Here is a 60,948-nt window from a genome sequence, read left to right on the forward strand (position 1 = left end):
TACACCCTCCTCCAGGTGACCCAGCCGGGGCTGATCAGACCCCAGCTTGTGTCCAGATGGCTAGCTACTTATGACTCCATGGCTCCCCTCTTTTGAGCCACAGCCATCTTGAGGCCCTCTCTGCCACATCGGTGGTACTGCGGATGGCTCTCCTCTTCCTCTCTCCCTCGATGCCCAAATTGCTGAAGGCTCTAACTAAGGAACGGGCTGTGAATCCCCTACAACCAACCTCCCCTGGGACAATAATTGTTGTAATGGCTTGCAGCTTCCTATCAACCCCTCCCTTCGACGTTTCCTCCAGAATTTGGTTAACATCTTCACCAAACTGCTTCCACAGTGAAGTCATGTTAGCTGCAGGCCATTTGATCCGCCTCATGTTAGACTTCATGTCAGAGGGATTAGTTTGCAACACTTGGAGGTCCCGGGCACTATGGGGTGACTCTGGGCCTGGCCCCTCCTTCGTCTCACCAGGTTGATTACCTGCGCGTTGTGCTGCTCCTGCTCCCGCCAAACACTTCATCCTCGCTTGGTGGATCTTCAAGCCGCACAATTTGTTACTCAGGTGGTAGTTTTATATACCTTTTTAACTATTTCCTCAAAACATTGGCTAAATGGTGCAGCCGCTAAATTTGGCCAAAATGTACCGGTCCCAACATGTCCCAATTCACCGGAATGTGTGTGTGTGTGTACACAAACATAGAGCATATGCATATTTCTATTGTAATTTCATTTTTTATTATGTATTGCAATGCACTGCTGCCACAAAACAACAAATTTCATGAAATATGCCATTGATATTGAACCTGATTCTGATTCAGATTCTGTAAGTTAGCTTCTAGTTAGTCCCCCTCACCCGCCTCTATCTATTACTCTCTGAACCATAATTTCTCTTTATGTTTACACTTTAAACCACTCTTTAATAATACTGTTTACATTGTAAATCCATGCTGGTATTTATATATCTATGCACATTTTATTCCATATCCGTACTTTAACCTCAAAGTTGATCTTTTTTATAATTCTTTACAATTGTTGAATGTTTTTTGTTGCACGTCATGCCAACACACCACAGGAAATCCCTAGTCCATGTAAATGTATCTGGTGAATAAAATTGATTTTGATCCTTGACGGGTGTTTAATTTTATAGATTTTAATGAGACCTGCTTACATTGTTGAATTTACCCAGAACATTCAGACTGATATCTGGGCATATGGATTTCATGAATGTCACACAGCAGTCTGCATTTGACAACTCAGTACCCAAGTGTGCAATAACGTATTATTGTGTGCTTTCATTTGGATCAGTAACCTCATAAAAGCTACAAATCAAGATGAAGCAGCACAAACTGTATAATATACCTCGATAAAATGACTCCAAAATCACACTGATATAAAATTGGTGGCCACTTTATTAGTTACACTTGTACACTTGCTTATTAATGCAAATATCTAATCAGACAATCACGTGGCAGCAACTCAATGCATAAGAGCATGCAGACATGGTCAAAAGGATCTGCTGTTGTTCAGACCAAACCTCAGAATGGGTAGAAATGTGATCTAAGTGACTTTGACCATGGAATGATTTTTGGTGCCTGGTGGGGTGGTTTGAGTAATTCAGAAACTGCCAGTCTCCTTGGATTTGCACGCACAGCAGTCTTTCGAGTTTACAGAGAATGGTGTGAAAAGCAAAAAAAAAAGTGAGCAGCAGTTCTGCAGGTGAAAAGCTTTGATATTGATAGATGTTAGAGGAGAATAGTGAGACTGGTTCAAGCTGACAGGAAGGTGACAATCACTCAAATAACCATACGTTATGCGTTACAACAGTTGGTGTGCAGAAGAGCATCTCTGAATGCACAATATGTCAAACCTTGAAGTGGATGGGCTACAGCAGCTGAAAACCATGGACATACATTCAGTGACCATTTTACTAAGTAAGGAGGTAATTAATAATAAACACACAACACATCGAACATTGAAGTGGATAGGCTAAAGCAGCAGAAGACCACAAACTCCTGTATCTCATAAAGTAGCCATTGGGTGTATTTCTCAGCAATTGAATGTATTTGCTAGATATTTTTTCTCTATATATCTACAGACATCTTACTTATCTTGATAGTATTATTTTTGATAGATAGCATGAGACATTGTCATGAATTACATAAAGTGATAAAATTACATCTAGCTGGTAGAAATGTTTCAGGTGGCTTCTGTGCTAATCAATGAAGCTGTAATCAATTGTGATTGAGTCACATCATCTATATGAATATCCTCTATCAGCTAGAAGTTATTTTATATTTTATTTAGAGACACAGCATGGAAACAGTTCCTTCTGGCCCAACGAGCCTGCTCCACCCAATACACCCATGTGACAAAGTAACCTACTAACCCGTTTGTCTTTAGAAAGTGGGAAGAAACCCACACAGTGACAAGGAAGCATACAGACTCCTTACAGACAGTGGCGGGATTGAACCCTGCCCACGGGCGTTGGAGTAGCATTGCGCTAACTGCTACGCTAATCTTTTCTGGAGAAATTATTCTGTCTTTATCGGGGGAAGGTTTTTCTACTAATTAAAAGGATTTTTTTTTCTTCTGAATTGGAACTGTCTTATTATTGGAATTTGGAATATCATTATTGAAACTGGATCAGCAAGTTTGCAGATTACACCAAGATCGGGTGTTTAGTAGAAAGCGGGGAAGGCTACCAAAACTTTTGGCGGGATCTGGACCAGGTGGGAGGAAAGGGCTGAAAATGGCAAATAGAATTTATTGCAGACAAGTATGAGGTATTGCACTTTGGAAGATAAAACAGGGTAGGACTTACACAGCGCATAGTCGAGCACTGAGGAGTGCTGTAAAACAGAGGAATCCTGGAAAACAGATAGACAATAGACAATAGGTGCAGGAGTAGGCCATTCAGCCCTTCGAGCCAGCACCACCATTCACTGTGATCATGGCTGATCATCTAGAATCAGTACCCTTTTCCTGCCTTCTCCCCATATCCCTTCACTCCGTTATCTTTAAGAGCTCTATCTAACTCTTTTTTGAAAGAATCCAGAGAATTGGCCTCCACTGCCTTCTGAGGCAGAGCATTCCACAGAACCACAACCCTCTGTGTGAAAAAGTTTTTCCTCAGCTCCGTTCTAAATTGTCTACCTCTTATTCTTAAACTGTGGCCTCTGGTTCTGGACTCCCCCAACATCGGAAACATATTTCCTGCCTCTAGCGTGTCCAATCCCTTAATAATCTTATATCTTTCAATCAGATCTATAATTCTTTGAAAGTGATGCCACGGGTAAGATAGTGTCACAAAGAGAGCTTTTGACACATTGACCTTCATAAATCAAAATTCTGAGTACACGAATTGGGATGTTATGTTGAAGTTGTATAAGACATTGGTGAGGCCTAATTTGGAGTACTGTGTGCAGTTCTGGTCACTACCTACTGGAGAGATATCAATAAGATTGAAAGAGGACTGAGAAAAGATAAAATATAAATTTAAAGTATGTTGCTGGGATTTGATGACTTGAGTTATATGGAAAGGTTGAATAGGTTAGGATTCTATTCCCTGGAAAACGGGAGAATGAGGGAAGATGTGCTGATGCTATACCAAATTATGAGGGGTATAGGTAGAGCAGGTGCAAGCAGGCTTTTTCCACTGAGTTTGGGTGAGACTAGAACTAGAGGTCATGGTTTAAAGGTGAAAGGTGAAATATTTAAGGGGGACATGGTGGGGGGGGGAATACAAAGAGTGGTACAAGTGTGAAATGAGCTCCCAGTGGAAGAGGTGGATGTGGGTTTGATTGCAGCATTGAAGAGAAGTTTCGGTAAGTACAATAATGGGAGGGGTAGTGTCCAGGTGCGGTTTGATGGGACCAGGCAGAATAATAGTTTGGCATAGACTAGATGGGCCAAAGGGTCTGTTCCTGTGCTGTAGTGTTCTATGGCTGCCCTAATAAGGGCATCAAAGGATACAGGGAGAAGGCAGCAGAACGAGGTTCAGATTCAACACACACAAAATGCTGGAGGAACTCAGCAGATTTCCAGCATCTGTAGATTTTCTCTTGTTTGGGGTTCAGATTCAGGTTCCTTTATTCATTATACATACTTCAAAACCCACAGTGAAAAGCCTGCTTTTGCGTTAATGACCGACACAGCGTAAGGATGTGCTGGGGTCGGCCTGCGGATATGACCAGACATTCTGGCACCAACATAGCATACGCACAATGCTCGGCAGAACAAAACGGAACACAACAAGCAACTAAACAATTCCTCCCTCCAACCTAAGCTCTAACTCGACCCCTAACTTCCCCCCTCTAACCCCAAAACCATCCCTACGAACTGAAAAAAACAATGAAATCTGAGCTACGACCTCGACAGCGACCTCGGTAGAACAGCTACTTCCTCAGCAGTTTGCAAAGATTTGGCACGATATCTATAACTAGAATTGAATGGACTTTATTTCTTACATATTTCACATACACGAGGAGTAAAAATCTTTACATTATGTCTCCATCTAAATGTGTAATGTGCAATCATAGTAATATATAATAAATAGAACAGTCAGTGTAATATAGAGTACACTCAAATCAGCATTCAGAGTTCATCAGTCTGATGGCCTGGTGGAAGAAGCTGTCCTGGAGCCTGTTGGTCCTGGCTTTTATGCTGCGGTACCGTTTCCCGGATGGTAGCAGCTGGAATAGATTGTGGTTGGGGTGACTCGGATCCCTAGAGATCCTTCAGACCTTTTTTACACATCTGTCTTTGTAAACATCCTGAATCATGGGAAGTTCACAACTACAGATGCGCTGGGCTGTCCGCACCACTCTCTGCAGAGTCCTGTGACTAAGGGAGGTACAGGTCCCATACCAGGCAGTGATGCATCCAGTCAGGATGCTCTCGATTGTGCCCCTGTAGAAATTTCTTAGCACTTGGGGGCCCATACCAAACTTCCTCAACCGCCTGAGGTGAAAGAGGCGCTGCTGTGCCTTTTTCACTACACACCTGGTGTGTACAGACCACGTGACACAAACTCCTGTAGATGTGTAGTGGAGAGTATATTGATTCGCTCCATCACAGCCTGGCATGGAAACACTAATGCCCTTGAATAGATAATCCTACAAAAAATAGTAGATATGGCATAGTCTTTCACAGGTAAAGCCCTCTCCACCACTGGGCACATCTACATGGAGCGTTGGCACAGGAAAGCAGCATCTATCATCAGGGACCCCCACCACCCAGGTCGTGCACTCCTCTCTTCTCACTGCTGCCATCAGGAAGAAGGTACAAGAGCCTCAGAACTCACATCACCAAGACCAGGAATAGTTATTACCCCTCAACCATCAGCCTCTTAAACCAAAGGGAATAACTTCACTCAACTTCACTTGCCCCACCTTTGAAAAGTTCCCACAACCTATGGACTCACTTTCAAGGACTCTTCAACTCATGTACTCGATATTTATTGCTTATTCATTTATTATTTCTTTCTTTTAGCATTTGCACTGTTTTAATTTATTTTACACACTGGCGCAACGCTCAAGTTGGTGCAGTCTTTTATTGGTACTATTATGGATTTATTGAATAGCCCGCAAGAAAATTAAACTCAAGGTTGTATGTGGTGATACTTTTATAATAAATTTGCTTTGAACGCTGACGTTTTAGAAGTCTCGAGTACCCTTGGCGATGGGTGAGTGTGAAGGTAAAGCGCCAGCGGAATGGACAACTCGGAGAGGCGGGCTGCAACTTGCGGAAGCAGGGGGTCAGATGACAGCAGGCTTCGCCCGCCTCCCATGTTCACGGAAGTGTGCTCTTCAAGCAGGTTGGTGAATGGTTCGGTAATGTTTCGAGGCAGGTTTTATTGGGGAGGGAGATGGGGGTTCTTGCCAGGGTTGGACTTGCTGAGATGTTGCAACCAGGGCGAAATGAAGCGCTGGCTGCCGGGGGTTTCCGATGTAACTGCTACGTGGAACAGCTGACGCGCGGATCAACTATACCACCTTCTCGGAGCCAGGAGGGAAATGGCAATCATTTCCCGGCCCCTTGCTGGATTCCAGTCAACAATGCACTTCTTAAAGACAGTGACTTACACTTAAACTGAGCGGGGAACGCACACTTTGATGTAACAAGGCGGCTGGAATTCTTTTGCCAGGTGGCTACGTGGAGTGCTGGGGTTTCGACGTGTACTTTCCTACCAGAATCCCTCTGAAATACGCCTACTATTATCTCCTTTACTCCACATATTCAGTGTTTGCAGAATTCCCCCTCCTTTTGTCTCTAATATACCGTATTTTATTCTTTTTTTTAGTGGTTGCTTTCTCGCAGTGGCAGGGACCCGGGTTCGATCCTGCACTCGGGTGCAGTCTGTATTTCAGGGAACCCTGGGGCTTCCCCTTGCCCCTGGTTGTTCCCGCTTTCCTCACATCCCAAACACCGGTTAGTGGGTCAATTGGCCGCCGTAAATTGCCTCTAGTTGTATCTGAATCAGGAGAATTAGGTTTAATATCAGGTATAAGGCGTGAACTTTGTTGTTTTGTGGTAGCAGTACATAATAAGATAAAACTATAATTTTCCATCATCATCATCAGGTGCCGTGCCAAGTTTGAGCTTTGAATGCCATGGCTCACACACTCCTGTTTCGGGTCAAGTGGATCAAATGATTGGTATTCATTTCCAGTTCTCTGGCGGCTGTATCCATCATCATTTGTCTTTGCCTTCCTCTTGCTTTCTTCCCTTCAATCTTTCCCATAATTACCGTGCATTCTAACTCCTTTTTCCTAATCACATGTCCAATGAAGTTACCTATAATTTACTATATATATATATTTTTTTTAAATAACTAGTGCAAAAACCCAGCAAAAATTAAGGAGGTAGTGTTCATGGGTTCGTTGTCCATTCAGAAATCTGAAGGCGGAAGGGAGGAAGCTGTTCCTGAAATGTTTAGTGTGTGTCCTTGGGTTCCTGTACCTGGATGGGGAGGGGTATGGAGAGCTATTGCCGAGGTGCAGGTCGATGGGACTAGGCAGAATAATAGTTTGATACAGTCTGATGGGCCCAAGGGCCTATTTCTGTGCTGTCTTCATCTTTCTCCTTAAGACTACCACCCCTACTGGGGTACAGGCTGCCGACAGCAGCCCGCCAGAGTCCTCTGTTCTGGGCCGGTCTCTCAAGGTGTAGGCCATCAAGGATCCCTGCTTGCCCAGGAATGAGGTCTTTGGAGCCTATGTTGGGTCCTGTAGATGTGGGTTTTTATGAGATGGGGCTGCTAGCCCCATCCCCAACCCAACCCAACCCAACCCTCCTCCTCTCGCAGTTGGGCTTGGGACAATCTAGAGCAGAGTTGTTTCTGAGCTGTAGTTCTGGATAACTCTCTCTGAATCTGACAGGAGAGGAGAGTGGACCATGGAAGAAAGGGAAGGAGGGGGACCAGGGAGAGGTGATGGGCAGGTGAGAAGCGAACCGGAAGGGGGAAGGGGAAGAGAGAGGGGGAGGGGGAAGTAATTACAGGAAGATGGAGAAATTGACATTCATGCCATCAGGTTGGAGGCTAGCCAGATGGAATATGAGCTGCTGCTTCTCCAACCTGAGTTTGGTCTCATCAGGGCAGTAGAGGAGGCCATGGATTGACACGTCAGAATGAGAATGGGAATTTGGTTGAAATGGGTGGCCACTGGGAGTTCCTGCCACTTGCAGCAGATAGAGCAAAAGCTCTTGATGAAGCTGTCTTACAATCTGACTGAAGTAGAGGAGGCCACACTGGGTGTACCAGATACAGTAGACGACTACAGGAGGTGAGGTGTTGCCTTCCCTGGGTTGGGGCCCTGCATGTTGGTGAGGGAGGGTGTGTAGGGACAGGGATAAGTGCCAGGAGGGAGATCACTGGTGCGGGACAAGTGGAACAAGGGAGTCATGTCGAGAGTGATCCTGATGGAAAATAGAGGGAGTGGGAAGAAAGGGCAAAGGAAAGATGTGCTTAGTGGTAGTGGAACAGGTCCTTACCCTCAAAATTAAATGGGTGGCCACCGGAAGATGGAATTAAAGTTCAAAGTAAATTTTATTATCAAAATACTTATATACAACCCCGAGATTCATTTTCTTGTGGGCATACTCATTATATCTACAGAATAATAACCAATACAGAATCAATGAAAGACCTCCTAACTAGGGCATTCAGGCAGAGAATTAAAATACATGGCCATCGTAGAATCACAGATCACGTATGCTCAGTTCCTCTGGACCCCAGTGCCAGGGTTCATCTTCCCTCCTATACAGATAGAGAGTTTAGGTTGAGCGTTAGGGTTAACCCAAACCCCAAATGCAGGGCCTGCCAGGAACCCGGCTTCATCTTGTAACGTGGAAGAGAAAGACCTGAGTGTTGTGACGCATTCTAGCCTCATCCCCCTCTTGGTCTAAACACGGGGAAAAAAGATTAAAGATCTTTTCAAACGTTATTATCTTTATTTGTCCCATGTACCTTGAACCACATGGTGATATGCTTTGTTTGTGTCAATGAGCAATGCAGCTCGAGGGTGTGGTGGGGGCAGACCGCAAATGTCGCCGTGCTTCCAGTGCCAACGTAGCATGCCCACAACCAGCTACTCCTAACTGGTACGTCTTTGGAATATGGGAGGAAACCCACGCGGTCACAGGGGGAGCGCACAAGCTCCTTACAGACGGTGACGTGAATTGAACCCCGGTCTTGTGGTCAAACTGTTCACTGTGCTCCTTCACTAGGATGGTTGGTATAGGCGGCACCTTTCAGATTAATTAAATTGTCTTACAATGTAAAAGGAGGCCATTTGGCCCATCAAGTCAATGTTGGTACCCAGACCCATCCTGCTGCCCCACCTGCTTCCCTGTAGCCTACTTTCTCTCAAATAACCATGACCCCGCCTATTAATGCTGAGAATAACTTACAGCAGCCAATTAACCTAATAACCAGCAGAAATTAAAGATTAACTTTATTTGTCACATATACATCAAAAACATGCAGTGCAATACATCGTTTTGGTGCAACGACCAACAGTTTCTGAGGCTGTGCTGGGGGGTAGCCCGCTTGTCGTGCCAACATAGCATGCCCGCAGCTGACTAACTCGCATGTCTTTGGCACGTGTTGAGCACCTAGAGGAAACTCATGTAGTCGGGGGGAGAACGTACAAATTTCTTGCAGACAGAGGTGGGTTTTGAACCCCAATTGCTGGCTCTATAAAGTGTAATGCCAACCACTATACTGCCATGCCACACTTTGGCATTTGGAAAGAAACTAGCCGCAGCCATGGTCACAGGGGGAATGTGGAAACTCCACACAGACAGTCTGGGCCATGGGAGCTATGGGGCACTCCCCCTGCCCACTGCACCACCGTCCCACGCTGTCCTGAATCTCATGAGAGAAATGATCAACTGTGCCAGTAATACAGGGCCTTGCCTGTCCTGCTGCCAGTTAACAGGTTCTTGCTGAATCTTCCTTGCCCCACAGCCGATCAATCTACGATCTAATTTTCAAACATGAGAAAGTCTGCAGGTGCTGGACCAGCACAGTCAATTGGGGTTCCAGTGGCATGCGGGACGTTCTCCCACATGCCAAAATGCTAGAGGAACTCAGCAGGCCGGGCAGCATCTATAGAGGGGAGTAAAGAGTTGACATTTGGGGCCGAGGCCCTCCATCAGGATTAGAAAGGAAAGAAACCGGGGCACCCGGGAGATCTAATTTTATTTGGTCTGGTGAGTGGATTTTTTTACCTGACTGAAAAAGTGAAGAAAACAACATTCCAGCAACTGATTTTGAGTAAAAAAAAGAGGCAAAATTAGTTGCTGGAATCTTGTTTCCTTCACTTTTCTACTTAGGGGGCGGAACTGTGGGGTAGCTTGTGTTCTCAGTCCTTTTCGGGTCCCTGTCTCTGATCTCCAGCGGGCAGGCAGCTCTCCAGACGTGGCAGGGCTTTGAACCGTTCGATCGGGATCCAATCACGGGCACCAACAGTTTCTGTAACACAAACAATACAAAAAGAACAAGCAGAAGGCATAGAAAAACCAAAATAATTTAATAGATTTGCTACCTGGAAGATGTTGCCCGAGGAATCGTTTGCTGGCACCATCTTGACCGGAAGAGTCAAGTGATGAATAAAGCATTATCTTTATATACTGATGTAGGTTTGGAAATTTCAGATGCCAAACCTGTAAGTTTTACCTTGAAACCTTTTCTTCTGTTTGATCTGGATCAACGTTATTGGATTCCTGTCATCCCCAATCTATAAACCTGTAATGTCACAGAGTTCTTCGTTTCCTTTTTAGAGAGGTGTTCTCAGGCTGCCTATGTTTGCAAAAATGTGGTTTTTTTTGGATGGGTAACAATGAAATTGGAAGTAACAGAAAGACAAACTTCTCATGGTGTCTACTGCATCCAAGTGCAGCCTTCGAAGCACGTGGAACTTTGGCATAGGTTGCGTGGACAGGCGGAGTCTTTTTCCGAGGGTAGAAATGGCTAATACGAGGGGGCGTAATTTTAAGGTGATTGGAGGAGGAGTGCAGTGTTGGTTCACGAGGTTAATTCCCGGGATGGCGGGACTGTCATATGTTGAAAGATTGGAGAAACTGGACTTGTATACACTGGAATTTAGAAGGATGAGAGGGGATCTGATTGAAACATATAAGATTATTAAGGGATTGGACACGCTAGAGGCAGGAAACATGTTCCCGATGTTGGGAGAGTTCAGAACCAGAGGCCACAGTTTAAGAATAAGGGGTAGGCCATTTAGAACGGAGTTGAGAAAAAACTTTTTTCACCCAGAGAGTTGTGGATCTGTGAAATGCTCTGCCTCAGAAGGCAGTGGAGGCCAATTCTCTGGATGCTTTCAAGAAAGAGTTAGATAGAGCTCTTAAAGATAGCAGAGTCAAGGGATATGGGGAGAAGGCAGGAACAGGGTACTGATTGTGGATGATCAGCCATGATCACAGTGAATGGTGGTGCTGGCTCGAAGGGCCGAATGGCCTACTCCTGCACCTATTGTCTATAGGAGGAATGTCTGAGGCAAGGTCTTTAACCAGAGAGTGGGGGGTGCATGGAACATCCTGCTGGAGGTGGGGGGGGGGGGTGGCAGAGGCAGATACAATCAGGACACTTAATACACTCATATAGGCACGTGGGTGAAAGAAAAATGGAGGGCTGTGTGTGAGGGAAGGGCTAGATTGATTGCAGAGTAGGTTACAAGGTCACGCAATGTCATGGTCTGAAGGGCCTGAACTCTGCTGTAATGTTCTTGGTGATAATGTCAGTGAATGCATAAGCAAGTTTATAAATGAATCCTCCTCGTGGGGTACGGTGGACAAATTAGACATTTTTAACAATGTACTTAATTTGTATAATTTTTCAGTGCACATTGTACCTGTAATTTGGCAACATTGTTACAGTTATTTAGTATCACTTGATGTAGATATCCTATGGCTCTTCCTCAGACAGATGTTGGGAGCAGGTTTCTAGATGTTCAGAAGATGGAGTTAGCCTATTGACCCTGCTCTATCTCGGAAGACCTGGATTTTGGGTCTTAAAGCTTTTCCTGCTATTTGTCCAAAAGATGCTGACTTTGAACTTGCTGGGATTCATGAGTCTGGGAAGGAAGTGACAAGTTCCAATAATCTGAAAGCGATTGAGAGAAGTTCCTCCTCATCGTCCACATAATGTAAACACAAGGAAATCTGCAGATGCTGGAAATTCAAGCAACGCACACAAAATGCTGGTGGAATGCAGCAGTCCTGACGAAGGGTCGCGGCCCGAAACGTCAACTGTACTTTTTCCTATAGATGCTGCCTGGACTGCTGCGTTCCACCAGTGTTTTGAGTGTGTTGTCCATGTAATGTGATAAGATTGATAAAAGGTGTACGATGTGTTGGCCTTTATTAGTCGGGGGATTGAGTTCAAGAACCTTGGGGTAGTATTGCAGGTTAGACCACACTTGAAGTACTGGGTTCAGTTCTGGTCGCCTCATTAGAGGAAGGATGTAGAAGCTTTAGAGAGGGTGCAGAGGAGATTTTCCAGGATGCTCCCTCCATTACAGAGCATGTCTTATGAAGGTAGGTTGAGCGAGCTAGGGCTTTTCTCTTTGGAGTGAAGGAAGGTAAGAGATGACTCGATAGAGGTGTACAAGATGATAGGAGGCATAGACTGAGTGGACAGCCAGAGACCTATTCCCAAGAGTGAAAATGATGAGTACATGTGAGTGTAATTTAAAGGTATTTGGAGAAAGTGTAGGGGGTTGTCAGAAGTAAGTTTTTTTTTACACGGAGATTGGTGAGTACAAGGACTTGCTGCCAAGCGTGGTGGTAGAGGCAGATGCATTAGGGATGCCTGAGAGATTCTTAGGCATGTGGATGATAGAAAAATGGAGGGCGATGTGGGAGGGAAGGGTTAAATTGATCTCGGACTAGATAAAAAGGTCAGCACAACATTGTGAGCTGAAGGGCCTGTGCTGTAGTGTCCTACGTTTTTATAAATGGGCACCACCACTTTATCCAAGGCTCCCATCTTTATAGACACCTCTCCTACCCCCATACCCCAGGGGAAATATCCCCCAAATATCTTCCCTCAAATGCTGTCAGACCCTTTCTCATTTCAGTACTTCCTGAGCCAACTACTAAACTTCCGTAAGTGTGGGTTTGCTGCAATAATTTTCCTTGTAGGACAGCTCCCTCATCCCAGAGGGATAGTCGGAAGATAAAGATGAAAGATTAGTTTTGTTTGTCAAATGTGCATTGAAACATACAGTGAAATACGTTGTTTACATCAAAACAAATCAGTGAGGATTGTGCTGGGGGCATCCCACAAGCGTTGCCACACTTCCAGCATAGCATGCTCACAACTCAGTAACCTAACCGTATGTCGTTGGAAAGTAGGAGGAAACTGGAGCACCTGGAGGAAACCCATGCAGTCTTTAGGAGAATGTACAGGCTCATTGGTGGGCATTGAACCCGAATTGGTGATCGCTGGTGCTGTGAAACTATTGTGCTAACTACTATGCTACTGTGTAGTCCTCTGGTGGAGATGAAGGTAATGGAGGGACAGCTGGACCTTTGAGGCCTAACGTTTTTAGAGGAAGAACAAAATGGCCTCTGGATTTCAAAAGACTTGGAGTGATAGGGAAAACTGAGGGAAGGGTTTGAAATTATCTAATCTACTTGGATTTTAGCTGTTGGGTGTGAAGCTAGTTTTCTTCCTAACTTCCATCACAAGTCTGGCCACTTCAAATGAGCATCCACAGCAATCATAAATATGGAGTCCATGAATAGCCCAGCAAAGTCAATATGTACTCTTTGCCATGTGATGATGGCCACTCCCATGGGTGTAATGCTGCCTGTGGGGGTGCATTTTGAAATTTTTTGCATCCTGAACAGCTTTTGGCCAAGTCTTCAATCTGTTTCAAATGCCGTCTGCTTAGTATTAAGCAGCTGTGCCAGCTTCTGGTTAGTGCTGCCATTTGGGCTGCAGTTGACTAGTAATACCACACTGAGAACTTTGATGGAGTGCCAGTATAGTTAGATTTTTCTCAACCATTCACATCCAAAAAGTGTCTCCCCTTTTCTTAGAAAAGTCAATTCTTAGAAAACAGTCAGTTGTAGTCAGCCTCTGAAATTATAGACAAAGCTGACCCTGTGTCCAGTTCTATTTTCAGTTTTACACCAGACACATCTATTGTGATCCAGATGATTTTGTGATCTCCTTCAGTAATACTGTGCAATTCTAGCCATGACACCTCATCTTTGTCAGGCTCTTAAGTTGTCTGATTCTGTTTTACATTCGGTAACTTTATGCATTTGCTCAGTTTTGTGTTTGAGACTTTTCACTCCGTTGTGCTTTTTGTCTGCCTCGCACATTTTCTCTATGCGACTTTGTCTGTGACACTATCTGCAGACTTTTTCTTTGAACCAACAGACTTTTACATCATGGGAGGATTTGCCACATTGATAACATCTTTTGCTCTTTGCACCATTCAGGGCCATTTTGTGCATTTCACATTTTAACCTCCTTTTCTATCGTTCTGCATGCTTTGCTGTGGTCCCTAACAATACTGCAATGGTCAATGCCCATTCAAAGGTTAGGTCTCCTTCAGTAGCCTTTTTTTGAGTGCTTTGATTATGCGTTCCACGTATAAGCCTGTCCCTTAATGCATCAGAAAGTCCACCTCTAAAGTCGCAATACTGGGAAAGTTTGCTCAGTTCTGCAATGTATTCAGAAATGCTTTCGTCCTTTGACTGGTCCCTTTTGTAAAGTCTAAATCTCTCAGCTGTTTGCATGCAGTTTAGGACTCAAGTAATTTTGCAAAATTGTAACAGTTTCATCGAACATCTTACTTGCTGGTTTTGCAGGGGTTACTAAGCTGCGTAAGAGACTGTAAGTCCTTGCACCCATTAAGGTAAGAAGCGTAGGGCTTTCTTTTGTTCCTCCACGTTGTTGGCATTACAATACAATTCAACCCTCTTGATATACGACTCTCAGCTTTCATTAGTGCTATCAAATCCGTAAACTTTCCTGACTGAAGCCATTACCACATTATTTTCACTTTAAGTTCAGTGCGTCTTTCACTGTTTCTATGCACTGTACTCACGTGTATGTTAGTGTCTGTGTTCGTCCTTCTCCGGACTGCTGTACTGTTTAACTCTTGCTGTTTTGTCTTGTAATCATGCCGCCATAACTGTCGGTGCGTTTCGTGATAGCTTCTGACATTCGGGTTCATCCCCATCGCCAAGTTGCTGTGTCTGTGCACAACTACTGTGCACGACAACAAGTTGCTGTGTCTGTGCACAATCAATTAAATAAAAGCACGTACTCGGGAGACGGCTGTAACTGGTGCATTCACATTGCAATGAGAGAGAGAGAGAACAATGCAAATGCATAGGCAACTGATCAATACGTAGTTCTAAAGGGGGGGGGGGGAATATTGCTCTAAAATAAATAGATCCATACATTACAGATTCCACAACTTATTGACTCACTTTCAAGGTCTCTACATCTCATGTTCTAATATTATTTATTTATTTTATTGGGTTTTTAAAAAAAAACTTTTTTTGTCTTTTGCAATTGGTTGTTTGTCAGTATTTATTTATAATTTTTTTCATAAATCCTAGTGTATTTGTTAATTTTCTGTAAATGCCTGCAAGGTGGTATATAGTGACATGTAAGTTCAAAGTTCAACATGCATTTTTTTTATCAAAGTATGTGTACTGTATACCAGCTTGAGATCCATCTCCTTACAGCCAGTCACAAAACAAAGAAACCCAAAAGAATACATTTAAAAAAAAAATGTCAAACAACCTTTGTGCAGGGAGAAACTTTGATAATGCACTGTAATAATAAATTCACCTGGATTTTGACCACCTCCCACCCAATACTTATTGCAATTTATAGATTTTATTATTATTTATTGCCATGTACTGCTGCTGCAAAACAACAAATTTCACATTTGCCAGTGATATTAGACCTGATTCTGAGGGGGACAGAGAGGGGCAGAGACAGATGCCGAGGTAGGGTGGTTAGAACGATGACAAAGGCAGGTAAAGGGTTCCCTGACCCAGGTGAGATGAGCTGTGGTGGGGTTGAGGAACCACACCCCTCACCCCCTGCAGGTGGTGCTGTGAGGTGTCTTTTCACTGGGTGTGTTGCGTTGAGAGCTTTTTAGTGACTGGGCTATGTCCCCACTGGCTACTCGATTCCCACCCATCATTCTGGAAGCACAGAACATAGAACAGTACCGTCCAGGAACAGAAGAGATTCTGCGGATGCTCGAAATCTTGAGCAGCACCCACAAAAAGCTGGAGAAACTCAGCAAGTCGGGCAGCATCTATGGAGGGGAATAAACAGTCAACGTTTCAGGCTGAGACCTTTTATCAGCACCTGAAAGGAAGGGACAGCCTTTTCCCCCTCACCTGGCTTCACCTATCACCTGCCAACCTGTACTCATCACCTTCCCCTACCTTCTTATTCTGGCTTCTGCCCCCTTCCTTTCCAGCCCCGACGAAGGGCCACAGCTTGAGAGCTAAACTGCTTATTCCCCTCCATAAATGCTGCCCGACCTGCCGAGTTTTTCCAGTAATTTGTGTGTGTGTGTAGTACAGGAACAGGCCCTCTGCACGTGCTGTCTGTGCCGAATATGAGACCAAATTAAGCTGAATTTTTTCTACCTACACGTGATCCATAGTCGCCCGCCCCTACCCTGCGTGTATATGTATGTCTGTTTAACAGCCTCTGAAATGTCTCTAACGTATCTGCTTCCACCACCATCCCTGACAGCCTGTTCCAGACACCCACTGCTCTGTAAATAAAAACAAGCCTGGCACGTTTCTACATTGTTTGCCTCTCACCTTAAGTACATATCTTCCAGTATTTGACATTTCTACCATGGGAAAAATTTTAATTCATTCATTTTGATTAATTTCTTTTTAATTTCTGATTAGAATTTTACTTTCATAATTTACCCACTGGGGCAGGGTTAGCAATTATCATCTCCAGTTGCACTTTGTCAGTGAAATTTGGATGCACATTATGACTTCCCGCTGTGTATGAAAGCCACAAATCTGCTTCCAACAGCATATGGATGGGATAAATTTCCATAGATTTTTCCTTAAGTAGGACACGTGATCTCTAATATACAGTTGATCAAATGCAATGTAAGAACGTGGTTTGTACTAATAAATTGTTAGGGATTCCAATTCAATGCAAAGTAACCAGTATTGATAGATTTCTGCAAACACAAGGAAATCTGCAGATGCTGGAAATTCAAGCAACACACACAAAAAAAATGCTGGTGAACACAGCAGGCCAGGCAGCATCTATAGGAAGAGGTACAGTCGACGTTTTGGGCCGAGACCCTTCGTTAGGACTAACTGAAAGAAGAGCTGGTAAGAGATTTGAAAGGGGGAGGGGGAGATCCGAAATGATCGGAGAAGACGGGAGGGGGAGGGATGGAGCTAAGAGCTGGAAAGTTGATTGGCAAAAGGGATACGAGGCTGGAGAAGGGAGGAGATCATGGGACGGGAGGCCTAGGGAGAAAGAAAGGGGAAGGGGAGCCCAGAGGATGGGTAAGGAGTTATAGTGAGAGGGACAGAGGGAGAAAAAAGAGAGAGAAAAAAATGATAATAATAATAAATAACGGATGGGGTACGAGGGGGAGGTGGGGCATTAATGGAAGTTAGAGAAGTCAGTGTTCATACCATCAGGTTGGAGGCTACCCAGACGGAATATAAGGTGTTGTTCCTCCAACCTGAGTGTGGCTTCATCTTGACAGTAGAGGAGGCCGTGGATAGACATGTCAGAATGGGAATGGGACGTGGAATTAAAATGTGTGGCCACTGGGAGATCCTGCTTTCTCTGGCGGACAGAGCGTAGGTTTTCAGCGAAACGGTCTCCCAGCCTGTGTCGGGTCTCGCCAATATATAGAAGGCCACATCGGGAGCACCGGACACAGTATATCACCCCAGCCAACTCACAAGTGAAGTGTTGCCTCACCTGGAAGGACTGTCTGGGGCCCTGAATGGTGGTAAGGGAGGAGGTGTAAGGGCATGTGTAACACTTGTTCTGCTTACAAGGATAAGTGCCAGGAGGGAGATCGGTGGGAAGGGATGTGGGGGGGGGGGAACGAATGGACAAGGGAGTCACGTAGGGAGCGATCCCTGCGGAAAGCAGAGAGAGAGGGGGAGGGAAAGATGTGCTTAGTGGTGGGATCCCATTGGAGGTGGCGGAAGTTTCTCCCTCTGTCCCTCTCACTTTAACTCCTTCCCCATCCTCTGGGTTTTTTACATACAGTGAAATGTATCAATAATCAACACGCCCAAGGGTGTGCTGGGGGCAGCCTGCAAGTATCGCCAGACATTCTGGCGGCAACGTAGCATGTCCACAATGCGCAGCTGAACAACACAGACAACAAAGCACACGCACACGCGCGCGCACACACACACACACAGACACACACACACACACACACACACACACATACATACACACACATACATACACACATGCACACACAGTCCTCCAATCCCAGACCTCTTGACTACATCTGCATGCTTTTATGAATTAAGTTGCTGCCACATGAGTGGCTGATTAGATATTTGCATTAGAACATAGAACAGCACTGTACAGGCCCTTCGGCCCACAATGTTGTGCTGACCCTTAAACTCTGCCTCCCATATAACCCCTCCACCTTAAATTCCTCCGTATACCTACTTAGTAGTCTCTTAAACTTCACTAGTGTATCTGCCTCCACCACTGACTCAGGCAGTGCATTCCACGTACCAACCACTCTCTGAGTAAAAACCCTTTCTAATATCCCCCTTGGACTTCCCCCCCTTACCTTAAAGCCATGAGGAGATGTACCTAATAAAGCGGGCCACTGAGTGTATGATTCGATGTGGAGTCTCTAATTTGTGCATCTTTTTTCCTTGAAGGTATCAGGAGGGTTCTGTCTCAGTGCGGTTATGACCCCGAGGCAAGTTCTTTATGGCCTGTTCGTTGGGGGACTACTGCAGATTTTCCCCACTGAATGCAAGACACACATCTCTGTCGTCTTGGTCGGGGCGACTGGAGATCTGGCGAGGAAGTACCTCTGGCGAGGGCTATTTCAGATGTACACAGAGCAGCTCGATATCCACAGTTTCAGTTTCTATGGTGGCACCCGGCTCCATTCCACAGAGGGCTCGCCGGTGATGTACGAGATTATCAAAGGCCTAACGTGTTTGCCAAATGTGCCTTCTGTCAAGTGTGTGATGCTTAAGGACCAGTTTATAAAGTTGTCTCAGTATCATCAGCTGAACACCGTGGAAGACTACTCCGATCTGGACAGGAAGATCGACGAGCTGCTCACTCAGGAGGGCCTTAAGGAAGAAGGCCGCCTCTTTTACCTCAGCGTCCCTGCCTTTGCCTATGTTGACATAGCAACAAAGGTCAATGCCACCTGCCGACCCCAGAAGGGACCGTGGCTGCGAGTCGTCCTAGAAAAGCCCTTCGGCCATAACCTGGATTCAGCCCAGCGGCTAGCTGAGGAGCTGCAGAAGTTTCTCCGCGAGGAGGAGATGTATAGAATTGACCATTACCTTGGCAAGCAGGTGAGTAAGGTGACCTACCCCCTCCCCCCCCCCCCACTGTATTGTGAGTGTGCTGTAGATCTCACCTACTGATGACAATAACGCATAGGAGCAGAATTAGGCCATTGGACCCATCGAGCCTGCTCCATCATTTGGTCGTGGCGGAGCACCTGGAGGAAGCCCACGCGGTCAGGGGAACAATATACACTCAGTGGCCATTTTATTAGGTACAGCTATATACCTGCTCATTGATGCAAATACAGCATCTAATCACCCATGACGTGGCAGCAACTCAAGACATAAAAGCATGCAGACATGGTCAAGAGGTTCAGTTGTTTAGATAAAACATCGAAATGGGGAAGAAGTGTGTTCTAAGTGACTTTGACCGTGGAATGATTGTTGGTGCCAGACGGGGTGGTTTGAGTATCTCAGAAACTGCTGATCTGGGATTTTCACACACAGCAGTCTCTAGAGTTTACAGAGAATGGCCAGACTGGTTCAAGCTGACAGGAAGGTGACAGTAGATTAGATTTAGATTAGATTAGATTAGATTATGAGAACACACGGTCCTCGTTTATTGTCATTTAGAAATGAATGCATTAAAAAAATGATACAATGTTCCTCCGGTATGATATCACAGAAACACAAGACAGACCAAGACTAAAACTGACAAAAACCACATAATTATAACTTATAGTTACAACAGTGCAAAGCAATACCGTAACTTGATAAAGAGCAGACCATGGGCACAGTAAAAAAAGTCTCAAAGTCCCGTTTGCCCCAACATCTCACGCAGTCAGTAGAAGGAAGAAACTCTCCCTGCCATGAGCTTCCAGCGCCGCAAACTTGCAGATCCTGGAAGCACCCAACCACAGCCGACTCTGAGTCCGTCCGAAAACTTTGAGCCTCCGACCAGCCCTCCAGCACCGAGCACCATCTCTGCTGAGCTCAAATAACCACACGTTACAACGGTGGTGTGCAGAAGAGCATCTCTGAACACACAACATGTTGAACCTTGGGGTGGATGGGCTACAGTGCCGAAGACCTCACTGGGTTCCATTCTTGTACCTAATAAAGTGGCCACTGAGTGCATAAACTGTGGAATATTAAAACCCCTTGCAAATAAGGCATGGTAACTGAGTCCTGGGAAAGGAAGGAGGCTGTCTGAGATATTCATCATCCTCAAGGTAACTGCTCTTTCATTGAAATTTCTTACAGCACATGGAGAATGACGTGACTCAGGATGTTAGAGGGTAGATTGACATCGACGATTGGATTGAAATGACACCATCTGAAGTCTTAGATCACAAAATACTCTAGAGCAGGGGTTCCCAACCTGGGGTTCATGGACCCCTCGGTTAATGGTAGGGTCCATGGCATAAAAAAGATTGGGAACCTCTGCTTTAGAGAGAGCTGAGGCCCTCGAAGGCCTTGGCTTCCTCTGTGTGCAGATAAGGACCAGTCTGTCAGTGCCAGGAGATGATTTCCAGTCAAACAGGATAATTTGCCTGTTCATGTGTCCTTCTGGATGATTGCTTGATTGATTTAAGGAGCAGGAGATGAATTTCATAACAAGGCTTAATTAAAACACGTGGCAGTTGAGTGTGAGGATGAGTCATTGTGTGCTTGACGTGGCTTTAATCGTCTCTCAGCAAACACAGAAGATAGAGTATTATAGCACAGGAAAGGCCCTTCAGCCCACAAAGTTGTGCTGGCCTTTTAACCTATGTTCAGATCAATCCAACCATTCCCTCCTACATTTTTGTTTCAACCAACTATCTAAGAGTTTCTTAACCATCCCTAATATATCTGCTTCATCCACCACCTCAGCAGCTTGCTCCATGCACCGAACACTCTCTGTGTTTTTAAAAAAAACTTACCTCTGACATTTCTCCCCTCCACCCCAATACTTTCTTACAAGCACTTAAGAATTACTCATCCTTGTATTAGCCATTTCCACCCTGGGAAAAAGTTGCGAGCTATCCCCTCGATCTGTGTCCCTTTTTCTTGTTTGTTGAGGTACAGTGTGGAACAGGCCCTTCGAGCTGCGCCGCCCAGTGATCCCCCAATTTAACCCTGGCCTTATCATGGGATAATTCACAATGACCAATTAACCTAGCAACCGGTAGTCTTTGGACTGTGGGAGGAAACCAGGGCACCCAGAGGAAACCCATGTGGTCACAGGGAGAACATACAAACTCCTTACAGACACTGGCAGGAATTGAACATTTTATCTTATCATTTCGTACGCCCCTGTCAAGCCATCTGTCACCCCGGGCCCTCCTTTCCTGGTTTTGGTGTTTCATGTGTTTCTGGTGAAGTATGTTTTGAACTTTGTTGTTTGTCCTGAGTTTTGAATGAGAATATCATTGACTGATTATTTTTCCAGGCTATGGAAGAAGGAACGTCACATTTGTGGAAATAAGACCATATCTAAGGGATTGAAAGCTATTGAGACAGTGCAGGCTTGAAAGTTTATTAGCAGCTTGGGTAACAAATAGAGCATCTTTGGGTCAGTTATAGAGTAATTATTGGAATAAGCAAATTCTGAGGGGCAGGGATTGATTGGAGATAAGTTGTTGGTGGAAGATTCTGACTGGCTGATTTAATTGAGTTTTTGTGAAGTAACTAAATATACTCAACTTCACTCACCCCGACACTGAACTGATTCCACAACCTACATTTCTACATGTCATGTTCTCAGTATTTATTACTTATTTATTTATTATTATTATTATTATTATTATTTGTTTTTTTCTCTTTTTTTGTATTTGTGCAGTTTGTTGTCTTTGGCACATTGGATGTTTGTCTTTGTGTGTGTGTGTGTGTGTGTGTGTTTGTTTTTTAATTGATTCCATTGTGTGCCTTTGTATTCACTGTGAATGCTCAGAAGAAAACGAATCTCAGGGTAGTATATGGTGACATGTATGTACTCTGATAATATATTTATTTTGAACTTTGACCTTTGACAAGGCTGCTGCCTGGAATGGGTTGTATTGAAAGGGTGAGTGAGCTGGGGATTTGCTCTTCGGAGTGAAGAATGATAAGAGATGACTTGATAGAGGTGTATATGACATATACAGTACTGTGCAAAAGTTTGAGGTATATATATACACCTAAGACTTCTGCACAGTACTGTAGTAATTTTATGTATTGCACTGTACTGCTGCCTCAAAAAAACAAATTTCATGCCATATGTGAGAGATGATAAACCTGATCAGAATATGGGTTTCTTTTGTGGACTGAGAGTGGGAAGGGAGCAGATTGTTGTCTCTTGCACACAGTTTGTCCTGCTCTGTTGGGTACGGTCTGTCATTGATTCTATTCTGGTTATTGGATTTGAGTATGCCTGCGAGAAAATGAATCTCGGGGTTGTATATGGTGACATATCTATACTTTGACAATGAACTTACCTCGAACAGCTCTGTGTTGGGCCAAGTGAAGTTGAGTGAAGTTATCCCACTGGTTCAAAAGCCTGATGGTTGAGGGGTAATAACTTCCTGAACCTGGTTGTGTGGGACCCGAGGCTCCTGCACCTCCCTCACAGATGGCAGCAGCAAGAAGAGAGCATGGTCTGGATAGTCTTCGCCTGAAACATCGGCTGTTTATTCCCCTCCATAGATGCTGCCTGACCTGCTGAGTTCCTCCAGTGCTGCTCTGTACTCTGCTGTGTTTAGTAATGAGGAGAGGCTGGATTGTCAGTGTTTGGTTTCCTTGGAGTAGGGGAGGCTGAGTGGGGTTTTAGCAGAGATATCCAAAATGAAGAGAGATTTAGGTTGGGTAGCTGGTGAGAAGCTTTTCCCCATGGCAGGGGTGTTTAAGACCGGAGGGTATAAGTTTTAGCTTAGAAGTGAGAGGTTTAGTGGGGATCTGAGGAAGTATTTTCCACCCAAGGGGTGATGGAATCTGGAGCACACTGCCTGAGGGAGTGGTGGAAGTGGAGATGCAGACTCTCACTATATCTAAGAACCATCTGGCCGAGCACTTAAGTCACCACAGCATAGCAGGCTGCAGTCTAAGTGCTGGTAGATGGGAATAGTATAAATGCATACTTGCATGCACACAGGCTCTGGGGACCGTTTCTATGTTCAGCAATCCTATGACGTTTGTTACAAGTGTCCTAAAAACCAGAATGGGGGAAATTCTCCTTCTACCAGTGTGAGTGCCCCATTTGCATAGATGCACCAGTTCATGAGACTCCCTTAATTGATATCCAGTGAGTGCTGTTAGGTACGTAACCCTCTCACTGGGGCTCTTGTACTAACTTGGCTTGTTAGCTAACTCTGCCAACAGCCACGTGACTCAGAGAGAAGGCCATCTCTCATAAACAGTGAACGTCTAGGGATAGTATGATTTGGGATTCAACCAAACAGGAACATTGGGAACTCTGATTAAAGGAACCTTGATTTGAACATATGCTGTGTAAATACTGCCCTTACACTATTATCGGTTGGCAAGAAATAAAAGATTGTACACTGCAATCTCTCCGCCCAGTCTCTAGAGCCTTCTCTCCATCCCACTAACCTGATTGGCTGACACAACAATCCTAAGTTGAACAACATGACTACTTATCTTCAGCTGAAATGAAAACACTCTACCAGCAGGATAGACTTCTTTTTCGGAAAACTGCTAAGCTAAGATACCTCACTGCATAGCAGAAATCTTAACCAGGGTATTACATATGTTAGAGACAGGAGCAGGAATTTGGCACATTGGCCTTCATAAATTTGAGTATTGAGTACAGGAGTTGTGATGTTATGTTGAAGATGTTGGGGAGGCCAAATTTGGAGTACTGTGTGCAGCTCTGGTCACAGGAAAGATATCAATAAGATTGAAAGAGTACAGAGAAAATTTCTTTTCATTGCCAACTGCCGATGGGACATTAACTATCTAGACTAACACCCCTGTCTCCTATTCCAACCTCACTCCTTTCAAACGCTCTGCTCTCCACTCCCTCTGCACCAATCCCAACCTCACCATGAAACCCGTAGATAAGGGAGTGTTGTAGTAGTCTGGCGAACTGACCTCTACCTTGCTGAGGCCCATCGCCAACTCTCAGACACCTCCTCTTACTTACCCCTCGAACAGGACCCCACTGAGAAACACCAGGCCATTGTCTCCCACACCATCACCAACCTTATTGTCTCTGGGGATCTTCCATTCTCTGCCACGAACCTCATAGTTCCCCTACCTTGCACCTCCTATTTCTACCTCCTACCCAAAATCCACAAACCTGCTTGTCCAGGTAGACCAAGCAACACACATAAAAGTTGCTGGTGAACGCAGCAGGCCAGGCAGCATCTCTAGGAAGAGGTACAGTCGGCGTTTCGGGCTGAGACCCTTCGTCAGGACTAACTGAAGGAAGAGCTAGTAAGAGATTTGAAAGTGGGAGGGGGAGGGGGAGATCCAAAATGATAGGAGAAGACAGGAGGGGGAGGGGTGGAGCCAAGAGCTGGATAGGTGATAGGCAAATGGGATATGAGAGGATCATGGGACAGGAGGTCCAGGGAGAAGGAAAAGGGGGAGGGAGGGAGAAAACCCAGAGGATGGGCAAGGGGTATAGTGAGAGGGACAGAGGGAGAAAAAGGAGAGAGAGAAAAATAATGCTGTATATCAATAAATAACGGATGGGGTACGAGGGGGAGGTGGGGCATTAGCAGAAGTTACAGAAGTCAATGTTCATACTATCAGGTTGGAGGCTACCCAGACAGAATATAAGGTGTTGTTCCTCCAACCTGAGTGTGGCTTCATCTTTACAGTAGAGGAGGCCGTGGATAGACATATCAGAATGGGAATGGGACATGGAATTGAAATGTGTGTATGCTCTGTCCGCCAGAGAAAGCAGGATCTCCCTCCATTCTGTGCGACTCCCTCCATTCGTCCCTCCCCACTGATCTCTCTCCTGGTAATTATCCTTGCAAGCAGAACAAGTGCTACACCTGCCCTTACACCTGCTCCCTCACTACTGTTCATGGCCCCAAACAATCCTTTCAGGTGAGGCAGCACTTCACCTGTGAGTCTGTTGGGGTCATATACGATGTTTGGTGCACCCAGTGTGGCCTCCTGTATATTGGTGAGATCCGACGTAGATTGGGAGACTGCTTCACCGAGCATCTACGGTCTGTCTGCCAGAACTAGTGGGATCTCCCAGTGGCCACCCATTTTAATTCCACTTTCCATTCTGATTCTGATATGTCTGTCCGTGGCCTCCTCCACTGTCGGGATAAGGCCACACTTATGTTGGAGGAACAACACCTTAAATTCCGTAGCCTCCAACCTGATGGCATAAAAATCAATTTCTCAGACTTCCAGTAATGCCTCCAACCCCCTTCACATTTCACATCCCCTTGTCCCTCTCTCATGTTATCTTCTTGCCTGCCCATCGCCTCCCTCTGGTGCCCCCCCTTTTTTTCTTTCTTCCATGTCATCTGTCTCTTTCACCAATCAACTTCCTAGCTCTTTGCTTCATCCCTGCCCCTCCAAGTTTCACCTATCGTCTGGCATTTCTCTTTTCCCAGCCCCCACCTTTCAAATCTACTCCTCAGCTTTTTTTTCTCCAGTCCTGCGGAAGGGTTTTGACCCGATATGTCAACTGTACTTTTTTCCATAGATGCTGCCTGGCCTGCTGAGCTCCTCCAGCATTTTGTGTGTGCTGCAGAGAAAATTTACATGTTGCTGGGACTCGAGGACCTGAATTATGGGGGAGGTTGAACAGGTTAAGAAAAATAGTTTTTTTTTACACTGCAATTCAGTTAGATCATGGCAGATCTAAGATAACTCAGAACAGTGCAGCAGAGGAACATGCCCCTCATCTCACAATCTTTGCCTTGACCCCATTTTCCCATGATTCCACTTGATTCCCTGAGGTCCAAAAAAGTCACACCATTCTGTGTAACCTCTCAAAACTGTTATGTGTAAAAATCCCAGGACATCAGCCATTTCTGAGATACTCAAACACCCCATCTGGCACCAACAATCATTCCATGGTTGGACTCACTTGGATCACATTTTGTCCCCATTCTGATGTTGGGTCTAAACAACAATTGTACCTCTTGACCATGTCTGCATGCTTTTATGCAGTGAGCTGCCACATGATTGGCTGATTAGATATTTGTATTAACGAGCAGTTGTAGGGGTGTACCTAATGAAGTGGCCACTGAGTGTAAGTGCAATATTTTTGTAGGGCGGAGGGGTGTAGTGAGTTGGTTTGGTTCTGGATTGTATTAGCATGCAACTTTAGTGCAGTGGATCAGAATGAATCAATCAGAGAAATTTGTGATTGAGAGCAAGTTACGGTTCAAAGTAAACTTATTATCAAAAGTCCATATATACGTCACGTTATACAACCCTGAGATTCATTTTCTTGTGAGCATACTCAATAAATCTATAGAATAATAACCACGACAGAATCCATGAAGGACCACTCAGCTAGGGTGTTCAACCAGAGTGCAGAAGACAACAAACTGCAAATACAAAGCGAATTAATAATAATACAACCATAAGATCATGAGATATAGGAGCTGAATTTGGCCATTTGGCCCATTGAGTCTGCTCCACCATTTCATCATGGCTGATCCAATTTTCCAATTTTCTGCCTTCCCCCCCCGCCTCCCGTATCCCTTCATGCCCTGACCAATCAAGAATCTATCAACCTCTGCCTTAAATACTTGCCTTCACAGCTAACTGTGGCAAAGAATTCCACAGATTCATCACTCTCTAGCTAAAGAAATTCCTCATCTCCATTCTAAAAGGACACCCCTCTATTCCGAAGGCTGTGTCCTCTGGTCTTAGACTCTCAGACCAAAGGAAATGTCTTCTCCTAATCTATTCTAACAAGGCCTTTCACCATTTGATAGGTTTCAATGAGGTCACCCTTCATTCTTCTGAATTCTAGTGAACCCAGGCCCAGAGCCATCAGGCGCTCTTCATATGACAAGCCATTCAATCCTGGAATCGTTTTTGTGAACCTTTGAACCATCTCCAGTTTCAGCACATTCTTTCTAAGATAAGGGGCCCAAATCTGCGCACAATACTCCAAGTGAGGCCTCACCAGTGCTTTATAAAGTCTCAGTATTATATCCTTGTTTTTATAAATAAATAAGTAAGCAATAAATATCGAGAACATGAGATGAGGAGTCCTTGACAGTGAGTCCATTAGTTGTAGAAATATTTTAGTGACTGGGTGAGTGAAGTTATCCCTTTTGGTTCAAGAGCCTGATGATTGAGAGGTAACAACTGTTCCTGAACCTGGTCTAAGGCTCTTGTTCCTTCTTCCTGATGGCAGCAGTGAGTTGGGAGCATGACCTGGGTGATGGAGAGGCTGTGATGGATGCTGCTTTCCTGTGACGACACTTCATGTAGGTGTCCTCAGTGGTGGGGAGGGCTTTAACCGCTATGGACTGGGCCGTACCCATTACTTCTTGTAGGATTTTTCATTCGAGGGTATTGGTGCTTCTGTAACAGGCTATGATGCAGCTAGTCAATATACTCTCCACTACACATCTGTGGAAGTTTGTCATGTCGAATCTTGGCAAACTGCTAAGGAAGTAGAGGTGATGCCATGCTTTGTTCATAATTGCACTTGTGTGCTGGGCCAAGGACAGATTCCCTGAAATGATAACACACCAAGGAATTTAAAAGTTGCTAACCCTCTCCACCTTTGATCCTCCGATGAGGACTGGTGCATGGACCTCTGATGTCCTTTTCCTAAAGTCTATAATCAGCTCCTTGGTCTTGTTGACATTGAGTGAGAGGTTGTTTTTATAGCACCACTCAGCCAGATCTTCGATCTGCCATTGATCTGGTGAATGGGGAATAGTACCCTATTCACCAGATCGAACCGCATGAGCTACAAGTTTATTTATTTGTTGAGATACAGTGCAGAACAAGCCCTCCTGACTCTTTGAGCCACGCTGCCCAGCTACTTCCGACTTTAACCCCAGCCTGAACATAGGACAATTTACAATGACCAATTAACCCGCTATCTGGTACATCTTTGGACGGTGGGAGGAAACCAGGGCACCTGGAGGAAACCCACGCATTCCATGGGGGGGACATGCAGACTAAGACCGTAAGACTATAAGATATAGGAACAGAAGTAGGACATTCGGCCCATCGAGTCTGCTCCACCATTCAATCATGGGCTGATCCAATTCTTCCAGTCATTCCCACTCCCCTGCCTTTTCCCCATACCCTTTGATGCCCTGGCTAATCAAGAACCTATCTATCTCTGCCTTAAATACATCCAATGACTTGGTCTTCAGCCGCTCATGGCAACAAATTCCACAGATTTACCACCCTCTGACTAAAGTAATTTCTCCTCATCTCTGTTCTAAGTGGAAGTCTTTCAATCCTGAAGACGTGCCCTCTTGTCCTATACTCCTCTACTATGGGGAATAACTTTGCCAGATCTAATCTGTCCAGGCCTTTTAACATTCCGAATGTTTCGATGAGATTCCCCCCTCATTCTCCTGACCTCCAGGGAATACAGCCCAAGAGCTGCCAGATGTTCCTCATACGGTAACCCTTCCATTCCTGGAATCATTGCTGTGAATCTTCTCTGAACCCTCACCACTGTCAGTGTATCCTTTCTAAAATAAGGAGCCCAAAACTGCACACAGTACTCCAAGTGTGGTCTCACAAATGTCTTATAGAGCCTCAACATCACATCCCTGCTCTTATATTCCATACCTCTAGAAATGAATGCTAATATTGCATTTGCCTTCTTTACCACCGACTCAACCTGGAGGTTAACCTTTCGGTATCCTACACAAGGACTCCCAAGTCCCTTTGCAGCTCTGCATTTTGAATTCTCTCCCTATCTAATTAATAGTCTGCCTGTTTATTTCTTTCACCAAAGTGCATGACCATACACTTTCCAACATTGTATTTCATTTGCTACTTCTTTGCCCATTCCCCTAAACTATCTGAGTCTCTCTGCAGGCTCTCTGTTTCCTCAACGCTACCTGCTCCTCCACCTATCTTTGTACCATTGGCAAATTTACCCACAACTCCATTAATACCGTAGTCCAAATCATTGACATACATTGTAAAGCAGTGGTCCCAACACCGACCCCTGTGGAACTCCACTAGTAACCGGCAGCCAGCCAGAATAGGATCCCTTTATTCCCACTTTCTGTTTTCTGCTGATCAGCCAAAGTTCCACCCATGCTACTAACTTCCCTGTAATTCCATGGGTTCTTATCTTGCTAAGCAGCCTCACGTGCAGCACCTTGACAAAGGCCTTCTGAAAACCCAAGTACACCACGTCTACTGCATCTCCTTCCTTTACCAAAGGAGATGCAGTAGACTCCTTACAGATGGTGTTGGAATTGAACTTGGATGCCTCGAGCTGTAGTAGTATTGTGCTAACCACTGCACTACCGTAGCACCCCGCGAAAGTGTTTCAAAACTAAACGCAAGAGCGTTCTCATTCATTGCCTCATTTTCTTAGGCGATCGCCTATATCTTACCCTTCCGCCACGACAACCATCAGGCCTTGGAGCCCATCTGGAACCAGCATCATATCGAAAGGGTGGAGATAGTTATGAAAGAGACGGTGGACGCGAAAGGTAGGGAGAACATTGCTGTAAATGAACATGAAACTATGAATGCAGAATTTCCAGTATCACCCCTGGCTCTCATGAGATGCTTCAAAGAACGAAAAGACCTTGAGCATGATGTAATTTGGGTGAGGCTGTACATTTAGTTTTGACTTGATTCGCAGTCTCCAGCTGACCGTTTATAAAATAATTATTCCCACAACAACTTTGATCCACGCCTTGTCCTCTCCACTCCTCCTCCTCTTTTGCAGTTGAAATCTCTTCAGATGTGGGGCCCTTTCTACAGGAATAGGGCCCCTGAGGCTTCCTGTACTCTCTGTTGGTGTTTAAGACCATAAGACATAGGAGCAGAATTAGGCCATTCGGCCCCTTGATTCTGCTCCTTCATTCGATGATGGCTGATTTATTATGTCTCTCAACCACATTTATTTGCCTTCTCCACCTTGCTAATTAAGAAAGTTGATGAAGGGCCTTGACCTGAAACTTTGGCTACGTCCACACTGTGCCAGATAATTTTGAAAACGAAGCTTTTTCTCTTCGTTTTGACCCTCTGTCCACACTAAAACGGCATTTTCATCCCCCGAAAAAGGAGATTTTCAGAAACGGTCTCCAGAGTGAATAAATCTGAAAATGCCTAATATCCGTTCCAGTGTGGATATGGTAACCGGAGCTTTTTAAAACCGCTGTCATGACGTGCCGGAACAGATGGTGACTGCGCGGCATTTCATTGTTTTCTTCTTCTTATTATTATTACTTTATTGTCGCCAAACAATTGATACTAGAGTGTACAATCATCACAGAACCTAACAATTTCAGAACAGACGGCAACGAGACTGAAGCCAGAAGAGTTAGAAATGTACTGACCAAATACTTCGACCCATAGCTTACTGAATAAATAAGTATACTCACTTTGCCCTGTTTTCTGTCCTTGCTTGTATGAAGGTAAGGACAGAAAACACCCTCCGCCACCCCCAGTTTAAATTCCATGCGGAAGATTTTGGAAGATCAAGAGCCAAGAACCAAGGTGGTTTACCTATTTATGCAAGTACTTCTCTGACAATAGATGTGTAACAGCCTAATGTAACGTTATACGGAAATACAAGATAACACTGATACAGGCATGTTTTATACATTTAACAAGGTGCTTTATTAATGCAACAGAGTTAATCAGTTTTTCAATGTTCGTCGTCAGCCGGGTCATACTGTCCGTGAACTCCCTGTTGGTTGCCTCCATACGCTCCAGTATTTGTTTTTTTAGTTTTAAGTCCTGCGCGAGAGCCAAGAGCAACTCGTTTTAAGTTATTCTACTCTGTAACTAGACAAATGCGCGCCAAGTATACCATTTCCTCTTTGCTTGTTTTCTGTGTCCTGCGCGTGCCCAGTAGGAGGAGATTCGCCCAAATATCCGTCTAATGTGGACAGAGATATTTTGAAAAACACTTAGTGTGGACGCCTGTTGTTTTCACTGGAAACCGGCGTTTTCAAAATTATCCGGCGAGGTGTGGACGTAGCCTTTGACTATCCACTTCCCTCCATGGTGGGTTAGTAAGTTGTGGGAAACTGTGTTGGTGCTGGGAGCTTGGTGACACTTGGCTCACCCAACAGAGTCCTCGGACTGTGTCGGTCGTTTATGCCTATGCTCCAAACCTATGAATTTCACTGCTTCAGTGTCCATCTGACAAATAGAGCTAATCTTCTCATCATCCTCTTCCAAGTCTTATTACAAAGTATGTCACTGGAAAAAAGGACCAGGGATAGTTAATCCTCCATGTGAACCCACAGCTTGATAAATCCTGTGATTGACAGCAGTGAACAGTAACCGGACACGCAAGGCATCTGAAATACTTCCTCAGAGTTTTCAGTTGCACGGGGTCTGCGTTTGGAAAGTATGGGTCATACAAAATACCAGAGTAGGTCACGGGAATAATCACAGGAGGTGCAAAGTCGATTAAATTAAACAGTGTAATTTTATCTGCTGTATCGCTGAGAAATGATGTATTGATTGGGAATATACCAACTATCTTTGTTTTGGTGATGTTCAGTGGGGGGGGGGGTGCCCATCTTTTATACTTCAGTGAATAGCCATATGGTGACCAGGGGCTTGGCCTTTGAATGTTGCATAGGGAATTGTCAACTGAGCACAGCAGTGACCTTGGTATAGACTGAAGGTGACGTAGCTTGAAAGGCTTCACGTTGTCCTGCAGATGAATCTCACTCTAATGGGAAAGGGAATAAGACCATAAGACATAGGAGAACAGTTAAGCTATTTGGCCCATCTATTCTATCATGGCTGATTTATTATTCCCTTCAACCCCATTCTCTTGTCCTCTCCCTGTAATCTTTGATACCCTAACAGATCAAGAACCCGTCAACCTCCACTTTAAGTATACCCAATGACCTGGCCTCCACAGGTGTCGGTGACAGTGAATTCTACAGACTCACCACCCTCTGGCCAAAGAAATTCTTCCTTATCTCTGTTCTAAAGAGATGAACTCTGGTCTTCGACTTCCTCACTGTAGGAAACATCCTCTCCACATCCACTCTATTTGGACCTGTCAACGTTTGATAGGTTTCCATAGAGGAAAATATTCAAGGATGTTTTCAGAAAACCCTTGGGCAGGGTAGATGCAACATTCCTGGCAATTCCTGAGAATCCCCGGCCCACGAGTGTTTGAAGTGGAGAAGGAGAATTTCAAGTTGGTGTTGGGAATCTGGAATATTCTGCAGTGGGGTTGGGGGGGGGGAGTAGTACAAGCTCGCAGGTGAGGTGAGACCATGTGACCAGGTGAGGGGGAACGTAGGTGGGCAAGGGAGGAGAGATGAAGCTGGGAGGTGATAAGTGGAAGAGGTAAAGGACTGAAGAAGAAGGAATCTGATAGGAGAGGACAGTGGACCATGGGAGAAAGGGAAGGAGGTGGGGCACAAAGAAGAGGTGATAAATAGGAGAGGAGCAGAGAAGAGGTAAGATGGGAGCTAACTCTTTCCTGGTCCTGCAGGACCACTTGAGGAGATGGGCAGCACACCAGTGTAGTTGAGATAACCACTGCCTCACAGTTCCTGTGACCTGCGTTCAATCCTGACCTCTGACCCTGTCTATGTGGAGTTTGTACATTCTCTCAGATTGTTCTTCCAGGAGCCTGCCAGTGTCTATTGTTACCATGTTTGCCAATTACAGTCTGTAAAACTGAAATCGGAGTTCTGAAGCAATGGCTGAGACTTCAAAGTTCAAAGCAAATTTATTATCTTAAGTACATATATGTCACCATATACAACCCTGAGATTCGTTTTCTTGTGGGTATACACTTTAAGTCTAAGAAACATAATAGAATAAATGAAAAGACCACGCCCAACAGGAAGGACAAACAACCAATGTACAAAAGTCAACAAACTGCAGGTACAAAAGAAAATAATAAATAAATCAGTTATAAATATTGAGATCATGAGATGAAGAGTCCGTGAAAATGAGTCAATAGGTTGTGAGAGCAGTTCAGTGATGGGGCAAGTGAAGTTATCCCCACTGGTTCAAGAGCTTGATGGTTGAGGGTTAATAGCTGTTCCTGATCCTGGTGGTGTGAGTCCTGAGGCTCCTGTATCTGCTTTCTGATGGCAGCACAGAGAAGAGAGCGTGTCCTGGATGGTTGGGATCCCCGATGATGGATGCTGTTTTCCTGTGACAGCACTTCGTGTAGGTGTCCTCAGTGGTGGAGAGGACTTTACCCGTGATAGACTGGGCCGTACCCACTACTTTTTGTGGGATCTTCCATTCAAGGATATTGGTGCTTCTATAACAGGCTGTGATGAAACCAGTCAATGTACTCTCCACCACACATCTATAGAAGTTTGTCAAAGTTTCAGATGTCATGCTGAATCTTCGTACACTTCTAAGAAGAAGAGGCACTCCTGTGCTTTCTTTGTAATTGCCCTTGCCCAGGATGGATCATGTGAATTGATAACACTGAGGAATTTAAGTTTGCTGACCCTCTCCACCTCTGATCCCCTAATAAGGACTGACTCATGAACCTCCGTTTTCCTTCTCCTGAAGTCTATAATCGGCTCCTTGATCCTGCTGACACCGAGTGAGAGGTTGTTGTTGTGGCACCACTCAGCCAGATTTTGAATCTCCTGCCTATAAGCTGAGATCTGTCATCACCTTTGATTCAGCCTACGACTGTGACATTGGAGCTGTGCTTAGTCTCAGTCATAAGTATAAAGTGAGTATTACAGGGGGCTAAGCACACAGCCTTGTGGTGCACCTGTGCTGATGGAGATTGTGGAGGAGATGTTGTTCAGAGACTATGTTAACAGTGATGAGGTCGCAAGGGTTGAGAGATTTAAGTTCCTAGGAGTGAACCTCACTAGTAGGCAGTCCTAGTCCAAACAGGTTGATGTCATGGCCAAAAATCTCTACTTTCTCACCAACATCTCTACTTCCTCAACCCTTATCAATTTTTGTTGATGCGCCATCAAAAGCACTTCTTGTGGATGCCATATCAAATTGGTATGGCAGCTGCTCTGTATGTGACCACAAGAAACTGTCGAGACTCATGGACACAGCTGAGCACATCACAGACATCATCCTCTGCTCCATGGACTTTGTGTTTCTCATTGGCTCAGTAAAGCAGCAAGCTTCATTGAAGACTACACCCACCTGAGACGTTCCCTCTCCCATCAGGCAGAAGATACAAAAACCTGAAAGCACATACCACCAGGTTCAAGGACAGCTTCTCTCCCACTGTTATCAGCTTCTTGAAGAGACCTATTGTACAATAGGATGTACAATACAAATCTGTTTTTAAAAAAAACTATTGCTGATGGCTCGGAAGAATGGAATTTTAGCAATGCGTCATTCTTTATTAGCACTAACTGTGTGACCCTTATAGGTAGAGTGAGTTAAAGAAAAAATTATTTATGTATTAAGATATCGGAGCTGTATGAGGCCATTTGGCCCATTGAGTCTGCTCTGCTATTTCATCATGGCTGATCCAATTTTCTTCTCTGCACCAATCTTCTTCCTTTTCTCCATATCTCTTCATACTCTGGACTAATCAAGAATATATTAACCTCTTCCTTAAATATACATAAAGATTTGGTCTTCACGGCTGCCTGTGGCAAAGAATTCCACAGATTCACCACCCTCTGGCTAAAGAAGATCCTCCTCCTCATTGTTCTAAAAGGAGACCCCTCTCTTCTGAGTGTGTCTTCTGGTCCTAGACTCCACCACCATAGGAAGCATCCTCTCCACATCAACTCTATCGAAACCCTTTAACATTCAACAGGTTGCAATTAGGTCACCCCTCAAAATGTTACCATCTACTATCTGGAGATTAAGTTTTGCTGGCATTTGCAAAAAAATAAAGAAGTACAATGGAATTTACAAAATACTACACATTAACAAAGGTTGACAAAAAAGCCAATGTGCAAAAGAAGATAAACCGTGCAATTAAAAAATAGTAAAAATAAGTTAGTAAATAACTAGTACTGAGAACGTGAATTGTAACGTCCATGAAAGTGAGTCCATAGGTTATAGAATCAGTTCAGAGTTGGGGTGAGTGAAGTTATCCGCTCTGGTTCAGGAGCCAGATGGTTGATAACTGTTCCTGAACCTGGTGGTGTGGGACCCAAGGCTCCTGTAGCTCCTGCCCAATGGCAGCAGCGAGAAGAGAACGTGGCTGAGATGGTGGGGGTCCTTGACGATGGATGCTGCCTTCTTGTGGCAGAGCTCCACGTAAACGTCCTTGATGGTGCGGAGGGCTTTGCCTGCAATGCACTAAGCTGTATTCACTATAATCTTTAGTGGGTTGTCATTGAGGAACCTTGTGTTATGAGTTTTCAGAGCGGAATGATAATTATTTCCTGGCATGCCCTTGAAACCCAGGACGGATGTGTTTCCTGTTGAAGGTCCTGGCTCGAGCCACTGTGAGCTCTGGCTTCTTGTTACAGGGCACACCTCGATATTGTTCAGCTTGGCTGAGCTCTGCTTCCTAGTGTTAATCACTGAGGGCTGGTGTATTGATTAATTTAATTAATCTTTCATACTTTGACTGTGGTAACATGGAAAAAGAACAGACTGCTGACTTGAATTGGCACAGCCCTAGCGAAGGAGTGTATGGCATCTGCAGGGTCATATCTGTCCCAACCACTGGAATCTGTGTTGTAGAATCGTAGGGCACCGAAACAGGACCTTCGGCTCATCTAGTCCATGCCAAACTATTAATCTGCCTAGTCCCATTAACCTGCACCTGGACCGTTAGGGTTAGTAGATTGTGGACATGCTATGTTGGTGCTGGAAGAATGGTGACACTTGCAGGCTGTGCCCAGCACAATCCTCGAACTATGTTGGTCGTTGACGCAAAGGATGCTTTTCACTGTATTGTTTCTATGTTTTGATGCACTTTTTATAGATAAATGAAGCTAATCTAAGCTGTGCTGCTGCCACTCAAAAAACATATTTTCATGACGCACAGTCCCATGCAAAAAGCCTTTCTTTCTTTCTTTTTAAATCTTTTTATTGAATTAGTACACAAAAGGTAAACCATATAGGCACTAATACACTGTTGCAATATAACTTTACAAAAGATATTAATACACAAAATAAAATTAGTACAAACAGTGCAGTTTAGATATAAAATAACCAGGTAATATAATAGTATACTAATTTTCAAACATGTCAATAAGGAAAAGGAAAAAAACCCCAAAAAAACCCACCGTGCAACTGATCTAAAAAGCAAAGCAAAGCAATGGGCTAACTAGGAATCAAGTAGAGTTAAACAACTTAAAACAATCACGTCCTCAAACCCGACCTCCATTAAAAACAGTTAAAAAGCAAGAAGGGAATGTAAATATGGACAGAGAGAGAAAAAAAATTACAATAAATGAAAATGTTGAATAAAAGATCTCCAGGTCTGTTCAAATTTAGCTGAAGAATCATAAAGATTACTTCTAATTTTCTCCAAATTTAAACATAGTATCGTCTGGGAAAACCCTAAGAACGTAGTTGGAACATTAGTCTCCTTCCAATGTTGTAAAATACATCTTTTCGCCATTAAAGTAAGAAATGCAATCATTCTACGGGCTGAAGGAGAAAGATTACTGGAAATTTTAGGTAATCCAAAGATAGCAGTAATAGGATGGGGAGAGATACCTATATTCAATACCTTTGAAATAATATTAAAAATGTCTTTCCAGAAAGTTTCCAGAGTAGGACAGGACCAAAACATATGAGTTAAGGAGGCTATCTCCCCATGACATCTGTCACAAAGAGGATTAATATGAGAATAAAAACGAGCTAATTTATCTTTGGACATATGTGCTCTATGGACAACTTTAAATTGAATTAGGGAGTGTTTAGAACAGATAGAGGAAGTATTGACTAGTTGTAAAATATGCACCCAGTCATCCGCCGAAATAATAAAGCCCAATTCCTTTTCCCAATCTGACCTAGTCTTATTGAATGGAGCTTTCCTAAATTTCATAATAATATTATAAATAATAGCCGTTACACCTTTCTGACATGGATTAAGGTTAATTATAGTATCTAAAATATATGTAGGAGGTAATGCAAAAATCCTAGGCACATTTATATCGCTAAGGTGCCTAAGACATTTGCACAGAACTGTAGTAATTTTATGTATTGCACTGTACTGCCACTGCAAAAAAAAACAAATTTCATGACATATGTTATTGATGATAAACCTGATTCTCATTCAGGACCTTAAGACCATAAGATATAGGAGCAGAATTAGGCCATTTCGCCCACTGAGTCTGCTCCGCCATTTCAGCATGGCAGATCCAATTTTCTTCTCAGCCCACATCTCCTGCCTTCTCCCTGTATCCCTTCATGCCCTGACTAATTATCAACCTCTGCCTTAAATATACATAAACACTTGACCTCCACGGTTACCTGTGGCAAGGAATTCCACAGATTCTCCACTCTCTGGCTAAAGAAATTCCTCCTCATCGCTGTTCTAAAAGGATGCCCCTCTATTCTGAGGCTGTGTCCTCTTGTCTTAGACTCTCCCACAACCTCGCCACCTCCATTCTAACAAGGCCTTTCAGCATTTGATAGGTTTCAATAGGTCGCCCCAGGTTCTTCTGAATTCTAGTGAATGCAGGCCCACAGCCATCATACACTCTTCATATGACAAGCGATTCAATCCCCTGGAATCATTTTCGTGAAACTCCTGTGAACCCTCGCCAGTTTCAGCACATCCTTTCTAAGAGGCCCAAACCTGCTCACAATACTCCACATGAGGCCTCAGCAGTGCTTTATAATGTTTTATGGGTCTCTATTGTGGACTGAGACTGGGGAGAGGGGAATCATGTTTGGGAAAAAGGGGAGGGAGAGGGGAGGGAGTGAGAAGCACCAGAGAGACATTCCGTAATGATCAATAAACCAATTGTTTTGAATCAAATGTCCTTACCTGGTGTCTCAGGGCTGGGTGTGTCTGTTGTGCACCTCCCCCTGCCCCTGGCACTCCTTCTCTGCCACCTGTGCCACACACACCCTGTGGTGCTCCACTCTCACCATTTCCAACGTCCCTTGCTCCAGATCTACAAACTCACTCTCCACTCTATGTTGACAAAGTGTGTGTACTATGCAAAAGTGTGTGTACGGGTATGTTTTTTTAATATGTTTTTCAAAGACTTTGTGTTCTCGACATTCATTGTTACATTTTTGTCTTTTTTTCTTTTTGTATTTGTGCATTTTGTTATCTTTTGCACATTGGTTGTTTGATCGTCTTTGTTGTGGTGTCTTTCCAGTGATTCTATTGTGTTTCTTTGTATTTACTGTGACTGTCCACAGGAAAGTGTATCTCAGTGTTGTATGTGGTGACATAAATGTGCTTTGATAATAAATTTGCTTTGATCTTTGAACTGTGAACTTTGAAGCTATATAATGAAGGTAAGGTACAGAGCAGCTATGAATTAGTTAACAGTAGGGACTGGACGGCCCTCTCTTGTTCTCATGTTGTAGGTCGGGCAATAATGGAGATCGAGGCAATGGATGCTCCCACTTCGCCTTTTGATCCAGCATCTTCCCAAGACTAACAAAGAAATGTTAGTGGTTAGAGTTTCTGGGACACATGTTACTTGCGATTCAAGAATAGTTATCATGTGTACATCAATTCATGAAGTGAAATAGGTCATTTGCGTTAACAACCAACACACGAAATGCATTACTCACAAAATGCTGGAGGAACTCGGCAGGTCAGGCAGTATCTATGGAAGTGAATAAACAGTCCACTTTTCGGGCCGAGACCCATCTTCAGGACTGAAAAGGAAACCGCACTGCCCAGCAACCCACCGATTTAACACTAGCCTGATCACTGGACGGTTTACAATGACCAATTAATCTACTGACCGGTACATCTTTGGCCTGTGCGAGGAAACTGGAGCAGCTGCAGAAAACCCACATGCACATGGGAAGAACATGCAGCCTTTCATACAGGGGACATCAGAACTGAACTCCAAACTCCGATGCCCTGGTCTGGAGTGGCGTTGCGCTAGCCATTACACTACCATTGGTTGATACATTGAAGTGGACCTCTGTGACTTGATTACACCTATAGCCATGTTTATAGCCTAGAGCTGTCTGCCAGCCTCTGAGATACCTTCATTATTTCCCAACGGGAGCTTTCATATTTACAGCACCATAATATTTTAACTTTGTAGTAAATGTTCCCATTACAAGACAATCTTAAGCTTGCTGATAGCATTCAACACTGCCCTCCAAGAGAACCATATTCTTGCTGTGGTTTGGAGGCTTGCGTGCCTCAATGATTTAGAGAGAGATGCTGGAGTCAGGGCTTTGTGCTTTTGCTCTTCGTAGGGTCACCCGTGCCCAATAGGTCAAAGGGTAGAGGCCAGACTATGAGTGATCCACTAGTCCTTCAGGTTTAAGGGTTCAGCTTGGAGTTAACAACCCTGACCGGTCAAACAAAGCTTTTATGGAAACAGCAGTGAAGAATCCTTCTGCATCTGAGTGGCCAAGGGCAGACAGAGATGGAGGACCTTCATTGCTGCCCCAAACGTCAGTGGCATAATGGGCAGGAAATATTCAACTCTGCAGCCTTGATAAGGAACTACTGGCCTACAGGAAATAGCTTTGCTTGCTGGTTGGCGATGAGCACCCAGTTAATAAGAGCCTTGATTTTAAAATTCCCACAGTTGTCTTGAAATCCCTGTGAATGTTCCCACCTGGATCAGTGAGAGGGGGGGCAGACAGAGGTTGGGTTCAGATTGGGTAGTTGGAGAAAGACTTTTCTAAACGGGGAGAAAATTCAAAAATCTAAGGTGCAAAGGGACTTGGGAGTCCTTGTACAGGATTTCCTAAAGGCTAACTTGCAGGTTGAGCTGATGATAAAGGTCTTCAATAGTCTCACAGCCTGAGGGGAGAAGCTGTTACCCAGTCTGGCAGTCCTAGTCCTGAAGCTCCTGTACCTCCTTCCTGCAGTAGTGAGTCAAACAGATTGTGGGGTTGGTGGTAGGGATCCTAAACAATGGTTCAGGCCCTTCATCTAGAATGCTCCTGGTAAATGTTACAAATGTTACAGAGAAGAGGGAGGGAGACCTCGGTGATCTTCTTGGCAGTTTTGACTGTCCTCTGTGGGGTCTTGCTGCTTATGTCCCACACATTGATGCATCCGGACAGGACAGTCTCCATGGTGCTCCTGTAGAAAGTTGTTAGATTGGAGATGGGGAGCCTTGCACGCCTTAGTCTTCTCAGAAAGTGTGGACACTGCTGTGCTGCCTTGACTAGTGAGGAGTGTTGTGGACCCAGGTGGGGTCGGCCGTTACGTGCACACCGAGGAACTTTATGCTCGTCACTGTCTCCATGACAGAGCTATTGATGTGCAATGGAGAATGGTTGACCTGTGCCTTCCTGAAGTCTACAGTCATCTCTTTTGTCTCGTCCACGTTGAGACTCGGGTTGTTGTTCTTGCACCATTCGACAAGCCTGTCTGCTAGGGGTTCCCAACCGTAGGGTCCACAGACCCCTTGGTTAACAGTAAGGCTCTGTGACATTAAAAAAATTGTTGGAAACCCCTGCTCTCTACCTCCCCTTGTTTGCCGACTCATTGTTGCTAATGAGGCCAAACTCTGGGGTATCATCAGTGAACTCTCTGTGTTATCTTATGGTCGCATGCCATACCAAGCCATAACATATCTAGACAGATGCTTTCTATGGTGCATCGAAAAGAGTCAAAGTAAATTTATTATTGTCATTTGCTTTCACAGCAACACACCCAATGATGTGCTGGGAGCAGCCAGCTAGTGCTGCCACATATTCTTGTGTCAACATATCAACCCCACCATGCTTGGCAGAACAACATGGAGCACAACAAAACAGAACATACCACACGGTAAGGCAATGACAGCAAAGCAAGTCTGCATTCCTCCCTTCCACCCACCCGGGCACGAACACAATTCTGTAACCCCAGAGCAGGCTTTCTTTGGCCTCCAGCCTCCCATGGACCCGTGGACTCACGGTCATCGGGGATTCGACTTTCCAAGTGGACTCGCAGACTCGAGCTTCGGCCATCAGGCCTCACTTCTGGACTTCCGTTTGACCTCGAGCTTTGATCTCTGGTGGTGTCCCAGGACTTGCTGATGACAAAGAATGAGGACCTGAACTATGGACCTCAAATTCTCTCATATCTACAAGTGAAATAACTTTACTCCACCCAGTAAATAATTTGGTTGTTCTTTTCCAAAAACTGAACATATTCAATGAGGCCTCCAAAGGTTAATGGCTTTGATCTCTGCTCAATAAATATTCCCATCTGGATGTTCTGCTACTAACTCATCATTTCATCAATAATTGTGAATCACAGGGCCACAGGAAATTACTTTGTCATAGCTTCAGACCGTTAACAAAATCTAATTAATTATCTTGAATTAAATCGAATCTCTACAACAAATTAACATTTCTCTCAGAAATTACCACAATCCTCGAGGTATCAAATCAGTGAGGATTAGCTGGGACTATTTCAGACTCCCCTCAAGGAAATAAATCTCAAATGGCAACTTTGGTTTTGACTCTAAAATCCAGAAAGTGGAAATTAGTGTTTCTTTTGCCTTTCTCTATCACAGACTGTTTTATTCCCACTTAGAGACTGTACCCTGAGCCATTTGTACTGACTATTTCCCTCCATAGATGCTGCTTGTCGTGCTGAGTTCCTCCAGAACAGTAGTTCCCAACCTGGAGTCCATGGACCCCTCAGGTACTGGTAGAGGTCCACGACATAAATAAGGTTGGAAATCTTGCTCGGGCATCTTTATAGTTCCAGCAGAGAAGAGTGCTGTGGACTGGCACATTCCAGGCTGCTAGAGTAGGGGCTGAGGGATGCAGTGCAGCCATCGTGAGGGCTCGGTGGGGAAGGACAATGGAGTCGGGATGTTCTCGTCCTGGAGAGAGGGGAGTTCTCAGTGGAGAGAGGAAGCCTCTCAATTATTGTGCTTGCTTGCTTGCTTAGTTACTCGGGCCCCGAGCTCCCAATGGAGCATGGGCCGTCAATGAGCTCCTGTCTCCATCATCCCCTGAAGTCATTGGTATGGTTGGAGTTCATCAGTTCATTGCATCCACTGTACACCTTCGCCAGAGCCCTATTGGCCGGCCTTATGATGGGGTCATAGGGAGCAGCCGTCATGTTCAGACTTTGGGAGGCCTCAGCTGAGTGAGTGAGGCCTCCGCTGGTCAGAGTTCACCCTGGATTTTTCACCCTAGCTGTCTAGATGCACAAGCCTGGGCAGTACGATACAGAGAGCAAGCTGGTGCCCATGTAGCAAGCTTCCCCTCTCCATGCATCTGATGAACCCAAAGGAACAGCAGAACTGATACAGTTTGGTCCCAGCAGCATCGCAGGAGTTGTTGTTGCCAGTCAGCGTTGAACTCAATGTAGAACTGCCTTAAGGATTCCAGCTCCACATTTTCCCCTCAGGGTTTACACCCAAAGCCTCCTCCATGAGTGGGCATAGCTGCAAGGCAGTGGTGTTTTGAAATCAGATTTTTCCTTCTCCTAGATGAGCTGTCAACCATGGCTGTTAAGCCCCATCTGTCAGAGTGACTGGCTTTAAGGCACCAGTAGACTGGCTTCGCTCCTTCTCCTGTCAGTAGAGATGGTTCCGCCAGGTTTAGTAGCTGAGCCACACATGAAGGCCAGGAACTAGACTTGGTTGTCAGAATCTATTTGAGATAGACGCCCTTGGGAGCATTTAATAGGTAGTGGGAGTTCTTCCCTACTGCCACCCCCGGCTATAACACATTATCTTCACTTCAAGCTCAGATTAGGACAGATCTGTTTTCTCATTGAACCTTCTGGTTGATTCTATGTTCAAGAAGCTATCCTTCAACGCGGTAACAAAAAGGGTCTCTGGAATCTGTACTCAGAGCCTTTTGGAATAGACAACAGTATTTCATATTTCAGAATCAGAATTAAGTTTATTATCAGTGACGTACATTGTGAAATTTGTGGTTTTGCAGCAGTAGTACAGTGGAATGCAAGAAAAAGTAGTTTAAGTGAAAAACAAGTAGTGCAAAAGGAGAGCAAGAAGTGAGATAGTGTTTATGGTCCATTCAGAGGGGAAGAAGCTATTTCTATAACATTGAGTCATCATCACTATGTGCCATGTCGTATGACATGGGCAATCATCATCTCATGACCATGATTGTTCTCGGCGAATTTTTCTACAGAAATGTTTATAATTATTAGGTTAATTGATCACATGGGTGTAGTTGGATGGCAATTGGCTCGCTGGGATGGAAGTGACCTGTTACCATGCTGTATCTGTAAATAAAATAAATTAACATAATTACAATGAGGAGAGACTATGAGTAGTGCTAGTCCCACCCAATCTGAGAGGGCAAGATCCTGTTTGCATTTTACCCTATATCATCATCATCACCACCACTATGTGTCATGTTGTATGACATGGGCGATCATGGTCTCACGACTGTGATTGTTCTTGGTAAATATTTCTACAGAAGTGGTTTGCCATTGCTTTCTTCTGGGCAGTGTCTTTGCAAGACGGGTGACCCCAGCCATTATCAATACTCTTCAGAGATTGTCTGCCTGGCGTCAGTGGTCACATAACCAGGGCTTGTGATCTGCATTGGCTGCTCATACGACCATCCACCACCTGCTCCTTTGGGTTCACATGACCCTGATCGGGGGGCTAAGCAGGTGCTACACCTTGTCGAAGGGTGACCTGCAGGCTAGCAGGGGGAAGGAGCTCTTTACACTTCCTTTGGTGGAGACATATCTCCACCCCACCACCCAATATATACACTTTATAATTTTGTATACTTTTATAAGATCTCCCCTCATTCTCTTGTGCTCCAGGGAATAAAGTCCAAAACTATTCAGCTTCACTGTATCTCTGTTCTCTGCTTTGAGAAAGAATCTATTTTTCCCCTTGTCCTATTGATGAGTTCTCTGTCAGCCCCTTGAAGTGTGCACGTTGAACGGTGAGGAGCTTTTAACACGTGAGAGGACAGGATGTGCCATTGAAACCCATTGAGCAATCAGGCGCGAGGCAGCTGACTGCAATGTGATACCCTGCTCTGGAGATCCGCAGTCCCAGTGACAACAGTCAGCAGCTGATTCAGCCTACACAGGACCACGGGAGAAAGTTATCAATGTTCCTGCATTACTACAGAATATACACTCAGTAGCCGCTTTATTAGGTAATTAATACAGATATCTAATCAGCCAATCATGTGGCAGCATAAAAACATGCAGACGTGGTTACGAGGTTCAGTTGTTCAGAGCAAACATCAAAATGGGGAAGAGAAATGTGATCTAAGTGACTTTGACCGTGGAATGATTGTCAGTGCCAGACAGGGTGGTTTGAGTATCGCAGAAACTTGGCCCCCTGGAATTTTCATGCATGATAGTCTCTAGAGTTTACAGAGAAAGGTGTGAAAAACAGAGAAATATATAACATACAGTGAACAGTAGTTCTGTGGGCAAAAATACCTTGTGAATGAGAGACGTCAGAGGAGATTGTCCGGACTGGTTCAAGGTGTCAGTAAATCAAGTAGCCACACGTTACAACAGTGGTGTGTAGATCTGAGTGCACAACAGGTTGGACTGCGAAGTGGACGGGCTACAGCAGCAGAAGATCACACTGGGTTCCTTTCCTGTAGCTGACAAAGTGGTCACTGAGCGTATGAGGAGTGATTGATGTCTCCAGACCTGCACTCGCGGGAGTCCAGAAGGATGGAGGGCGATCTCATTTAAACCTACCGAATACTGAAAGCCCTGGGCAGAGTGAATGTGAGGAGAATGTTTCCATCAATTCAGAATCAAGAGCACAACCTCAGAATGGAGGGACGTCCATTTAGAACAGAGATGAGGATGAATTTCTTTAGCCAAGTGGTGGTGAATCTGTGGAATTCATTGCCACAGTCGCCTGTGGAGCCAAATCACTGAAAGCAAAGGTTCTTGATTAGTCAGAGCATCAATGGTTATGGAGAGAAGGCAGGAGAATGGGGTTGAGAGGGAAAATAAGGCAGCCATGGTTGAGTGGAGGAGCAGATTGGAAGGGCTGAATGGACTAATTCAGCTCCTGTGATTTGTGATCTAATGGAAGTAGCCCTTCAGCCCATCGAGTCTGTACTGACCATTAAGCATCCACTCACACTAATCTAGTATTTGCCCCATATTCCCATCTCCATCCCCCCACAGCAGATCCTAACAATTTGCTAGCACTAGGGACCTAGTAGCCTATCATCCTGCACGTCTTTGGGATGTGGGAACTCCCAGTGGGGTGAATCCTGCTGGTCACAGGATGAACGTGCAAACTCCACACTGCTAGTGCCCAAGGTCAGCATCGAACCCGGGTCTCTGGGACTGTGAGGCAGCAGCTCTGTCTGCTGCACTATTGTGTCATCTAATATCAATTGGCTTGGAAAGATAACAGATTTGATGGTAATTTTCAGAAGGGAATTGGAAATATACTTCCCATTGAGATTAGATTAATTTTATTTGTCACATGTACTGTGAAACATCCAGTGAAGTGCATTGTTTTGTGTCTACGACCAACACAGTCCAAGGATTGTGCTGGGGGCAGCCCGTGCACCATGCAAATGTATTTTGCTCACAACTTACTAACCCTAACCCATACGTCTTTTGAATATGGGAACAAACCAGAGCACCCGGAGGAAACCTATGCTGTCTTGGGTTGAACATAGTAATTCCTTACAGGCAATAGCAGGAATTGAACCCTTATCGCTGGTGTTGTAAAGTGTTGCGCTAACCATAAAGTTATCATGCTGTTGCTACTACTACTACGTCGACTCAGGCCTAGGGGGCCGGCGTTGGGCATGACAACGGACTCTCCACTTCTCCCTCTCCCTCATCAGTGTGTTCAGTTCATCTACATTAGCCGCGCCGCTGTCTTCTAGGAACGTGTTGACCATAGTCTTGGGAGGGCGCCCAGGGTTCATCCTCCCGTGCTTGGACTCCCATATGATGACCAGGCTGGCAGGTAGCTCGGGGTGGCATAGACAGTGCCCCGCTAGTTTCAGTCTTCTCGCCTCGATTTTAGTGGTGAGTATCGGTAGGTTGTTATAGAGCTCGACGTTCGTCATGTGCTGTTGCCAACTCACGTCAAGAGCCAGCCGGAGCATTCGTGTATAGCAACCATCTGGAGACTTTGCATAGTCTTGGTGAGTGTCCACGTTTCACATCCGTATGTGAGAATGGACTCTATGCTATGAAGATCCTCTTTTTAAGCCCTCTGGTCAGGTTCAACTTCCAGATTTCCTTCATGTCGTTCATAGCCCTCCACGCCAGCGCCTTCCGTATCTTTATGTCCTTCTCCGAACTCGTCATTCTTGATCCGAGGTACTTGAAGTCATAGACTTTCTTAATGGTATCATTCTTTACGATCTTGAGAGTACCTTTGTCACAGTTAAACGCCATGTACTCTGTCTTTTTAGTGTTTAGGTGAAGTCCAACTTTATTGCACTCAATTTGCACTTTTGTCAGTAGCTGCTGTGCTTCCTCCATCTGGTCGGAGAGCAGGACTATGTCATCTGCAAAATCGAGATCTGTGAGCGTAACTGGTCTGACCCTTTTGGTTCATCCTGGTTTTATGGTAAAACCAGGCTTGTCATGATCTTTGGTAGCTTGACGTAGAGCGTAATCAAGGACCATGGTGCCTTGTGGGTCAATGGGATGAGAACATGCAGGTCAATGGTGATAGGGTGCACTTTGGATTAGGACATATAGCAAATAACTTCAGCAACTAACTTTAGCTACTAATCTGAATATGGTCTGTAGATTAAATTTAACGTGCATCTCTGGACAATGGACTCCAGGGCTGTGAAAACAGCAGTTGGCTGAAGGACCAGACAACGTTGATTAACAATGCCTGGAGTGTGGGTGTGAAGGGGGGGTGGGGTGAGAGTTCTGTGTGGTTCAAAGAAAGCCTTGTACATAAATACGTTGTAAATATAGCATTGTGCTTTGATCGTTGGCAAATAAAATGGCATGCAATATTGGATCGAACGGACGTCAGCTTAAAGGGTCTCAATTTGCCTGCTGTGTCTCACCTACCAGTGCTTCTCTCCAGTGACTTTATTCACAGGACAATAAATGGGATGAGCGCTGTTGAATGAGACTAACTGGATTCGACTATTTAAAAAGTTAGGACACAGACTAAGAACCAAATGTCAGTCACAGGATCCTCTGATTTCAACCTGAGACAATATCCGAGTCAATTTATATTTCACTGTCCAGAAACACATTCCAATGCAATAAAAACTTTATTTTTAAACCCACAGCTGTCAAAGTCAGGGTCCTTAACATGTAAAATGTTTCTCCCCTCAGGTCGCACGAGCTTTTATGAGCAATATGGCGTCGTGTGTGATGTCATTCAGAACCACCTGACGGAAATCCTGACCTTGGTCACCATGGAGACCCCGGCCAACATCAGCGACTCTGAGGAGATCCACAGGAACAAGATGAGGGTGTATGGCAGCTTGCAGAAGCTCAGCAGGAGGAATGCTGTGATTGGCCAGTACCAGGCCTACAACGCCGAAGTCGTGCAGGAGCTGCAGAAGCTGGTGAACTACAGGAGCAATGTTCCAACCTTTGCTGGTGGGTTTACACTCCCCCTCACTGACCACACACCCCTCAGCGCAAAGTAGACCCTTCCTCATAACTTCATATGATGTGGGTTAGGCTGGCAACTACTTATTGCTTTCCTAATTTCCACTCCCTTAGGATACAGATGGCAGATACTGGGGCGTCTGAATCAATGCTCGCTCACAGTGATCAAATTTCCACACCTAACTTTTCCTGTAACCTCCACATTACACCTCAACCATCAGGCTCTTGAACTAGTGAGGTAACTTCACTCGCCAATATACTCACCTTCAAGGACTCTTCATCGCATGTTCTCAATGTTTCTCTCTCTCTCTCTCTCTCTCTCTCTCTCTCTCTCCCTCTCTCCCTCTCTCCCTCTCTCCCTCTCTCCCTCTCTCCCTCTCTCCCTCTCTCCCTCTCTCCCTCTCTCCCTCTCTCCCTCTCTCCCTCTCTCCCTCTCTCCCTCTCTCCCTCTCTCCCTCTCTCCCTCTCTCCCTCTCTCCCTCTCTCCCTCTCTCCCTCTCTCCCTCTCTCCCTCTCTCCCTCTCTCCCTCTCTCCCTCTCTCCCTCTCTCCCTCCCTCCCTCCCTCCCTCTCTCCCCCTCCCCCCCTCTCCCCCCCTCTCCCCCCCTCTCCCCCCCTCTCTCCCTCTCCCACCCACACAGTTTGTTATGTTTTGCACATTGGTTGAATGCCCAAGTTGGTGGGATGTTTATCGATTCTGTCATGGTTGTTATTCTATAGATTTATTGAGTCTGCCCGCAAGACAATGAATCTCAGGGTTATATACGGTGACATATATGTACTTTGATAATAAATTTACTCTGAATATTCCCATCAGCTCCTGTCATCTTATCCCACAGCAGACCCCATTCTTCTTCCCCTAAAGCCCATCACCACCCCTGGGGCGTAGGCCCCCTCCGGCAGCATCTCAGAGTCCTTAATCCCGGCCAGCTGAAGCACATTTTTGAAGATCCTTCCTCTCACAGGGAAGAGGTCCTTAGAGCTTCTATTGGCATTTCTGCAGATCTGGGTTTTTCTGGGAGGGTTTGCTAGCCTCAGGCCCAACCCTCCTCCTTTCACAGCCGGGCTTGGAACCGTGAATGACGGAATTTGACCCCATTTCTTCCTCTTCAATATTTCCTCAAACCTACCTTGTTAGCCAAGTATTGTTCATCTGCCCTCCATAGCTCAGTCAGAATTTTGTTTGGTAAATTTTCTGTAAGAGTTTTTTGGGCATTTTGCATTCAATACCATGCAAAAGTCTTAGACGCATACATAGATCTAGGGAGCTAAGACTTTTGCACAGTACTGTAGTAATTTTATGTATTGCACTGTACTGCTGCCACAAAAAAATCATGACATATGTGAGAGATGATAAACCTGATTCTGATATGGGTCTCTATTGTGGACTGAGAGTGGGAAGGGGCAGGGAGAGGGGAATCATGGTTGGGAAAAGGGGAAGGGAGAGGGGAGGGAGCAGGAAGCACCAGAGAGACATTCTGTAATGATCAATAAACCAATTGTTTGGAATCAAATGACCTTGCCTGCTGTCTCAGGGCTGGGGGCATCTGTACCCATGCCACCCCTTGCCACTGGCACTATGCCACCTGTCCCACACCCCTTCCATGGCACTCCACCCTCACCATTCCCAACATCCTTCACTCCCGCCAGATTTACAAACTCGCTGTCCGCTCACGTTGACAAATGCAGTACTGTGCAAAAGTCTCAGGCTCTCCCTCTCACTCCTCTCTCAGTCATATTGCAGCAGTAATTCTCATTAAGGGTCTTGGCCCAAAACATTGACTGTTTAGTCCCCTTAATAGATGCTGCCTGACCTGCTAAGTTCCTCCAGCATTTCGTGTGTGTCTGTGTGGCTTAAGTTTTCCTCTGTCTGCAGAATCTCTTGTGTCTATAATTAACATTCCCAATGTCTGTGGTTCAGTGTAAAGTTATTTAGTCTTTTCACAGATTTCAATCTGAATTGAGGATTAGACTTTCCACAAAATCTAAATGTTCCTGGAAATCTAAGATCTAGGAATCACTTTACTGGCTTCTGTATAATTCAGAAATCCATGCCAATTTTGTCTTCCATTAATATGAATATTAGTTTATTACTTGTTATTGGCTGTGCTCAAACCAGTACTAATATACACAAATACCTCCACTACTTAATAAAGGGGGTATGTTCATGGTCTTCTGCTGCTGTAGCCCATCTATTTCAAGATATGACATTGTGTTGAAGAGATGCTCTTCTGCACACCACATGTGGTTATTTGAGTTACTGTCGCCTTCCTGTCAGCTTGAACCAGTCTGGCCATTCTCCTCGACCTCTCTCATTAAGAAGGCTTTTTCAACCACAGAACTGCCACTCACTGGGTGTTTTTTTATTTGATTCTTTTGTACCATTCTCTGTAAACTCTAGAGACTGTTGTGCATGAAAATCCCAGGAGATCAGCAGTTTCTGAGATACTCAAACCACCCAGTTTGGTGCCAACAATCATTGTATGGTCAAAGTCACTTAGATCACATTTCTTCTCCATTCTGATGTTTGGTCTAAACAACAACTGAACCTCTTGACCATGTCTGCATGCTTTTATGCATTGACTCTCTGCCACGTGATTGGCTGATTAGATATTTGCATTAACGAGCAGGTGTGCAGGTGTAGCTAATGAAGTGGCCAGTGAGTATACATTGTAATGCTGATTTGCCCCAAAGCGTATAAAAACTACATTGATTGTGTGAAAGATGATTAAATAAAACAGAGTTTGGAACAGTACAGAACAGAAGCTGGATTGGAGGGCATACCTTATGAGAATAGGTTGAGTGAACTTGGCCCTTTCTCCTTGGAGTGACGGATGATGAGAGGTGACCTGATAGAGGTGTCTAAGATGATGAGGGGCATTGATCCTGTGGATAGCCTGAGGCTTCTTCCCAGGGCTATCACAAGAGGGCATAGTTTTAAGGTGCTTGGAAATGGTTACCGAGAGGATGTCAGGGGTAAGTTTTTCACGCAGAGAGTGGTGGATGTGTGGAGTGCCCTGCCGGTGGTGGTGGTGGAAGTGGATAAAGTAAGGTCTTTTTAAGAGCCTCTTAAACCATAAGATATAGGAGCAGATGTAGGCCATTTGGCCCATCAAGTCTGCTCTGCCATTCAGTCATGGGCTGATCCAATTCTTCCAGTCATCCCCACTCCCCTGCTTTCACCCCATACCCTTTGATGCCCTGGCTAATCAAGAACCTATATATCTTGATAGGTTCTTATACCTATCTTAGATAGGTACATGGAGCTTTGAAGAAGAGGGCTGTGTGCTAGGGAAATTCTAGGCAGTTTCTAGAGTAGGTTACGTGGTCAGCACAACATTGTGGGCCGAAGGGCCTGTAATGTGCTGTAGATTTCCATGTTCTATGTACGGCATAGCAACAGGCCCTTCAGTCCACAATGTTGTGCTGAACCATATAAATTAGAAATCAAAAGGCCAACTGAACTAATCTCTTCTGCCTACATAATGTTCATATCCTTCCATTTTCTTCCCATTCATGTTCCTGGCTGTATGTCTCTCAAAAGTGCCTAATGTATCTGCCTCTATCACCATCCCAGGCAGCGCATTCCAAGCACCCACCACTCCCTGTCACATCTCCTTTGAAATGATCTCCCCTCACACCACCAGGATCAGGAACAGTTATCACCCATCAACCATGAGGTTCTTGAACCAAAGGGGATAACTTCACTTGACCAGTCATTGAAATGTTCCCACAACTAATGGACTGACTTTCAATGACTCTTCATCGCACGTTCTTGATACTTATTGCTTATTTATTTTCATTCATTCATTCATTTTGTTTTGTTGTCAAAGTATACATCTCTGATATCCGTCTTCTCCGGATAGCCATGAAATACAGAAAAACCATGGGAGTCGTTGGGGAAAAAAAAGACATCAACACCCCCCCCCCCACCCACATGGAAAGGAAAAAGAAACAAATCTTGCAAACCCCAAACCCACCAGCCCTCCTTCACACAAAATAAATTAACAGACCGCCCACATGAAAAACAGCAGCTGGAACATCAAACCCCAAACCCTCAACCCCCTTCCTCGCAATAAATAAAAACAGTGACAACATCATCAAACCCCTAAACCCCTCTACCACAAAAAAAACAACAGATCACCCATACAGAAACAAACAACAAGAACATCTGACCTCAAATCCCCAATCCGTCTCTCGCCCAGAAAACAACAGATTGCACACCTGGGGACTCCAAGCTACCAATCAGCAACAAGAGAAAAAACACAGAAAACTGAAGAATATAACAAATGAAATATAATATTATTATTATTTCCTTCTTTTTGTATTTATTTGCACAGTTTCTTGTCTTATGCTTTCTGGTTGAACACTGAAGTTGGGCGGTCTTTCATTGATTCTGTTATGGCTATTTTTCTATAGATTTATTGAGTATGTCCATCAGAGAATGAATTTAAGGGTTGTATATGGTGATATAAATGTACTTTGATAATAAAAAATAACTTTGAACTTTGAACCTTGAAATGTGTGCTCTCTGGCATTAGACATTTCAACCGTGGGGAAAAAGATGTTGTCTGTCCTTGATTAAGAATAAAATGAATAATGTTGGTTTTCTCTCTGTGTTTCAGGTATTGGGATTTTCCTGGACAGTCCTCAGTGGGATGGTGTGCCTTTCATTTTGTCTGCCGGAAAAGCTCTGGATGAGCGAGTGGGCTACACTCGAATTTTATTCAAAGATAAAGCCTTTTGCCTCCAGAGTGAATCAACGCGAAAAGCTGAATTCAGTCAGTGTAAGCCGAAACAGGTCATCTTTTATGTGGGTCACGGAGACTTGAATTTTCCAGCTATTTTGGTCAGCAGGAACTTGTTCAAACCGGTGATGAATTCAGCAAACTGGAAGCAGGTGACCGAGTTTCCGCACCTACACCTCTTTGGCCTTCCTTTGTCAGACTATTACGTCTACACTCCAGTTCAGCAAAAGGATGCATACGCAGTGCTGATCCCACAGATTCTGCAGGCGAAGCGCGACGTGTTTGTCAATACCGAGGACCTCCTGGCATCTTGGAAGTTCTGGACGCCTCTGCTGAAGGACTTGTCGCAGGAGAGTCCACGCATTTACCCGGGCGGCCTACAGAATGGCAACAATCTGGACTTCACAGTGGCCGGGACGGTGGTGTCCTTCAGTTCACCGGACCCTGTGGTGATTGTCCCCTCGAGCCTCAACCAGCAGACCGCAAGCAACTACAAGGTCCTCGAGTCGAGCTACCGAGGGAACAGGTTGGTGTCGGCGGGTACCAATGAACTCGTTACCCGGCTGGCTTCGGATCTGCATCGGGCGGCCGAGGCCACCGTGCGTCGGAGCGGCAAGTTCCACCTTGCGGTCTCAGGTGGCTCGAGCCCTGTCGCTTTGTTCCAGAGGCTGGCCTCCCATCACTGCACTTTCCCCTGGAAACAAACTCACTTCTGGATGGTGGACGAGCGCTGCGTCCCCCTTCACGACGCCAAGTCCAACTTCCGGAGCCTTCATGACCATCTCCTGGCCCATTTCAGGATCCCGTACATGAACATCCACCCAATGCCTGTCCACATGAACCGCCGGCTGTGTGTTGAAGAGGACCATGGGGCGGACCTCTATGCCAATGAGATCATGACGTTGGTCAACGGTTCAAGCTTTGATTTCGTCGTGCTGGGGGCTGGCACAGATGGACACACTGCCTCCTTGTTTCCCAACAGCCAGGCGCTGGCCCAGAAGGGCAAATTGGTTCTGTTGACTGAGAGTCCGGTGAAGCCCCACCAGAGAATGACCCTTTCTCTTCCCGTGATAAACCAATCTAAAAATGTGGCCGTCTTGATAACAGGGAAGAGCAAACACTCGATTGTTAGCAAAATGAATAAAGCTGAGGAGAACTCCGAGAAATGGCCCATTACAAGTGTCCAGCTCTCAGACGGTGAGCTGGTATGGTACATTGACTCCGACGCTCTCTCCGGTTGACCAGGGTTCTGTTTCCCGTCCTGACTGTCTGTCCAACTTGACTCTAAAGCTGTGAAATTATTGGAAATTGCCTCTGTTTGGTGAAGTGGTGGTGATCTGGGAGGGTTGAGGGTTCATTCTGAGTGACAATATTATATTAAGAGCAGCTTGATAAGACCCAAGGGAAGGTGTGTATCTCCCTCTTCTTCCCTGCTTGGTTTGGTCATGCTAGAATACCCATGAAGGTGCCACCACAGCACCGTTTACTTGATCTCAGTGAGCACAGTTCTGATGTCCGTGGCTGGGACATCCATTCCACTGCAAAAACCTCTCTGTGGAAGAGTCTACAGCCTTTCCAATATTTTCTCAAGTATTCGAATGTTGCCACCTTCAAGTGAATGGAATGTTTGTGCAGCCTTATCACAAGAGCAGACTGGTGCCAGTGCTGGAAACTCTCGTCAGGTCAGGCAGCATCTGCGCAGAGAGAAACAGTGTCAATGTTTCAGCTTGATGACATTGACTCTCCATTGGTGCCACCTGAGACCATCTCTATGTGTTTAAAAATAAACTTTTTGCCGTATTTTAGATTATCGGATAGTTTACCGATGTATTTCATCTTCATCCACTCACTCCCCATACCATTGTCATAGATTGCTACGGTGCAGAAATAGGCCCTTTGGCCTATCTAGTCCATGCTGACCCGATCTGCCCAGTGTATGCTACTACACTGAACTTGATCTTAGCGAAAGAGCCAAGAAGTCCAATAGACCCGCACCCGCTGGGACCCTTTATCGGGACTGGAAAGGAAAGGGGAAGAAGCCAGAATAAGAAAGAGTTCTGCCCCATTCCTTTCCCGATGAAGGGTCTCAGCCCAAAACGTCGATTGTTTATCCTCCTCCACTGATGCTGCCTAACCATCTGAGTTCCTCCAGCCTTCTGTGTGCGTTGATGAAGATATTTGACTATAATTTTGGCAGCTATAGCTTGATTGTGACCATTGAAGCATAAGGTTTAAGTAGTTCTCAGGCGGGGTTGGCTTTTTGCGTGCTAACGTTAACCCTGATGCGAATGCTGCTGAGCCGGAGGAGTTTGTGGACCTGAGATCTGCAGACTTGAGGGTGACGAGGATCTCAAATTTTCCCTGTAGTGGGATGACACTTTTAGCTACAGAATTTTGAAAGGCCTGGGTAGGGTGGATGTGGAGAGGATGCCTCCAGTAGTTGGGGGAGTCTAGGACCAGAGGGCACAGCCTCAGAAAAGAAAGTCCTCCCTTTAGGATAGAGATGAAGAGAAATTCCTTGAGCCAGAGGTGAATCTGTGGAATTCATTGCCACATGCGGCTGTGGAGGCCAAGTCAATGGGTGTACTTAAAGTGGAGTTTGAAAGGTTCTTGATTAGTAAAGGTGTCAAAGGTTATCGGGAGAAGGTAGGAGAATGGGGTTGAGAGGGATAATAAATCAGCCATGATGGAATGGCAGAGCGAACTCAATTAGACTAATTCTGCCCCTGTGTCTTATAGTCTTTGAATGCACTGGGGTTCTTGAATGTTTGTCAGCATATTCTTTGTGCAGATGAGGAATTAGGCAGAGAGTTGTTCATACAGTGTCAGTGGAATTGTGTGGATGCATCATACTTCTGGTATGTTTCCAGCGCCAACATCATTGGCCACGGTAGAATGGCAGAGCAGACTTGACGGGCCAAATGGCTCGATTCTAATTCCAGTTCTGAGACGCAGCTGTCCATGGTGGTGAGATTAAGAATGGGAAATCAGTGGACACAGGAACGGGAACAGGATGAACACAAAGGGGAGAATTCCCAGTGAATGGGAGTTGTGAGGCATTGGAATGACCCGAAACCCAGAACGAGAAACTTAGAACAAGGCATCACCCACTAAAGCTCAGTTATTTATTTTTATTTATTTGATTCAATGCGGAGTAAGCTCAACGAGCCGCACCACCCTGTAACCCGCCTATTTAACCCTAGCCTAATCTCAGGACAGTTTATAATGACCAATTAACCTACTAACCCATACGTCTTTAGACAGTGGGAGGAAACCACGGCACCCGGAGGAAACCTAAGCTGTTCATTTACAAACTTGTTACAAAGTTACAGACATGGTAGAATTAGAAAGGGATAGAAATAGGTAAGTAAGTTTGGTTTGGTGTATGAAAAGGGGAAAATTGGTGATTGATGGTCAGCAAACACTCAATGGACCAAAGGACCTCTTTCTTGGCTGTGTGCCTAGATTCCCACTTCTTGACAGGAGATTTCTGCTGGCAAGGTTTGCCTTTTGCAGAGATCTTTGGGTCACCATGTTATTTTGTCAGGTTTTGGTAAGTCTTCAAGTTGGCTTCTGCTGAAACTGAACAATGATCAAATGGCCTCATTTTCCTGAATGGGTGCAGGACTGGAAAAACTGTGCCGGGCAGTCTTTGCTGGGGTCACTTCCTTAAAGCTCATCACCCGTACGGGGGCATGCGCTGCCGATAGCAGCTCGCCACGGTCCTCTGTCCTGGTCGGCCTTTCAAGTTGCTCCCTGACGTAGCCCATCTTCAAGATCCGTCCTCTTCCAGGGCTGAGGTCTTTGGAGCTTCTGCTGGTGTTTCTGTTGATCTGGGTTTTTACCAGATGGGGTTGCTAGTCCCTAGGCCCAACCCCACTCCTTTCCCAGCCGGGCTTGGCATCGTCCACAGCAGAGTTTCACTGAGGTCAGTGGCCCTTTAAGTGTAGGAATGGGGTCTAAGCCGCACATTGTATTAAGGATTCTGAACCAGACGTTAGCTGGTGCCCCGGAAGAATTAAAAAAGGTAAATATTAGCTTTAGTTGTCACATGCACATCGAAACATTAAAGCATGTGGTGAACTGCGTCATTGTGTCAATGACCAACACGGTCTGAGGAGAAGTGTCGCCATGCTTCTGGCGCCAACAGAGCAAGTCTAGTTACTAACCCTAACCCACATTAACCTATGTATTGCCAAATAACCCTCTAACCCGTATGTCATTGGAATGTGGGAGGAAACCAGAGCACCTGGAAGAAACTCATTAGTCACGGGGAGGAGGTACAAGAACTCCTTACAGGTGGTGGTGGGAAGTGGACCTGGGTCGCTGACGCTATAAAGCGTTACGCCAGCATGCTGTTGGGGGATCTATGGAAGGTGGATGTCCTGAGGTGATCATAAAGCTCTTCAGCCATTACAAGGGTTTTGATTTGCCCCAGATTCTTAACACGGTGAAGTGGAGCGGCATGGATGAGAGGGGGGTGGGAATGATAAATGAGTCTGAGTAACTCAGGAAGCACCGTTCACTCCAGGGATTGCGCTGCAGACAGAACTGATGATGTATCTGTTTGGGAGAATGGATGGCACTGCTGAATGCGTCCTTCTGTTCTCTCTGCAGGGACTTTAGAGGGTAAAACTGGCGCTGTAGGATTGGCTTTCCAAATCGGAGGTTGCAAGTTCAAATTCTGGACAAAGGTGTCCCTTAGATTCGCTCTGCACTGACGGGTGGTACTTACCACCTCATGCTTTGCCGTGGGGGAAAGCGAGGACAAGTAAAGAAGGCTACAGATTATACAGGAGGCTATTCTCCCCCCCTCCCCTCGTGTTGTATGATGTGGGCAATTGCGGCCTTCCCTCTGTCTTTTAATCTGATCGTTCGCCGTGGGGAAGGAAACTGCCCCCTAGACCCCTTCACCCTGTTGTTCTTGTTCTTTTCTCTGTCCACGACCACGATTTTTCTACTGAAGTGGTTTGCCATCGTCTTCTTCTGGGCAGTGTCTTCACAAGATGGGTGATCCCACCCCAGCCATTACCAGCACTATTCAGAGACTGTGCCCCAGCGTCAGTGGTTGCATAACCAGGACTTGTGATACTCACCAGCTGCTCATACGACCATGGGGGGCTAAGAAGGTGCTACTAGCAGAGGGAAGGAGCACCTTACACCTCCTTTAGTAGAGATGTATCTCCACCCGCCATCCATTCCTGCCCCCCCCCCAAGAGCACCATTTAACTTGATCATGAGTGATCAGTCTTGTTTTGTAAATTTTAATTCATTTTCTAAGAGATTCAGTTTAAGCAGTAAAAGGTATTGGATGAAATTGTCTGCTCGAGCCGCTTATCTCCGATTTAAACTTACAACTTTCTCACTCTGAGGCAAGAGTGCAGCCAAATGATCCGGGGCTGATTTTTTTAAAAATGTATTTTTATTTAGAGATATAATGTGGCAGCAGGCCCTTCCTGCCCAACGGGTCCCTGCTGACCTACAATGTACATGTGACCAACTAGCCTACTAATCTGTACGTTTTTGGACCCGGAGGAAACCCAGGTGGTCACGAGGAGAACGTACAAACTCCTTACAGGCTGCGACAGGAATTGAACCCAGATTGCTGGTGCTGGAAAGCGTTACGCTAATGGCTACGCTACTGAGCCTTGTGGTTATTCGTTCAAATCACTTACCTCAACTTTAAACTCACAACTTTCTTACTCTGAGACAAGACTACAGGGCTGGATTTTAAAGAATTATTTTTAATGACACCACACTGGCTCAATGTTGTTTTGCAGCAGTCGTGTAGTGCAATATATACAAATATTATAAACTATAATGGGAATATGTAACTAATAAATAAATTTTGCATCAAGAGAGGTTACTGAGCCCATAGTTACTGCTTCTCTGTTTTTACTCTTTTTGCACTGATTTATTTCTTAATATATATATTTCTTATTATAATTTATAGTATTTTATGGATTGCACTGTACTGCTGCTGTAAAATAACAAATTTCATGACATATGTCTGAGATAAAGTCAAGTCAAGTCACTTTCTATTGTCATTTGGACCATAACTGCTGGTACAGTACACAGTAAAAACGAGACGATGTTTTTCAGGACCATGGTGCTGCATGAACAATACAAAAACTACACTGAACTACGTAAAACAACACAAAAACTCCACTAGACTACAGAGCTGCCGAGGGCTGCATGAAGTACACAGAGCAGCGCAGGCATAATAAAGCTGATTCTGGTTTTAAGGTAGTGTTCATGGGCCATTCAGAATTCAGATGGCAGAGGGGAAGAAGCTGTTCCTGAATCACTGAGTGTGTGTCTCTTCCCTGGTGGTAGCAATGAGAAGAGGGCATGTCCTGGGCCCTTAATGCCTTTTTAAGGCATCACCTCATTCACTAGGAGGGTGACACACACACACACTGTGTCACTCAGCTGGTCTGGTGGCACAGTCAACATTTCAGTTCTGATGGAGGGTCTCAACTGCTTATAAAAATAAGGCACTGCCTGCTCGACCGAGTTGCTCCAGCACTTTGTGTGTGTTACACAGGATTTTCACTGACTGCAGAATCTGTTGTGTTTGGGAAGATTATGGAGTCATGGGTTGTGATGGCTTTCTTACCCATTCAAAGCTTCAGTCTAACTAGAGACCAAACATAGTTGTGCCTAAAGTGATTAATGCTAGCTTCAGACACCAATGTGCCTCCTTTGCAGTTTGACCCGTGGATAGGAGGTTCCTGATCTTGTCTTCAGCATGATTGTTCATTTACTGGAGTTGTAATTCAGAGACCTGGACTAGCGACCTCACCACCGTGGGTTTGAATCCCACCTCTATCCAAAGGTTGAAGCGTTTTCATGAATATTAACTGATGCAGTGGGAAGCCGTGAATTTGGGTTCTGAATGATATTAGTTCACCTGGTTCTTAATCTAAAATACATTTTCATTGCAAAGTTGCTGCTTTCTGTAGCTTTACAGGTGTCATCATGAAAAAGTGAACTTCAGTGCCTTTTGTGATTAACTTGATGTGGGGCGGCACGGTAGCCTAGAAGTTGGCGCGTCGCTTCACAGCGCCAGCAACCCAGGTTCAGTTCCCGCCACTGCCTGTAAGAAGTTTGTATGTTCTTCCCGTGACTGCATGGGTTTCCTCCGGGTGCTCTGGTTTCCTCCCACAGTCCGAAGCTGCGCGGGTTAGTAGGTTAATGGGTCACAGAGGTGTAACTGGGCACCACGAGGGCCAAAAGGCCTCTTACCATGCTGTATCTTGAAGTAAAAATTAAATTAAATGATAAGGACTTGTAAGGAAATGTAAATTGGGTTAGATACATAAATTTGATATAAAGGAAAAAATACATTCAAAACCACCGGATTGATTTTAAAACCGGATTGGATTACTCAAGTTGTCTCAAGTGAACAACCTTCCTCCTAGGATTGCGTGCCCATAACAATGGGGTCGGCCCTGAACTGCCCCATGAAAGGGCTGCTCTGTTACAACACAGCAGCAGGTCCTTCCGACCCAATTACTCCCATGTGACCGATTTGAACCAAATGTCATTGGAGTGTGGGAGGAAACCCGAGCCCCTGGGGGAGACCTGTGTGGTCACGGACGGAACATAAAACTCCCTGGCAGCGGGAACTGAAGCCAGGTTTCTGGCGCAGTAGAAGGTCGTGGTAACCCCTATGCCACCGTGCTGATACAGCCGGATGATAAAATCAGCAGTGATGCCTGTACGTTGAGACGGGTTGCAAGGAAGCTGGTAACACGGCCTCAGACAGCCCTGGCGGTGGCCGTGGAAGTGGAGAGCGCACACTTTGAAGGTGAGGTGACTTGATGAGGTGAAGTGGGGGTTCAAAAGTGCCAAGTGGAGAACAAAATGCCAACCCATCAAGATAATACTCTTTTACACACTCTACGTTTGTATGGAGAGGATAAATTTTGCTTTTTATTGTCTGTCCTATGTTCTTTAAATGGTGACTGAAAATCCAAGTGTGCATTTTTTTGAGCAAATGTTTCTTGTCATTAAATTGCACTAATCTGTGAAAATCTATTTTTTCTACTGGGTTTTTTAAGAAGTCTTTTCAGATTGTTTTTGTATAATGAGAACTGGTATAATCGAATGCATCTTAATCAGGGTGAATTAAAGATTTAATAAAGCTGTTATTTTAAATCCATCTTCAGTTTTGGAAATTTGATTGTGCACAGTGGGAGTGAATGGTCGATTTTTGAGGAATGGGAATTTTCCAGGATGTTGTTTCCAACAGAATATTCCATGATCACTTGTCTAGTAAACAGAATTCGACATTTAGAGTCCCAAGAGAACATGCACTCAGTGGCCACTTTATTAGGTACACCTGTACCTTGTTTGTTAATGCAAATATCTAATCAGCCAATCATGTGGCAGCAACTCAATGTATAAAAGCATGCAGACAAGGCCAAGAGGTTCTGTTGTTCTGCAGACTAAACAT

The 60,948-nt window shown here is 45.0% G+C and overlaps 1 protein-coding gene across 1 annotated transcript; it reads left to right on the plus strand.

The window, feature by feature from the left end:
- The first annotated feature begins 5,774 nt into the window (after positions 1-5,774).
- h6pd (hexose-6-phosphate dehydrogenase (glucose 1-dehydrogenase)) lies at positions 5,775-60,633 on the plus strand. The gene is made up of 5 exons (XM_072245024.1): positions 5,775-5,815; positions 18,424-19,080; positions 29,513-29,630; positions 47,459-47,728; positions 52,365-60,633. The coding sequence occupies exons 2-5, from the start codon at positions 18,454-18,456 to the stop codon at positions 53,726-53,728; spliced, it is 2,379 nt and encodes a 792-aa protein (XP_072101125.1). The 5' UTR covers positions 5,775-5,815; positions 18,424-18,453; the 3' UTR covers positions 53,729-60,633.
- The last annotated feature ends 315 nt before the right edge of the window (positions 60,634-60,948 follow it).

This window comes from Mobula birostris, chromosome 27 (genome assembly GCF_030028105.1).
Source record: "Mobula birostris isolate sMobBir1 chromosome 27, sMobBir1.hap1, whole genome shotgun sequence".
NCBI classification, from domain to species: domain Eukaryota; kingdom Metazoa; phylum Chordata; class Chondrichthyes; order Myliobatiformes; family Myliobatidae; genus Mobula; species Mobula birostris.

What these genes read in the sequence shown, in the direction of transcription:
- h6pd (XM_072245024.1), top strand. Translation starts at nt 18,454, where the DNA reads ATGACCCCGAGGCAAGTTCTTTATGGCCTGTTCGTTGGGGGACTACTG. An exon ending in ACCATTACCTTGGCAAGCAG is followed by an intron (nt 19,081 to 29,512) that starts GTGAGTAAGGTG and finishes TCATTTTCTTAG; the next exon opens with GCGATCGCCTATATCTTACC. An exon ending in CAATGTTCCAACCTTTGCTG is followed by an intron (nt 47,729 to 52,364) that starts GTGGGTTTACAC and finishes TCTGTGTTTCAG; the next exon opens with GTATTGGGATTTTCCTGGAC.